A 59,917-nucleotide genomic window follows, 5' to 3' on the forward strand; every position below is an offset into this window, starting at 1 on the left:
TTCCCGCGCTGGAAGCCCCTCCCGCTATACCGCAGGCGGCCCCGAGCAATTCCGCCGCTGTTTGCGCACGGGGCGGCGGCGCTCCGCTCCGTCCCCGCCGTGCTGGCGTTGTGTCGTGCCGGTGCCGCAGGCGCAGCTCTGCGCTTTGTTCGGCGTGGGGTCCCGCAGGTAGGCGGGCCGGGAGCTCTCGGCGCTGCTCCCCGGGGACTCTCGCAGCCCCTCTCGGCCATCTGCGGTCAGCTCGGACATCTGGCAGGCAGCTGCAGGAGGTGAAGGCGGCGGGTCGCAGTGCGCGCATCTCGGCGATTTGAGCGAGGCAAACGGGGTTCAGAAGCGGCAGCTGCAGAGGGCACGGCGGGAGCCGCTGTGAAGCGCGGTTCGGTGGGGCTGCGCACGGCCGTCCCTCGGTTACACGGCTGCTGCCCCAAAGCCACTGCCTGCAGTCCGCGGCTTCGGCTCCCCGACACAAAGCTCCGCTTCCCGCGCACCGCGGCTCTGCGGCTGCCCTCTGCCCTCCGCTGCGCGCGGAACGCGCCTTCCTCGCTTTCTCCCGCGAACAAACGGGCGGACTTCCTCTTGTTCGATTTTCAGCGTCTCTGCTTGGAGACGGTTGCTAAAATAGAAAAAAATATAAAGGATTCTTTCCGCCTGTATGCGGGTTGGGTGAGCTATGTTCTGGAACAAGGTTGGCTTTTGAGGTCAGCCTGCCTGTCCGTAGGTGTTTACCTCAGCATGAGGTACAACGGAGCCAAAGATCCCTTCTTAGTGCGTGCTGTAAATGGTGCCCTTCACTGGGCGAAGTATTGATTGAAATCTTCCCTGATGAAAAGACTCGTGTGGCCTCCTTACGTGAGGAGTGACTGTTCTGAGAATGTGGAACTGTTCAGATTGAGAAAAGGGAGGGAGAAAAATAACAATAAAAACAATAACAACAATAATAATAAATGCTGAGTTCAGAGGCAGACACAAAAAATGGGTAACAATGATGTTAGGACAGATAGTATAACCAAAGGTGGAACAGTAGGACTTTCTCTTCTGGTTTGTATTCTCAAATTTATGTATATATGTGTGTATATATATATATATTTTATGGCAGTACATCCCTTACCTAAACAACCATGGGGATCCTGAAAGGAGACAATGTGATAACAATGCACAAATGTGGCATAAACTGCTGACAGGTAAGGAGAGATGTGTAACCGTATGGTATTTTAGTTGTAATCATCATGGCCATTAATTGGCCTGACTCTGGAAGATACTCTTGTAATTAATTACCTCAGTAGCTGAGGTACTTCAGATGAGTATCTGAAAGAGGTGGTAATTTCTTTTATGCTTCTCTACGCATTTTAGAAGTTGGCAGGGGGAGAAATAACCAGAGATGGCACATGGAAGGCTACAGTCTTAAAAGGGAGTGAAGAAGAAGAAAAATAGGTTAGTGTGGAAATTGGGGAAAATTAAAGTGGATATGGCAAACAGAGCAGATTATATAAAGGCAGACACGCATACACCCTAGGACAGGGGTATTCAACTTTTTGACTTGCCTGGGCCTCACTGAGTGAAGAGCAATTGTCTTGGGGATGCATATAAAATGTATAAAACAGTGAATGTATGTAAGTAACAAAACTTTGAAATGTATTTTTAATTAAAATATAAAAAAGGACAACAAAAACATAAAACTAGGGGCTAGACGCATGTCTGACTGTAAGAAATACAAACATGAAAGGAGGACATTGGCTGAGTTTTGTAGATGCACACTCTTTGTAGGACAGAGTTTCATTATTTGAGATGAAATTTTACCTGTTTCTATACTTTTGTATTGAAGTGTACATTTTCTGAATAAAAAATGGCAAAGTAAAGTTATCCTGGCTAAGCAGATGGTGAATTGTACATGGATTTTGGAAGATGGAGGTAATTTTAAGAGATCCTTTCAGAAAGTTGAGTAAATGGACATGATAAGTGATGCAACAACAACAAAAAAAAGGTTGATGAAGCTGAAGTTTGCAGTTTGGTCACAAAAAACGAAGGATGAAGTCTCATAAGCCAGACCTAGATTCTAAAAAAAGGTGTTTAGGCATCTATCTTACATTCAGATGAGTGAGAGAATTCAGAACTAAGTTTAGAAATAATTAGGACAAAAAGATAGATAACTATCTAGGACAGTGGGGAGCACTGAACGTAGCCTGAAATGCAGAGTTCCATTAGGAAGGATCTCTGTTTTGCTGCATAGGCTGCTTTGTAGTGGTATGGTGAAGCCACAGAATCACCGAATGGCTGAGGTTGGAGGGAACTCTGGAGGTCATCTGGCCCAGCCTTCTGCGCAAGGAAGGTGCCCTACAGCTCAGTACCCAGCAGTGCCTCCAGGATGCTTTGTATATCTCCAGGAAAGGAGATTTCACGGTCTCTGGGCAGCCTGCTCCATTGCTCAGTCACTCACGGTTTTTCCTCATGTTGACAGAACTCCTTGTGTTTCAGTTTTTGCCCGTTGCCTCTTATCCTTGCAATGAACCACGACCCTCTGTATATCCTGACATGCTCCGATATCAGGGGATGGGATCATCAAGTTTTCTCTGGCATGAGATCAGAGACCTTCTTGTACACTTTGCAGTGGTCTTAGTGGAGAGAAGGAGGAGCAGCCAGGAGAACAGCCTGATGCACTGCTTTGGGGGCAGCCTTTTCAGAACAAGATAATATGTTTTGGAGAGCATGAGTTGTTGCGTTTGGTGCATATTTCAGACCTCTAGACGTTTCAGGGTGTCAGATTTTACCATTCATTGCATAGAAGTCTATCTTTACTAATTGGGCTTGCCTGAAGTTTCCAGAAGTCTCCATAGCAGTGTTTCTTTAAGAGCTCCTCCTGTTTTAATACTACTTTCTCCCTCCACGAAGTGTGGAGTACATTCAGGCTATCAGAACTGAACACTACTTACCTCATTGGGATGAGGCCTGAATAGGGCTGAACCAAGATCCTGCTGGCCAATTCTTGCTGGTGCAGGTGGACTCACAGGACAACTACATCACTAGGCTGGAACACAGAGGAAGAAGGTTCTCTATTAGATGTGAGACGGGGACCACATTTGCATTAATGGTCTGTAGTGGACTCTTGTTAAGCCAAAGAAATGAATCTCCCTCTCCTTACATGTGTTAAAAACATCTAGGAGGTTTTGCCTCTTTCTGTTGAGCTAGGTAATGTATCATTTTACCTAGGCTCGGCAGTATGCTGTTCTTTTCCTGCCTAACATCTGCTGCAGTTTTCATAGCTTGAATTGCTCTTTGACTAGCTGTAAAAGGCATGTTTCAGAAACGTCTTTAAGGATGTGAATTATTATTCACCCTTTTCTTCTTCCTTTCTGTTTGCTATTTGATTTCTTAAAAAGCAAGAAGTTCAAAGTTTTAATTCACGTTTATGTTAAAAATACCAAGATTAGTAAGGCTAATTCATAGCAATAGGATTTTAGTGCTGCTTCAGAAAGTAATTTATTTTTCTATAACAATAAACTGGCATTTAATCTCCTTCATTTTGCAGAAGCTGCATTATAAATCAGTCTTCACTTAAGACAGCAGAGTTTCTGGCGGGTTGCCTCTAACTGGCACTTCTTACTGCTGTGGTATTGGTGTGCATTCTTCCCACATCCACCTGAAAATTCTGACATTTACTGTTGCAAGGCTTTTGCATTGTTTGTATTTCATACATTGTTTATATACATTGTATATTAAGATCTTCTTAATATACTTTTAAACCACCTTTTTTTTTTTTCTTTCTATAACATAACATTAATAGTAACATCTGGGATTTAGCATTTTAATTTTCACACTCATATCATCTAAATGTGCTTGCTTGTTTGTTGGTTGGTTTTCCAGAGAGCCTTGCAGCTTTGCCCTGGACTCTCCATGTCACAGAGCAGCATTTTCTCTGCTCATGACATCACGTGTGACAAACTCCTGAGCTTCTAAAGGCTGTCTGGGAAGTAAAGTTTGGACGTTTTGAATGAAAAGGTTTGTGCAAGTATAACTCAGAGCAGAAATTGGTCTAAAACAGTTTAATTGTTGATGAAGCATAAAGAACCAGAGGTGGAGATGAGAGTGATGTTGTGAGTTGGTAAAAAAAAAAAAAAGAACATATTTTAATATAAACTGCATGAAATCTGTTATTTGCATCCTCAAGAGAGTGAACTAGAACCCAGAAATGACAGCAGTGAATGATTTCTAACAACTATCTGAAACTATTTGAGCAGTAGTAGGATAACAGTGCTGTCTGGTCTGTGCAGGACAAGAATCAGTGATTCAGTGCCTTTGTGATGCAGGTGGCTTCTTGCTCCACCCAGGTATAAAAGAGGACGGTACCTCCTGGAGGAGAGGTGGTCCTTATGAATTGCAACGTTTGGAACTTAGAACACCTGAAAGCAGACAAATGGCAGGAGAAGGTTGAAGGGCTCTGTGTTCTGTGACTCGTTATTACTGGGTAAGAGCCAGCACGTTGTAGGATCACACCAAAACAAAACCCAGTGTCCCAGTGTGTAACTCGACATAGCTGTTAGGGTCACAAGGAAGTTAAGTTTGAAGAGTTTTGTTGGGGATGCTGCCAAGTCGTACAATGCCGTGTAGATTGCTGCATGTCAAGGAGCAGTAGTGAATGAGTGAATTTATTGGCCCTCTAAGCTGTACAGAGCAGCAAAACTAGCTCCCTTTTTTGCTCTGCTGAAAATAAGGGAAACAAGGTTTACAGTTCCATAAAAACAACTGGACTTCCTTGCAGAAGAATGTACAAACCGTCACTTCCCTACCCAATCATCTTCTCTAAATGAGATGTGGTGTTTCTTGCTTGCCATTTTGTCCAGTTGTTAATAAATGATTCGTTTACACAGATGGATGGGTTTACTGTCCTAGCTAGAAAATTAAATAACAATGACTCACTATATAGAACTCTGCAGTAATGAAGGAGTATTGCAAGTAACCTCATGCAGAAAAAAAAATTGACAGTTACGAATAAGTTAACATAAAAAGCTTGGCCCTCCATCTGGAGTATCATTTCCTTGGGGTTGGCAGTTTTCCCCATCTTGCGTTACGAGAGATAAAATATTTGTCTGACTGCTTCAGAAGTTGCACTGGTTTCTTCTGTCAACTGTGGGAACTTATCCCATGTTTAACTGAGTTATTGGATTAGTTTGGAGTTTCAAAAATGAGCAAAAGCTTGTTAAAGGAATAGGGGCATGGCCTTGAACTCTGTCTCTGATAGGGAGGATGTATTTTAGGTAGGGTAAGAAAGTAACTTACAGTCTGGAGTGCTATCCCTGACTGTTCTGTACTGCTGGAGAATTCAGAAGAAACCAGCAGTGGATAATGGCCTTTCTTGCTGTGCTTTCATTAAGTCTGAGGCAGCCCAATAAAGAAGCTACAGCATGATTTATTTTAATCAATTAATACGGAGAATTCATTAAAATAAACTTGGCAAAAACTCGCTTACATACTTTTTGCATTCCAAGTCCGCAAAATGTCAAGATACAATCTCATTTCATTATAATCATCGGAACAAACCTCCTTTACTACGCTGCTTTTGTGTTTTACTTTACACTGTGCTGTTCCTGTACTTCTGTCTTCGCTAACTTTCCAGTTTGGCGTATTTTGTGTCTGTTTTCTTTATAATGTCACTAGGATCAGTCGGGTTGCTCCTGCCATCCCATACAGCTCAGAGCACTTGGCAGACTGATGGGGGCTGGAGCAAGGAGCCGTTTCTGTCATTTCTGGAGCACTTCAGCCATTTCTGTCACCTGAAGGCGACTTCAGAAATGCTTGCACGTGTGATTATTCCTTCAATTAAACCTTACAGGAATATGGTCTCAATGTATGTGTGTTACGCACGCTGAAAGTTTTACCAACTCTGCCCTGTTCATTCTATTTGGCGTTTCTTATTGCTGAGCTACAGTGTGTATATTGGAGCACAAACATGATCCTCCTTTTAAATAACAACTGTTTAAGAAGAGGAGCACCGCGGGGCTTGTAAATGATTTAGATAAAGGCGTAGGAGCAAAGAATGCTTCCCGCTCTGTTCCTGTAACTTACCATCTCCAGGCACTGTGACAAAACAAATGTCAATCACATGCCAAATACTTTCATCTACAGCAACTGCTGTTTCACAGCTGGCATGGCACTAACCGTACCTGTTCTTGGTACTGACCAAAACCAAGCAAGATGAAGGTTTCTCTTCAATTCCTTCATTTATGGTTCATTTCTTTTTTTTTTTTTTTTTTTTTTTTTTTTTTTGAAGATGTGTAAGTGGAGGGCAGCACATGAAGAAAGAGGATAAAGCTGATTGCCATGACTGGCCAGCTCTTAGGTATCTAGTAAAAACTCCTGAGGGTGCAAAGAGGCAACAGCCAGGTATGTCCTATTGTCTTGACTGGAAAAGTTCCAGCAGCCTTCAGCTCCCCAAGGAGCTCCAGATGTAAGTGCATGCTGCCCTGCTTCTGATGCACAGAACGGAGAGCGTAGTAACATCTCGCCTTCTGGGTTCCTATCTCCTCTGGCTTTATCTGATACACAAAGGAGCATATAAAGGAGATGAAAACAGGAAGGGAAATGGCTGTTTACGAGGATAGATAGTGATAGGACAAGGGGGAATGGTTTTAAACTGAGACAGGGGAGGTTTAGGTTGGATATTAGGAGGAAGTTTTTCAGCCAGAGGGTGGTGAGGCACTGGAACAGGTTGCCCAAGGAGGCTGTGGATGCCCCATCCCTGCAGGCATTCAAGGCCAGGCTGGATGTGGCTCTGGGCAGCCTGGTCTGGTGGTTGGTGACCTGCACACAGCAGGGGGTTGGAACTGGATGAGCATTGTGGTCCTTTTCAACCCAGGCCATTCTATGATTCTGTGATTAGAAAATTAGAAAGATGAGGAGGCGATGCACAGCAACACATTGGCATCAAGAAAACAATCTTGGCATAGACAGGAAACTCTTCTTGTGGACTTTGAATCTGTTTCAGTCAGACCATACCTTTCAGAATGAGCTGCTGACAGCTAGTTTAAACTGTAGCTCACTGTTTACCTCAAGCTGGTCACGTTAGTAAACACTGTGTTCCTTTTTTACAAGGTATTGATTGGCATCTCCCTTATTTCCCCAAATACACTTTCTAGGGAGTAGAGAGGAATTAATTATCTTTTATCAGGTAACTATGTTTGCAATTGTTTCAGCTGATAGTGTCAACATGTAGAAAAGTTGAACTCGGACTGGTGAACAGATTAATATACTAAAAACAGCATGAAGCCAAGGAATTTGCATAGAGCCCAAGAGTGCATATAGTGCAAAACTGGAATAAGTTGCATCTCAAGAGATCTCACAGAGTCCACAGTCTTGTCTTGTCTTTTCTTGTCCTCCTCTCCTCTCCTCTCCTCTCCTCTCCTCTCCTCTCCTCTCCTCTCCTCTCCTCTCCTCTCCTCTCCTCTCCTCTCCTCTCCTCTCCTCTCCTCTCCTCTCCTCTCCTCTCCTCTCCTCTCCTCTCCTCTCCTCTCCTTTTTCATCTTTTCTTTCTTTTTCTGCAGGATTCCAGTGATGATCCTCAGAAAGGTGAGGCTGTGCCTATATTCCCCTTTGGAAATACAAGGCAGCTTGTGGCTAGCAGAGCAGAAGATGGGGAGGTAAGGAAGATGTTAGATTTAGATTAGATTAGATTAGATTAGATTAGATTAGATTAGAATTACCCATCTTTCTTTAAAGAGCCATTGGGGTCTTGGTTGATTTACCTGTTGGTTTTCCAGTGCAGGGAATCATAAATGAGAAAACGGAGCAGTGATCCATACTGCTTAAACAGTAAACAGTGAGTAATGGTGAACAGAATGTGAGATATTGAATGATACTGGTAAGACAGGGAAGAACAGCTCTGAGTTAAGAGGGTTCAGCAGAGGCCAGAACTGAAACTTCCATTGTATCACTGTGCCATGGCTCAGACCTCTGACCATATACTGTTGACAAAACATCACTGTCAGGGTAACAATTCACTCACAAAGAGTCCCAGAACTGAAGCCAAAGCTGAGAAGACCACCTCTCAGTAAAAAAGGAATATTTCAAATGTATTCTAAGAAGCCCAGACTGCAAAATGTGCAAATTGGATTTGTAATAATGAGACCGATCAGTAGGCACATTTTCTTGACATTCTGTCAGAGTATCATTTGGAAACAGGGACTCAAGTTTCCAAAAGTTACTTTAATTTGCTTAGAGAAGAAAGCATTTTTATTTTGCTCAGTTAGTTCTAATCATTTGCTAAATTCAAAATATGTGAAATTACTGAAACTAACTGTAGTGTCCAGAAGGACCATTAATCTTTTAGTAACATTATATTTTTTTCCATGAAACATGTAGACTTACACAACTTTTTTTCATAGCAAATAAAACACAAGTCTTTATTGACGTGTCTGCTTCTTGTCTCTTCAACAAACATTATTCTGGACATTTGCTAGTAATCTCCATTCAGAATATTTGCTTTAAAAAAAAAATCTAGCTGCTGGGATGTGTCATTGGAAACTTCCATTGTCTTGTATGAGTTCTTTATCTTAGTAAAGTTCCCCAATTCTTTCCTTACAGATGAATCTGGATATTGATACTTCCAATCTTGGCAAGCAGTAGCAAGCCTGACAAGTTAGATTAAGAGCAGTTGGGAAGGAAAAACAGTATTCCACAACTCTTTTATACTGTAAAGCCCGGGAGGCTTTTAAACAATGATCCTTTATCCTACTGTACATTCCCTGGGCACCCTCCTTTGGGCACAAGATGTTGAACTGCATGGACTTTGGGAGGTCTCAGTATTGCCATACTGAAATAACTCCCATATGAATTGCACACAGCATTTATTAGGGATGCAGCCTTCAAACCATCCCATAAAAACTTGAGAAGATCCCCAAGGCATTTGAGCGTTCAGCTGACTTTTCTTGTGGAGATCTAGCTCGTAAGTTCTTTTTCTTTAAAAGATTGTTGATTGTTTCTACGTATTTCCAACAACCAGGTATCTTTAAAAGGAGGAAATCCACTGTCACATATTTAAACAAGTATATCTCACTATATATCTTGCTGGTATCTTTTATGGAAAAAAAAAAAAAAAAAAGAATTTTCCACTTCACTTACAAAGTTCCAATAGCTGTTATGCATACACAAACACTTCAGTGGGTGGTTTTAGCACCTCTTCCATAGCAGCCTTGTGTTAGATACCTCTGACACCAAATTGCAGTCGAAGGGTTGGTACATCTGTAGCTGCAGAAGTGGTCTGGTACCCACCAGGGCAGACACCATCCTTAGCTGGAAATAGGACATAAGTGGGTATGGTCACAGTAAAAGGAACTGTAGAGTTTCTGTCAAAACCTACTGTCCACCTCTTTTTCTTTTACAATGTGAGGATTAAGGCATTTCCCTGGAACACACCATGGTTAATTTTGAATTAATCCCTGGCTAGTAGGAGCCTTAGGCTTATTCAGAGATTCACCAACGGATGGCTGATGTACACCAATGGATGGCAGGATTTTAACACCAAGACTTTAACAATATCTCATGTTTCCAAGGAGAAGACAGTAAAGTTCAGAGACTGAAAAGAGACACTGAAGTTGTTTTATTTTTCTCCATGTGCTTGTCTGTCCTAACACTGCATTTGCCACCAATCCCAAGTAACTTTCACCATTTTAAATTATCGGTGGCTGGGCAGGGAACATTAAAAGGAGCAGAGAAGGAGAGCAAAAAAAAATTACCAATCAAAACCATCATAATCAGGTTTTCATTCTTTTACTGATGGGGGTTCAGAGTTGTGACTGGGCAGTTAAGACTTGTAGGAGCTGCACACAGACACCCAAAGGCAACTACCCTTCTTCCCCCAAGCCATCTCCAAACTGCAGACTCTTCTGACACATCCCTTATTACAGTAATCCATATTGCTGTCATCTCTGCTGGATGGGCTTGTAAGGAACTCTCAGCTGACTGCAGGTTTTAGAAAATAGAGAACTGCATTAGCACTTGTATCCTGAGACAGTCTCTGTGCCACAGTCTACACAGTCTACTTCTAGGGGAAGAAAATAACTATTTCAAATAATAATATGCAAAACAGAGCATGTTAAAAGAACTGACAGCCCTCTATGTTTCCTGTATAGCTCCTGCTAATTTGTACTCTTTGACACCAGGGAGAATCCATCCTTGCTTCTAATGTTCAAGATTTTATGATGTAATTGCTAATGGGTGCAATAAATACTATTTCCTATATAGAGAGTCTGACTCTCTGCACCAACACCAGTAAGTACCAGCAATCCATTGCCACGATTCTTATGCCAGTTGCTCTTTTTTACACAGTTTAAAACAGAAGGTGAGCAATACAAATTGGAGGAGCTGGAGTCCCAGTGCTGAAGAACCCAGACAAAAAGTGACTTCCAATAGCAAACGAGAGGCAGAGTATGAAAAGATAAATTATTCAGTAATAAATGCTACACGCTTACAATGCACAAGTTGTAATGCATCTCAGTTGCTCTTGTAATTTGGTACAGTCATTTACCTAATATGGTAAATATGCCATATGGTATACTAATAAAGAAAGTGTTAGAACAAAGACATGATGATTTCTAGGCTTTTATTTCTAATTTTGTATGCAACTGTAAGCTGCATTCCAGCTGTCCTAAAATGCAATCGGTAGAAGAACGCAGGCTGCTCTGCCCCTTCGTGCTGACTACCACTGCCATGCGATAATTCAGTCCATCTCTCACACTGCTCCCAACAACGCTGTGTCCCAGCTCCAGGCCGCGCTCCTATTTGGATGCTGTGAAAGAAAGACGTGCAGCCACTGCACCTTCAGGTGGCTCCAGCTTAAGCCTAGCACACCCCAACCCCGATAAATCACTAGAGCAGCTGAGTAGATTAATTCTTCCACTATGTCGGGAATGCAAAGAGACTTCTACTCCAGATAGTTCTTTGGTATGCTGCTTATAGAATTTCAGCATAGCTAAAACTAGCAATATACTTGACTGTGGCAGGAAAAAAAGTGATAGAGATGACCATGCTTGAAGCAGCTTTCTTGCCTTTTAAGCAACAGGCAACTACTTCACAGCATCATAACCTGAAAAAAAAGTGGGAAGTAAGAGTCAGAGAAAGAGGGCATCTTCTGAGGAAAAACTCCCCTGAGTTTTGAATGACAACTGGGAAAACCTATCCAGACAGAAAATAAAAAGCTTTGGAATACAAAACGCTCAAGAAAAGATGAATTTTAAACTTCTCACTGGGGCTTTGTGGCCCCTTCTGTCAGTGCCTGTTTGCCAAGTGATCGGAGCCTTCAGAAAAGCTCAGTGCAGTAACATTAACTCAAAGGAGCATTTTCTGCAGGTAAAAGGATGATTTGAGAAACCAGAACAGTAATAGAAACACAGTTTATGTTAAAGTTAAGACTAGATTTAAAGATGCTCACCCTATTTGTTATTTGAGGCCCATCCATTAAGATAAACAGCTCTCAGTTTTTGCTGTCCCCAGTGTGAGCTTTCGGGAAACATCTCTCGTAGATGTGCTCATATATTTGCAGGCAGGGCAGGACATGAGACTATAATTCAGTATTGTTCCTATCACTCATTGGGCAAGCCAGTTTTATTTTTTATTTTGTGTCATAGCACTGCAAATTAAGCCATTGCCACAGATGTGTAATGTAAGCAGCACTGACACCCATCTTTGGGCAGCCCTAAGTACCGAATCCTCTCATCCCTGACCTATTTAAAGTAGCCCAGTCCCTGAGCTCCCAGTCCCCTCCGCAGCCCTATGGCAGCCACAGGCTGGTCAGTACTGGGCACCGGCAGGTGCAGAGCTGCTCTCACAGCTCCAGCCTTTACGCTCGGGAATAGATGGAGTTATTTGATAATACTGAAACAAGAGCTACTATTTTAAGCCTGACAACCCTTAACACGTGCTACGCTTTATCGTTCAGTTAACACACCTCGTTAGAAAGAACAGCCAGCAAAAGACAGCGGCTTGGATCCGCGCTTTATTTACTTCCTCCGCGGCGGTTGCACAACGGGTCAAAGTGCACTCCGCCCTGCGGCCCCGCAGCCCCGCGCCGCCGCTCCCCGAAGGGTTAAGCGGAGGCGGGGGTGTAACGCGGGGCTGACACACACCCGGGGATCGTCCCCGGAGCGGCAGCTCCCCCGCCTCGCGGTGCCGGCTCGGCGCTGGGAGTGGACTGTTTAAAATTGTCATCTCCCTCTCTTTTTTTTTTTTTTTTTTTTTTCTTCCCCTCCCCTCCTCCTTCTCCCTTCCCAGCGCTCAGATCGCACCGCACCGCCTCCTCGGGCCGCGCTTCCCGGGGCTCCGCTCAGCCTTCAGCCGCGCTGAGTCAGCCCGCTCGGGGCCGGAGGTGCCGCTCCCGGCCTGCAGCCGCCTCCGCGGGCAGCGCTCCGGGCTTCGGCGCGGGGCGGCACGGAGAGGCCGCTCCTCCTCGCCCGGGGCCGCCCTCTCCCCCCCCTCCGCCGCCGGCGGTGGATCAGTTACACGCAGCTGGCACAGGTGTGGGGCGCCCTTCAGACTCGCGCCGCCGAGGGAGACCCGGACACAGGGAGAACATGCAGCCATTTTGGGCAGAGGCAGACAAAGAGCCGCGGCCGCCCGGCCGCCCGCCCGACGACAGTCCTCTCCGCTACCACAACCGCCGCCCCCGCCCGCTCGCCCCACACCTCCCGGCTTCCCCTCGCCCGCCCCCGACTCCCGGCGCGGTTCTGCCACCGCCGCCCGACTCCCGACTCAGCCCTCTCAGCCATTTGCGCCGCCTTTTATAGGCGGTCGCCGACCAATCAGCGGCGAGCGGAATCCCTCTCCGACCGGTGATGTGAGGCCGGGCTCGCGCGCGTGCGCAGTCCGGGGGAGGCCGAGTGTGTGTGTGTGGGGTGGGGGGAGGGAGGGAGGAGTGGAAGGGGAGGGGGGGGAGGAGGGAGCAGCTCACAGGAACCCTCCAAAAAAAAGATGGCGGCGGGCTCGGATCTGCTGGATGAGGTTTTCCTGAACACGGAGGTGGATGAGAAGGTGGTGAGCGACCTGGTGGGCTCCCTAGAGTCCCAGCTGGCGGCCTCCGGCCACCACCACCAGCACCACAAGGCGCAGGAGCCCCTGCGGGCCGCTGGGGGGCTGCTGGGGAACCATGTTGTGAGCGGCGGCAGCGGCAGCGGCAGCCCTAGCCCCAGCCCTGGAGGAGTTGTAGTAGGAGGCAGCGCGAATGCCCAAACGGAGAGCGGCGGCGGCGGCGGCAAGATGGGACTGAGCGCCCCGGAGATCACAAAAGCAGGTACGGTGCCGTGCCGCGGGCAGGGCTGGGGGCGCGGGGCCTCCCCTCCCCCTCCGCGCTCCCCCCCGCTCCGTCCCCTCTCCCCCCTCGGCGCTTTGGCACCCCCGGGGCTCCGAGGTGGGCATCGGCCCTGCGGGGCCTCCCCGCGCCGTGTCCCCCCGCCGCCCGTCCCCTCGCGCGGCTCCGCGTTCCCTCCCCTTTATTTTCCCTCCCGCTCACCGGAGGATGTTCTGTCGCGTGTGTGGGGGTCGGTTCCCCCGGCCCGGCCGTGTCACTCCTCTGCCGTCCCTTCTTCTTTATATATTTTTTTTCTGCTCCGTCCGTCGGCGGGGTTGAAAGCGCACAGCCCACCCGTGGGGTGACGGCGGTACCGCGCGGCCCGGGGCTGCCCCCAACCTCCCCCCCCTCCCCCCCTAACCTCCTCCTGCAGAGGTGGGGGCTGCGGAGGGAATCCCTCTCCGTAGTGCCCCCTCCCCGAAGCGCTGGGGGTGTCATTAATCATGACATCTATTTCCTGCAGAGGAGGAAGCCGGGGAGGGGGGATTTCGAGGGGAGGAAGTCCCTCGGAACGCTGCCCCCCACCCGCTGTTTCTCTTCAGCCCCCTCCCCTCCTGTCGGGGGTTCGGAGGGACGCTCCACTCCGCCCGTTCCCGCGCTGCCCTCAAGGGGGGGGTGGTGTCACAGAGCGGGGAGGGGGGGGTCGGGGCGCAGGGACCCCGCCTGGGGTTGCGCCCCCTCCGTGTGCGGTGGTGCTGGGACTGAGGGCTCACCCCTTGGGAATGGAGGTAAGCTGGTTTGCGGGGGAATAGTAATAGCCACAACAATTAAGAAGTCTCCCCAGAATCTCTCTGCAATTCCTCCCCTCCCCCCGTTTTTATACTTTATTCTTCTTTGCTTTTTCTCTTCTCGCTAAAGCCTAAGAAGATACAACAGCCCTTCTGTCACAATTAATGAAGCTCTTCCAGGAGGACCTCCTTCACCTTTACAACGTACATCTCAATATTTGCCTGTCACTACTGCCTTCCCGTTTCTGTCTGCTTAGGGCCAGGATCCAGGCTGTCTGTGATGTTACTGGTGATAACACCAGGCCTCCTCGGGGGGGGCACAAGGATTATTCAGGACAAGAAGCTACATCATCTTGTGCCTTCTTAAAATCAGCTTTGCTTTTTATTTATTTATTTTATAACTGTCTTTGGCTGTGGGAACTTCAGATAGAACAGAACAAATACTGTAATAAGCTGGCACGGTCTTCTTGTAGACCTCTCCAGGTCTTGCAGTACTTCTTACCTTGTCAGGCTGATGGTTTTCTTTCCCTTCAAGTTTCTTGTTTTGTTGTCGTGGAGCCTCCCGCTCTAACTCTGTAGGAGATGAAAGGATTAGTGTGTAACATGTGCTGGGCATAGAGAATGTGTCTTGTTAATGTGTCTTCTATTGCCTTTTTCCCCTCTTGCAGTTGCAGCCCTTCTGATAAGTGTGTTATCAGGCTCTAGAATGGAGAAGAGGTCTAAGATGATCTTCTTTCTTCCTTTCCACTGTCCGTTTCAAATCTGTTTTCCCTATTTTCGTGCACTGTAGTGATGAGAGCGAGGATGTTATCATTTGTATTGAACCTGTCAGTATTTGATGGGAAATTGCAAGCTTCAGGACAATGTCTTAAAATCCATCTTCAGTTTGTATGCTGTCCCATTTTCTTGGCTCTGTGGAGAAGGCTTGGTGATGAGGGAGGATGTTCTGTTTTGGCAGAGTTCTCCTCCCGCTCATTCTCTCTGTTTAACCTTGTTGTTGTTTTGCAGGAGCAGGAGGAGTGCAAGGAGGTGTTATTAATCATAACACCAGGTCCCAGACTTCAGCTCTGGATGGAGCCACCACGACGAGCACCAGCACCACCACTGCAGCGGCAGGAGGATCCGAGGTCACTGCTGCTCCAGGGACCCTCAGTCAGGGCAAATCGGTGGTTATCAGCACCATGGCGACTGCCTTGTCCACCAGGAATGGCAAGATTGGGACCACGACAGTGCAAACTTTGAATGGTAGTAACGTGGTGATGAACTCTCACCACACAGGAAGTGCTGCTTTCTCTGGGACTCCAGTGACCGCCAACCCCGCTTCTGCACCTGCTGTTGCCCCTCTTGTTAACAATGGACCTGGATCTGTGGGAAAAGGAAATACTGTTAACGCCGTTTTGCCGTCAGCTTCCAACACTGTCATCCAGACTTCTTTCCTTAATACTGCTGTGTCCTCTGCATCTTCCTCCTCGCCCACAGTTATCTCTTCACAGCCGCCACCGAGTGTTGGAAGTGGGGGCCCTACGGTCACACTCGTGAGGCCCCCGATTCACACGGCAGGACCCACGGTAGCCGCAGCTGGCGCGGCCACTCAGAATGGGAGCAATACTGTGATCAATTCAACCATCAGTGTGGGGAGTTTTCCTGCTGTTGCTACAGCCACTGTGGGATCTGGAGTTTCCCTCCAAACAACGCTTGTGAATAGCCAGTCTGGTTCCAGCGTGCCGGCGGCTCCTACCACACAGGTCATCAAATCTGAGTCTCCTAAAACTATAGTGCAGGCAGTATCCCAACAGCAGACGCTGGCTACTGCTGGCCAGCCCAGTACTACAGGGGGTAACATGATTATTGGGCAAACTATGCAAGCTGGGCTCACCAATGTTGCCCCCAATCCTGGTGGGATACCTCCTGCAGCACCTGGCACCCCTACGGGAATGGCTAAAGGCACTGCCAACACAGTGGCACAAACTCTACCGAGGACTCCAACAGCAACTACGAGTGGAATCAGAGCAACTTTGACTCCTACAGTTTTAGCACCTCGTTTGCCTCAGCCACCTCAGAATCCCACTAACATTCAGAATTTTCAGTTACCACCAGGTAAGCAGAAGCTCAAGGGCTTCTTGTTTCGGGAATGTGATTCTTGCAGGGAGGAAGGTCTCTTGCTGTTTAGTTGTGAAAAAAGGTGTTATATTTAACAGTGGGAATTGTCTGGTGTGGTGTAGTAGCATAGTAGCATTCCACTACTTAGTGTATTTTTTCAGGTGACCAAAAATGTCTTGTGTGCAATGATTATTTGGAGATTGTCCGGTGTTCTCTTTACAATGTTGAGTGCAGATGAAGCTGCAAACTGCCAAGTATGACAATGAAACATTATCAAAAGAAGTGCTGCTATTTCATTTTCACAGAAGGCGTTTTAAGGCAGTTTTGTTGGTAGTTTGTATAACCTTTGCATGCTGTTCTGTTCCCACTCTGTCCCTGCATGCCCCCGGTACCGTAGAGCTCTCTTGAATAGAGAAACTGCAGATACAACACAAGAAAACTACCTTCTTTGCCTTTCAATACCTTCAAAGCGTGACTTAAAAACTCACACATTTGGAGCTTATGATGATCTTTTCAGTCACTGTAGTTCTGATACAAAAGGCAGTCTCCCTCTGTCCTTACCTCACCCTGTTGTGTCTAGGGTTGCAGCTTTTGTAGTAGCTAGTATCGTGCTTAGTGCAGAGCATCTCTGGGCAAGGAATGTAGTCCTGACCACAGTGGGTGAGTAAAAAGTAGGACTAGAAGCATTTCTGGCTTGAGAACTGTTCTGTTCTTCTTTAAATATCCTAGATTTGTGCATTTAAAATTACATGTTTACTCTTATATTGAAGCTGACCTGTACATGTATCCAGTTTCATTTTTAACTGAAAGTACTCACATGAACCTACACGTAGTTTTCTGTCTTTTTGATAGTCTGTAGTAATAGGTGTATTCTCAGTATTCACAGTTTTCAGGATAGCATTCAGAGAGCAACTAACTGTGCTTTGTTGCTGGTGCCTCATGAAGGCAGCAGCATTTGTGTATCGCCTGTTTCATTCTGTCTTTGTAAAAGTACACCTACTGGGACACCTCAGCGACCTCAAAGCAGTGCACCTGCTGAGTAAGGCAGACCAGAAGCCAGGCTGCATTACTACACACTGTCTGTTTGGGTAATGTGTTATTTGTGATATGTGATGCTGTGCAGTTTGATGAAGTCTGTCGAGCGTTCTGTACGTGGCATAAATATTCCTCATTTTTTGTGTGTGTAGAGAATTATTCCCTGTATGAATAATATGAATGAGACATGGTGCTAATTTGAAAAAGAAAAACATCCTAAAACTCAAACCTTGAAATCCTCATGTTTGATTTGGAGCTTGTAGGTCGGTAGGCTGGAAAAGCCTTATTTATTGCCACAGCGTATCAGATTTTTCAGGCTTGCAGTCTATTGCCTTGCCTTGTATACCTGTGTTTTTACTAATGCTGCATTATAAATCTGATTATGGGAAAAATACTACCACTGAGTCCAGTGTGACCTTTCTTCCAGGTTGCTGCTGTTTTCAAACCACCATAGCATACTGAAATGTGTTACACTTAGAAGCAGCATTGCCAGTCCTTAAGCATAATTGGGCCATAAATTGCTCCTTTGGAGGTCTCGATAGATCAAAGTAAAGCAATATAGTTTCTAAACACTTGGGCTTTTTTATTAAGCACTTTTCTTGTCTGTCCTACACTTTTAAGAATATTTATAACTTCAGAAGAATAGCATGACTTGTAACATAAGCCTACCTACATGAGTGGATACGTAGAAATTAAATTCTTGCGTGGTAACTCAGGCTTAATACTGGAAATGATTTTTCTTTTCAGTGTAGCAGTTGTTGCTTTTTGTTTTAATTTCTTTGGTTGATTTTCTGTACTTTGCCAATATAGCCAACTTTGCAAATACTTTGCATGAAGCACATCTTGCAGAGCAGAACACTTAGCAAGTGATGGATGCTGAGCTTTTAGAAGCATCTCACAGGTGCGAGGGCTGAGCACTGCAGAAAAATCTAGTGTCTGCAAGTGCTCTGATCTTCAGAAGTGTTCGTATGCATTCATAGTGAAAGCAGAATAGACGACTGTTTTTGAGATGTAATTTCAAGTTACATTGTGATAGGCCAGATTTTTAAAGGCAGCTTGGTAATATGAAAGTGCAGCTGTAGTGCCTGTATGTTGAACATCTACTGCATGCACCAAATCTGCAGCCATAGGTGTATGCTTGAAGTTAGCACTGCGTGCTGGTGGTTTTATAAGATAGTGCACGAAACAGCTTGAGATTAGAGACTGAACGTGTCACTTTTTATACTGCTGTTTACAAATACCCACAGAATTCTTGTGGAGGTTTGACCAATGAGAAGCATGTGTTTTATAGCTATTTTCATGTCTTGATATACTGTTTCTGGCTCTCCAAAGTACTGTTACAGTTTCACATAGCTGAAAAGCACAATATAAAATGTTGTAAGCCTGGAACTTGGTTAAAGGTTTCTAATGTTCACTTAAAAAGAGCGTGTGGAAAATGTTTGATCAACACTCTTTAAAATATATTACTTTAAGATTGATGCTTTATATCTTATTGAAGTGGCTGTGTAACAAACATCAACTGACCAGATTAGAAGTGTTTGGATTGCTAATGGGATGAGGTGGTTGTGAGCTTACTGCATTCTGCTCCGTCATTTCCCAAAGAAACTGGGCTACTCCAAGCATCTGTGCATTGATAAGTTTCCCACTGTTGACATCTTTGAAGAAGAGGGCTGTTGTGCTTCGTGGTCCAATTGGGCAGATCAGGGTAGTGGATGTCCAGGAGTAAACTTATTTTTGGCTTGTTAGCAGAGACAGAAATGTTGACAAATAATTTGCTAGGGGACAGGGAGGGAGGAACCCACGTCTGTTTCTCTTTATACATGCTACTTTGAAGATGCAGCATCTTTTGAAACTGTGTCTGGAAATAAATCATAGTTGGTTCTTTGTTTTGGAGTCCTTCGAGCAATAATATGAAACGTATCGTGTACGGTCATCTGGTAAGAGGTAGGGAAATGTATGAGTTTGTTCAAGCATTGCCAGTGTTTTCCTGTTACAGATGCTCTTTTCTGTTGGATTTCCTAAGATTAAACCTTTGCAATGTAGGAGTTCACAAAGTGACTCGAGGCCATCACTGCACGTGGTGCAGTCACCTTGTAAAATGACCAACTCGTGTGCTTTCGGAGCTCCCTTTAAAATACTGTCTTCTCCTGCAATGCTGTAATAGTTTCAGAACCAAAGTCCAAGAGGTTATGCTCACCATAACAGTGTTGTCAACTTGAGGGTTCAAAGATTTGATTTCTGTTCTTGGAGGTGCTTTATGTTGTTAATCTCTTCCACTTCATTTTCTGTGTACAGGCATCTCCTGATAACCTGTAAAGTGCCTCATAGGGCAGGGGCAGACTGGGAAGTGCTGCATGTGTGCAGGAAGAACTAAATGTGGCTGGGAGCTCTTCTGGACCGTTTTCTAGCTTAGGTGACAATGAGATCTGGATACCTTTGCTTCCCTCAGTTCCCTCTTTTTCTTTTATTTTCTGAGATAATATCAATGCTTACAAAGAATTGCTGGCTTGATCCTGAAGGCTGTCTTTTTTTTCCCTAGTAATCAAAGTTGTGACACTTAATTCTGTTTGAAGATAGAATAGGTTGGTTGTGCAGATTTTTTTGAAGCTCCTGACCAGCATTTGTGTTTCCAATAGTGCAGTCAGTCAGCTGCAGTAGAACAGCTATCACAAGTTCGTTTCACTTTTTATCTAATGATAAAACACCCATATTGCTTTTACAAAATTCCATTGCATCCCCCAGCAGCTGGTTAAGGGGGTGAGACTTGGCTTCCTTCACCACATTCTGTTTTGGGGGGCTTTTCTTGTGCTGTTTCTGTGGTGGCTGCAGGATGGGTCCTTTCTCAGCTGTGAAAGTGACTGCCTCTTTAAGAAGTTGGGTTCTAGAACTCCTAACAGCTAACTCCTAACAGCTCACCTGTAGGTGAGCCCTGCAGTTGGGCCCAGCTTACTGCTGATACTGTCCAGGAGTGAACGGTGCTGTTCAGCAGCAGACCTCGGAGCATGGCCTACTACTATTCACCCTTTGCAGGTGGGATACTTCACTTGGTTTCTACAGCAGTTAACTTTCCCTTTCAAACCAACGGTTATCAGCTTGTGTCCGTTGCACAGTAAGGACTCTGATGTCCCAGTCCTTGGTTTTTCTGACCTTAGGATGGGAAAACTACTGACACACACGCTTAATTTAAGAGGTATTCAGGTCCTGTCTGCTTGAGCAGTGCTGCTTTTTGAGTTGGTATCACTGAAAAGTAATTTCTGCGGTGTTTGTACAGTTTCCTTTGGTGATGAGTTGGGCTCTAGGCTGTTGGGAAAGGCAAGTGGATTTAAGGAGAAAAGGTGATAGGATAAGAGGAATCAGACTACACTTAAGTTGTAAAATATTCTGTGTTACTTTTTCCGACTGAAGATGGCGTTCTGTGGGTTACTTTGTGCTTAAAACATGTACCCCAGAGGTGCCTAAACCAATTAGGAACAATAAAAATATAAATGCCTACTTCCATAATCTTAAGCAGCGCAGAAAGAAACAGAAGAAATAATATGAAGTAGTGGAATGTAGTTCTTGCTATTTCTCACTGACTGGGAAGCGAGTTCAAACATATCCTGATGAAAGCTGCCCTGCGTTGTGCACGTGCTGCTGATGTTTTGCCTATTAACTGTGCTGGCATGGCTGTATTTTGTTAGGAAAAAAAAAAAAAGCATAATGCACAGTGATAATAGGAGCTTTTTATAGTATGTTTTACTTTCATGGCATTTTACAGAGCTTAACCCTCGCAGCATGCTCATGTGGTTGATAAATAAAGTAGTACGAATGCTGCTTTAAAGCTGGAGGAAAGAGCAAGTTGGAGAAGTTCTGACTTGCTGAAGGCCATGAAGGAATCAGTATTGAGCCAAGATTTGAGCTTAGGAGTCCTGTAGCTGGCGTGTGAAGTGCTCTCTCTTTCTGAAAGATAACTGTGGATCAGTGCTGCTGAGCTCTTCTGGGTGAGGGGTGGTTTTCATGTTCAAATCATGCATCAGCAAAAGGAACATTCTGCTTTATTTGAAATCTGTTACATCAGATCTGCCATATGTCACCAGACTGAAAGTTGTGTTTGTTCTCACTGCGACTTTTTAATTAAGGAATCCTGCATGCTTAGCTTTGTACCCCAGAGAACTTAAAAATGAGAGCTGTGTGATCGAATTTGTTGCTGCTGTTACAATGAATGTCACGAAGCCAATAAACGCTTTGTTTCTGTACATTTGATAAAGATGTCTCTAAGCGTTGAGATTTAATGTGAAGTGCAGAAGTTGTGCTTCTCCTAAGCTTTGAACCCTACCAACTTTGACTACTTACCTTTCAGTTCTGTTACAGAGTGTATTCTTGTCCCCAGCAATCTTTGGAGGAGCATGTGTGGATTTGTTTTATAGATCTATCTAGACTTCAAACTGTGGTCTTTGGGGGTTTTGGGGTCACACTGCTTGTGCTGTCGATAGGGAACTACAAAAACTACAAACGAGTGCATCTTTCCTTCGAGGCATTTTGCACTCTGCTGCTTCAGGGTGCTCTGTGGTGTTGGTGTGTTCGGTGAGCTGAATGAATGCTCCACGCCTGGGAATGCACGTGGCTCACTTGTAACTGCAGCAGATTGGTTTGAGGACCACATGTTTGGCTGCTGCCCAGGGCTTGAGCCACTCACACAGGGTGCTGCAGCACAGATAGCAGCTGAAGGTGAAACTGTGACTGCTTTGGGTGCTGGTGCACTGAAGACACAAATGAGGAGGTATCACAAACTCTCTTCAAACAAAACCTTTTGTTGCATGAAAGTCCTTATTATTGTTTGTCTTCTCTGCTTTGGGAAACGATATGGAAATAGAGTCCCAAGAAATGCATGAAGTAGTTCAGGAACACAGTTGAAAATGCAGGTATTGGCTTAAGTGGGCTTTAACACAGAGAAGAGAGGGGTTTGCAGAGGGCCTGCTCTGGTGAAAGCTATGTGATGGGATGCTGATGGTGTCTTTGCTATGAACCAGAGAGAGAAGCTGCTAACAAATGGGGCATTTTAAACATTTCTGGGTTGTTATTTGCAGGGTTTTTTTTTTTGGTCAGAAATGTCTGAAATGAACTTTTTGCCTGAAAATACCCACTCTTGCCAGGGGTTTTGTGTATTGAAACTTTTATAAAGTTTACAACGCCCTTTAACTGTCTGAATCCACTCCTGGAGTGTGATGTCATGGCTTGGTGGGAACAGGAATGCTTCTGCCAGCTGGGAGGGGGTGGAACCATGTCAGATTTCACTGTTCGCCGTGTTATCTCTTGTGAGAAATTATAAAGAAATGAGATGCATGGGAAAAGAAAAAGTTGGAAATTGTCTTTCGCGCAGCTGAACACGGCGATAGGAAGGGATGCGCAGCAGTGTTTCGCAGGCTGCTCTTCTGTTTGCTCGTCACTGAGCGTGGCAGAGCTTCCCCTGGTGCTGCTGGGGCTGTGGGCTCTGTGGGCTCAGCCTCCTATGGGCAGGCTGTGTGCAGCTGTTCCAGTGAGGACTCTGGGGATATTCAGGCTTTGTCTTTTGTGTTGTTACAAGTTGGTAATGCCTTAACTTGAATTTGCTTCTGAACTAATCAGGATTTTAGCTGAATTCAAGAAGTTGCTGTTTGTTTATACTGATATAGACTTAAAAGCTGTATAATCTTTCTCGTCTGGGTTCAGGTTTTGCTGTACCAACCTTCTTCCTGCTAAAAGAAGGGCAGTGGATGATGCACTAATTGTGCTTCATATGACGTGGTTATGTCCACACTGCAGGTTGTAACTGAATTACTGTGGCAAAATGGTCCCATCCCCACCTGAAAGGCTGGGAGAAGTGCAAATACTATATGCAGAGGCTGTAATTTAAACAGGTGTAAAGATTGTCATCACCCATACTTCAAATTAAATGGTTTTTTTTCATTGAGGCCAAAGAGACATGAGCAGGTTACCCTAAAAAACACACTGCTGCCTCAGGAGGAATTGACTTTTTTTCCTTCTTTTGCCTCAGCTTAATCTTGACTTTTTACCCCAGTTCTGTTTTGCAGTTGTTTCCTTCCAGAAATGCCGGTGTTTTCCTGGAGGCACAACAGTGTCAAGGAACTGAAGGCCAAGTTGTTGCCAGAGCCTTCTTCTGCCTTAGAGTAACTCTCTTCATGTGTCCTCAGAGTAGTATCTAAGGTAAACTGAAATAATTCTTGAGGCCTTCCGTATGCCTGGAAGTCTTTTCAGTATAGATTCTTTTTGATGAGGACATTTTTTTATTATCATCTCTGTGTAATAGTATAGGTTATCAATATCTAATCAAGAACTAAGTGATACCTATAAGGAGTGCTGCCCCTGCAGTGTGTTCTGCATAGGCAGACTTTGGCAGCTCTGCTCTTAAAGCTGTGTACAAATACAGATAATCTCTGGCCCTGTAGTTGTTGTCAGGTTAGAAATAACATTTAAAAAATACGACTTTCTGTTCTTGTATTACCAGTAATAGAAGGTTATGCTTTGAATATAAAAGGCTGACTCTCAGCAAAATGCATAAATAGATTATAAATCCTTTTACCTAGGGACAGTGCTTTTGCTCTGTATTTATACAGGAGTTAGTGCAAGATTTGACTGCTGCCATGTTCTTTTTGAGGCATTTAGAAAAGTATATTGATAAAAAAAAATTGAGTAACTTGTTGTCCGTATAGAACTATTTATATGTTAGAACTGTAATTTGTTAGCAGCAGTTGGCTTTGATTTTGATGCTTTTTTCCTTAAATTCATTACTGAAATATATTTTTTTCCATAACATGTTGTAGCCAATACCTGGACAACTGGTAAATTAGAATTAGCATCACTGTGTAATGTTGTTCTACATGGCTAGTGGGACTGTTCCACGACGGTTTATTGAATGAAGCCACTTCAGTTAAAGTGGTCTAGATTATCATTACAACTCAATTAACACGTGATTTCTAGAGTAGCTGAGCTGTTAAAAACCACCCCTGTGCTTATGCATGGAATAAAGCATGTGCTGGATGCTGTACAGCCACCCAGTGCAGGTTTGGCTGCAAAATGTGTTCCAAGTGACAGAGAATAAACAACTCTGAGCTCTGAGGTTTATTGCCATGCTCCTGTCCTTCCTAAATGGCTTGGGGTGCAGCAAGGCTGCACTGAGCCATCCCTGCTCCTTCCTTCAGCCAATTAGTTGGGTATTTCTGCAAGGTAGGGTTACACAGAATGCATCTCCCAGGAGTTACAGCATCGGGTGCATTTAGCGTAAGCAGCCGTGTGGCGAGTGGGACCAGTTGCACCTATGAGTCAGAGCCACAGGGAGCAATTGCACACCTGTGGCCAAAGAGTCACAGAACAGGACCAGAAGTGTGTTGGAGAGGTTGGTGCAGGAGGTGGGACGGGGTCTGAAGCAGGAAGGCTGAGAGTGGCTCCGTTGTGCAGAAGTTTATGGGAAAGCTTGAGCAGCTGTTAGTTCATAATAAACACACATGTGGTCGTATTTGCAGTAGTGTTAAGGGTGGATTGGAAAAAGGGGCAAGTGTTCATGCCATGAACCTCAAGCTCGTGTTTCCTACCTTTCTTCCTTTTTTTCAGCATATCCTTTGGTTTTCTTTCCTCTCTCTGTGGGGGAGGGGAGGGAAGGCACTAATTATTTATAAGTGTTAGTCATACCCAGTCATTAAGCTTAGTCATTACTCAGGACTGTGCATTTGATGGTTAGTAAACTCAAAACTAGACTTCACTTTGTTTAAAAGCTTTGAGTGCAGGCTTAGAGGTGAGAAAATACTTTTCTTCTTCTAGTTGGTGCTACTTAATAAGTGTTTCTGTCAGCCAAAGTGGTGTGTAATATCATGGCCCCATCGCTGGTTTGTGTTTGAACTCATGGGCATTGTGCATAGCGTATTCTCAAAGAGGAGTGATTTCTACATTGGTGATGACAGCCTTAAAACCACAGGGTGTTTCTGCTGGGATTGGAGGTTCCTGTGAGGCTCTCCTGGTAGCTGTTGTCCAGCGTGGGCTCTGTGGCTCCAATTGAAGAGGCAGCACCAGCAGGGGATCCCATCACTGCCTAAAATTGCCCAGGGTGCACCTAGAGTAGAGCAGTCGTGGTGTGCTTGGTTTGAGGTGTTGCTGTTTGAAGGAAGGTGATGTGGATTTACTTCTTTATTCCTCACTCTGTGTTTGTTTGCAGGCTGTGCTAAGTTCAAAGCTTGAACATTTCCATTTCATCCTGTGCATGAACCACTGTAGTGTGTTGATGCACCTTGCTCCAGAAAACCTCTGTGCCAGAAATGAAGACTAGTTGAGTTTTAAAATCTCCTGTTTAGAATAACGTGGAAATAATTAACGACCTCTTATTTTATGTCTTTCTCAAAAGCAGATCAGATTTTGGTATAACTGCATTGCTGTTTGGTGCATGTGTATTGAAATCAGTGTGGAGCTACATCAGAGTCCCTTTGAGATAAATAATTAAAGTAGCTGGTTTAGAGCCTGGTAGTATTTTCCTTTCTTAGTTCTTTCTGCACCAGTCTAAGGACAGATCTGTGTGATGATTGCGTTGCAGTCTGACAGCTCTCCGCTGTTTTGGCTTTACGTGCTCGATAGAAAGGAATGTTAACACACTATCAAAGAATATACCTTTCCAGAAAAGTCAAAATAGTTTCGGATCACATTGTTGTTGAAGCATTTGCTAAATGTTGCTGTACAAGAAGAGGTGTTTGGCAGAACACTGCATACACATTTTTCCAGCTAAGATAAGATTTCTCCGTATGGGATCACTGTTAAATACAGAGGCTTTTTGGCATGCTAGTGTGACGTGATTCCTTTAGCTATATTCCTGAAAGGCTTTGGAGTCAGTGCTGTACGAGTTGTTCACTTCTTGAGAGCGTGGTGAAGTTGTGCAGTTCGAAGCTGAGCTCTTGCATAATGAGAGCAAGTAAAAGCTTTCACTATGAGATTGTCTTTTGTCTTCTGACTCGTATTAGGAATAAAACAAACAACTTTTCATAACATGGACTTGTTGACTTGCCTTTACAGAACATTTTCTGTCAGGATCTGTGATGGTTTTTGAGGCAGTTCTTTCACTTCTGTTAGTAATAATCACAGATCAGCTGTTCAGGAAACAGTATTTTGGTTCTGGTCTGTGCTGTGTGTGCAGATTGCATGTAGGTGAGTGGAGTGCTGTAGTAAAGTAACGCTGTTCCAAAACTTCTGGGCTGTGTAAGCAGGTAAAATGCAGCTTTGTTCTACCTGAAGCACAGCAGGTGCCAAGCATTTAGCAGCCACTCTTCAGATGTACCGTGCAGTGCAGCGGCGCGCTTGGTGCGGGATGGCAGGTTGCTCCGTGTGCTGGACAGCTCTAACTGCCCGCAGCTGCCGGCTTGGAGACCTGTGACTCAGCAGATGTGCTGGGAAGATGGAATTGTGCACGCTGTCTGTTGCAGGTAGTGCTGGGTTCTCTTGTAGCTGGCAGCTTTGCAGGAGCTCGTACCTGCACAGCACGCTTAAGCACTGCGGTGTCACAAACCAACCAAGTCGGTGCATGAAACTCAAGAGCCTGGACCGCCGACCACGACAAAGTGTTTGTTGAGAGAGCTACAGTGAAGGCTTTCCTTTCCTTTCCTGGATTTGTTGTGCAGCATGGATCACTTGAGGTTCTGAGCACCTAAACAGTATTTTTCCCCCCACACTCTCTTAGCCACAGTGAGCAAGGAAATCCACGACAGGAGGAAAGGTCTGGGCAGGAGAGTGATGGCTATGACTGGAAACTGCTGCTATGTCTGGGCTTCCCTCATTCCTAGTGCGGTCCCATCTTGATGTCTTGATGACATACTGTCCAAGTCTGTGTGTGACAGGAAAACTGATGTAAATTCATTAATGCGATTAATGGAAGCTCGGCTGAAGTCTTGACCCATTTTTACAGACCTAGCAATATGTCATGTCAAATCCAAGGGACTTTCTCTTTCCCTTTGAGTCTGTGGATATTACTTGGCACCCTTTTTTGGAGTTGTGCAATAATTCAGATTGGGAAGGACCTTTGAAGATCACTTGATCTAAGCCTCTGCTCTAAGTGCAGTGAGATTCAAAGTTAGGTCAGACTGCCTGGGGCCAACTCCAGCACCCTAACCCTTCTAGTGCTTGCTTCCATTTGTCAATGTTTCTCCTGTACTGGAGAGACCAGAACTGAACATGGTATTCCATATGTGACCTTGCAAGTGCCAGTTAGTGAGACTCATCATTTCCCTGAACAAGCTGGCTATGCTCATACTACTAGAGTCCAGTATGTGGTTTGCTTTCTTCTCTGCAAAGACTTGCTGCTGACTCATGTGCAACTCATGTCCCCGGGGACCCCGTGCTTTTTTCTGTAGAGCCACTACTTCAGTTTCTTGCCTGCACTATTGCATGGGGTTTTTCTTTCCCAGCTTCAGGACTTTGCAGCTTTCCCTTCTAGCTTATCAGCAGCTCCCCATATTTGTTGTCCTATTCAAGCTAGATGAGTGTTTTCCATTCCATCATCCAAGTCCCTGATGATATTGAGTGGTATTGGTGTGCCAGCATCATGCCCTGAGGGTTGCCAGAACTGACAGTGCATCTAATATGTTGGTGCATGTCTCCCAACAGGTATAAAAGAACACATCTTCAGTAACAGCTAATCCAAAGCTTTGTTGCCAACTTCAGTTCTGTGCTATTCATCTTGTTTGTAATCAATACTCCTCGTGAGCTGGTGTATAGATTGTCCTTCGTGAGTGCTCTGTGTCTGACAGTTCATTACAGAAGCTCTCCTTTGACATATATAAGTAATTCTAAATCTTCCCTCAGTTGTCTTGTGTTAAGGGAAGCTCTCTTTAGTTACTCGGGACTGTCGTGAGCTGCAGGGAACTTGCAGAGGAGTAACCTGTGCATGTAGACTTTGGTAGGTTCTTCTCTCTTTTCACTCCTATGGAGTGAGAACTTTTACAGACAGTTCACGTATCATAAGAGGAGGAATGGAGGATTCCTTGATAACATTGACATCTGTGCCAGATTATCATTTCCTTTTCTACAAGAAGGGATGCTATCATATAATTTCTACCTAAAATTCTTCCTGTAGTTTCAATAGGCAGCTATCCTTTGCTCCAGCTCTCTCTCCAGTATTTTTCCAGCTTTTTTGTATTGGAGAAATCTTCAAGCTTCATCCTTTCATCAAGGTTTTGTCATTCTGAGGTCTCATCAGATCACCTAAATAGCATTGACCCTTTTGCTTCTTATGGCTTTTGTTGTGTATGATTGCAAGTTGCTTAACCTTGCAGACACTTTCTTTCCTTTTCATAGCAAAAGAATCTCTTCTAACAATACAGAAAAGATACTACTACAAAGCTTTCTTCTACTAATATGGCACAGTCTGCTTATGATTTCTGTCAGATTTTTCTGCCAGGTCAGATGTTTGCAGCATCTTGTTGCAAAGGAATGTGTGCTTGAGAGCTTTGGGCACCGCTGCTCTGATGGTGAAATGTCATGGTAGGAGAACTTCCCTGGCAGATCTAGATAGGATTTGAAGATTTGCTGGATGTCAGTGGACTTTGTGATCAATAACCCTCTTTTGTAGAGATACTTGTGAGAACTTTGATTTCCTTTGCCTGAAGTGTCAATCTCTAGTTATTCTTTTCCGAGATGGACATTCCTTCTGAACATTGGCCTGTGTCTGTTTTGAAGGTGATTCTTTGCTGCCTAGCAGTTCTCCGAGCCTGGTTTTGCAGTTATTCTTTAAGAAGAGGATTTCTTTAGAAGACTAGAAAAGTCTGTTTTCCATGTGATTTCAAGAGCATACATTCTCTAACTTCTCCATATGTTGCAGCTAAACAAAACCAAACAAATAACCCCAAACAACATTTATTAAAGAGCTGCAGTCCTTAGTCGTGGTTCTGAATTGATCTGTGAGTGTGATAACGAGCAAAATCTGGTTTTTCAACCTATCTGTTCTTCTGGTCATCATCACAAAGGGATGCTATTGCTTGTGATCCAGCGGATGCTAGCTTAATTTTATATTTCACAGGTACCAAAGTGTTTCATTCCTGCGTGCTGCTATGCACAGTGAGGAGCACGGGCACACTTCATAGTCAGGTGTGTGCTGACTGCAGGTGAAACTCCTTCAGAGCCCCCAGCTGGATGTGAGGGTCCTGGAGAAGTGCATTGCTAATGCTGAGCATGGCTGCCACGTGTAGCATTGCTGTGGGAGTGGCGGCCTGCTCGGCCAGCAGAGACCTGCAGATGCCTGCTCTGTCTGCAGCAGCTTTTAGTGGTCATTCTGAACTCCAGCTCTTGCAATGATTATTTATCCTGGTTTCTATGTTTGTCAGAGAAAGCTTCTGTGTTTTCTTTATTTCCTCCTTTCTTCCTTTCTTCCTTTCTTCCTTTCCTCCTTTCCTCCTTTCCTCCTTTCCTCCTTTCCTCCTTTCCTCCTTTCATGTGGAGGTTCTCTAGCTGGACAGGGGTTACACAGATAATAAAGGGCGTCTGCAAAGGCTACAAAACCTTTTTTTCTCCCCCAACTATTATTGATAGGGATTCTTTCTCCTTAATCTGTGCTAAGGCATGCTGTCTTTCAAAGGAGCAGGAAAGGAGAAGGCATAAAGAAAGCCTGGTTTGTTTGACATACCGTATGGACAGAGTTCTTTTCATTTCACTGCATGGTTTTACAAGTTTTATTAATTAAAAATAAAGAAACGTGCGCACACAGAACAAAACCCTCTGAAAATGGAAATGCTGTTAGCAACTAGAATACAAATAGACAGAGTCAAAGAAGACACAGTGTAGGGTCATGCTGCTGTGCCATGCAGTGATGAACCTTTCCATCCAAACGCTCTCTTGAAAACGAGAGATCCAGGAAGGTCTCCACCACAAGAACACATGAGGTGAGCATGGCATTGGGCAGGAGGACAAGTCTTGTCAGCATAAGGAGCAACACAACTCAGTTCTGCTAAACCTTTATTTGGAGCTGTGATGAACTGCTTGATTCAAACTAAAAAAACTAAAATATGAGCCTCCTTCACGATTCTGTTGAGCCTCTAACAAAAATGGTAATTAAAATTTATTTTGATGACTTTTTAATGAGGGACTTGGAAAGAATGCTTGAATGTTCACGTGTATAGTAGAGAAGATGATTTTGTAGTATACAGATCAGGCTTCCTAGGTAAAAAAGGCAGAGGTACTTCATATAGTGCACAGCAGTGTGTTGGTCAGTGGCAGACCCTCACTTACGGGATGTTAGAAACAGCACAAATTGAAAATAACTGTGTTAAAGTGTGTGAGCACAGTAGAAACACTACTTACACAGGGATAGGTATGAATGGAGCTTTGTATGAAGAACTTGTTTATAATAATTCTGATCCTTGAGAAAAAGTTCAGACTTGCCATAGAAATCTCTACGTGGAGTCAACATTTGAGTTAAAACTGATTGGCTTGCCCGTCTTCTGCTAAAAATTGAACTTTGTTGGTACGTTTTCTAATGCTTTTCTCTTGTCTGATCAGCAGTTGTGCTCTGTTGCTGTGGGCATGCTCCAACTATACATGTAGCTCTGGGAATATTTCATGGTGCTTGCTCTCCAGAGGTAGGCAGCCTTCGTTCTGTGCTTATCTGCTGCCTTTTCTTTCTTCCCATCCACCTTTTGGATGGCATGTTGAATATGCTAGCCCTTGAATATCTTAGGGAACCCCAAAATTGTGGTTTTTGGGAAAGCTTCTTATGGATGTCAATCTACTTGTGTGCACATAACAGCTTCTTTAAGCAAAAGCATTTGTAGTTATATTTGACTTTCTCATTTGCTGGAAACAAAGTGGTAATGAGCTATACAGTATATTTGTCACTGCCTAGAGAAGAGCTCTCTAATTAGACTTGCACTGTACTCATGTCTTCAGTTATAATAATATTGAAGATTTCCACTGATTGAGTGTTTAGATTCTTCAGCTGATTATTGTGAAACATGACAAAGATGGGCAACAGGAGTTCATCACTGAAGATCTCACCTTCATGTGTAGTTTATGGTGGTCGTGCTCTGAGATTGCATGGAAGAGATCTCCACGTGTTTTGGGGGATGTGTGTAGACTTTTTATTCATGGGCTAACACTGGAAAACTCGAATTCCACTAGAGCCAGTTGATTTTCATGGTGAAGTTTCCTCCTGTAGTTTTGTTGCTCCGATAGGCTAACCAATTTTGGGTACCCAGATTGTTTCCTTAGGTGCCTTTTGCAGAGCTCTTGAGGCTGAGGTGGTGGGGACTGACTGAGATGTGGAAGGAATGAGCCTGGAGAAACTGTTTGCATTGTCCCGATCCTATCTGTGCTTCAAGAAGAAGAGGCTAGCATCTGAAAATCTATCTGTTGAAATCTGGTTCCCTACAGCTATCCAGTGGGGTTAAGTGTACTTATCTGAGTATCTGAGTGACTGAGCAGGGAATGACTGCTTCATTTTCTTCTTCGTTTTATTTTCCTTTTGGGGTGTAGTGTGGCACGGTGCGCTCTGTTGCAGATGCACATGAGAAAAACTATGATTTTATAATCATGTTCATTACTAAATTTGTTATGGGGAAATTAATTTAGAACTTAGATGGTTGTGTTCTTGTTGCTGTTGAAACCTAGTTTTTATTTATTTATTTTTCTGAAAGTAATAGGAGTTTTGCTTAATGGCAAGATTGCTTTAGTTGCAGCGTTTCGTAGAACATTTTTCTTAGCAGCAAACAGGTGCATTTTTAAGCTGTTGCCAACTTTAACCTCTCCTTATGGTGTATTAAGTTGAGAGGGATGCGATTCCACATACACCTAACCTGGACAAAAATCTGAGGAAAATACACTCCTTCACGTTTGAAAAAGGCAGTGTGTTTGTTGACCAGTTTCTTTTTTAACAGGCATGGTCCTCGTGCGTAGTGAGAATGGGCAGTTGCTGATGATCCCTCAACAAGCCTTGGCGCAGATGCAAGCACAGGCACATGCCCAGTCTCAGCCTCAGAATACTATGACTCCTCGTCCTGCTACACCTACCAGTGCTCCTCCAGTGCAGATATCAACAGTGCAGGTTAGTTCAGTGACTTGTAGCATTAAAAAAAAAACACTGAGATTCCGCCTGAGAAGAATACACCAGAAAGTTCAGCCTGGAGAAGAGAAGGCTCTGGGGAGACCTTGTTGATCCCTTTTGATACTTAAATGGAGCCTATGAACAGGACAGAGAGCTGCTTTTCAAATGGTCTCATAGTGACATGACAAGGGGGAATGATTTTAAACTAGAGGAGGACAGATTTAGGTTAGATGTCAGGAGGTGGGGGTGGTGAGACACTGGTCTGGACTGCCCACAGGAACTAGGCATGGATGCTTCATTCCTGGAGGTGTTAAAGGCAGGGTTGGATGGAGCCCTGGGCAGCCTGATCTGATGGGTAGCAACCCTGCCCATGACAAGGGAGTGGGAACTAGATGATTTCTAAGGTCACTTTGAACCCAAGCCACTCTGAATATTTTTTTCTATTCCTCTTTCCCAAGGCACCAGGAACATCTATTATTGCACGACAGGTGACACCAACTACTATCATCAAGCAAGTGTCTCAGGCTCAAACGACAGTGCAGCCCACAACAGCGTTACAGCGCCCTCCTGTTGTGCAGGTAAGTTTGTGGACACAAAATACATGATTGTAAGACATGGTGCAGAAAGTGTGAAGCGATCCATGTGACTTCCAGGCAGCAATTATAGGATTCAAATGCTATCACCTAAACATCTAATTGTGCTTTCTTCATCCCTGAGTGTACAGTATATAAGAGTGTACAGGATTGTTATCAGTGAGAAAAATGCAGCTTTTGTTATACACCCCATTAACCTTTTTCCCCTCAGAGCCTTTGCTTCTGTCAGTGATCTTTCCAGGCCCAAGAATGAATGTATCTGAGTCTCACTCATTTACACTGCTGTTATACTGAAGGAAGAGATCATTCAATCTGTGTATTTTTTCCTCTAATGTGTGCATCATTGTTCTCATTTACTCTGATTATGAAAAACGAGACAAGTTAAATCTTTGTCTCCTTTTTCTGTTTCCCAAATATCAGTAATATAGCTTTGGCACCGCTTTTCTTGTGGATCTTTACATAAAGAGCAAGTTTACAAAGGTATTGTTAAAGTTTGGAGAGCTAGCTTTGGCTTGATAAGTATTGATTGCAGTGGTAAGTAGGATGTGGGAAGTCTGTCAGTGGGACTTTGTGTGTGAAAAGTTCTTATTTACAATGCTGCTTCTTTAAAGATGGTGATCTTACTTTGAATTACCAAGTTGTCTGTAAAAGCAGAAAAATGCTTTATCCTATTGTTCAGCTGTATGAGGGTATGCTTGTGTATTTTGCTGCTTAATTCAGTAAGCAGAAATCGTGCAATACTCAAATCGACTTCAGCCATTCCGGTCTCGAATGTGTAGCATGTTGTGCCATCTGGTGGCTCTTTCTTTCCACTGCAGCAGAAAGTGGATTATCCTTTTGCAGTAGCTGTGAAAGAGGGGCTACTGTCCTGTGGCTTGGTTTATTTGACAGATCAGGAAGCAATCATGTTTTAATATATTCCAAGTACAGTAATCTTATGTTTGTGTTCTCTGCAGCCTCAGATTGTTCTGGGTGGTACTGCACAAACAACTACGTTGGGGGCAGCAACAGCTGTACAAACTGGAACTCCTCAGAGAACAGTGCAAGGAACAACAGCAACCTCCACTGCTGCCACAGTAAGCTATTGAGTGCTTTTAGAATCAATTCTGCTGCATTTCTGTATGTGCAGCTATACACACGCATAGCCACTGATAAAGTGGAAAGCAGTAAAGATGTAGGAGTTGTGTTATCTACTGGTCTTGGAGAAAAGGAGTAAAATTTTAAGCAGCACCATATAATTTATTAAGTGTGAAACGCAGAGCGCTTGAATTTTGAGAGCTGCCAAAGTGTCAAATTTATTTCTGTAATGGCTTCTAAAGTATTCCTTTCTTAAAAACCATGAGTTACGTATTCGTGGGAATGTGTATCGTTTGACATAGCAGAAAGGAATCAGCATGAGAAGGGGTAAGAAGCTGACACTGACTTGTTCAAGATACTTGTTTATAGGACTGTGCAGCGGGGAGAACCAGAGTGCACTGTGCTGTGTGCTGGGAAGAGGAGCTTTGCTATTTGTTGCTCTTCTGCAGTGCCTATTTTCACGTAATTTTCATTCATAAAATACTTTGCATTTCCTAGTTTTATTGAGAATCAGAATTTTTTATATTCTGATAACAAAAATGTAAAAAAGGTGTGTATTTATAAAGCAAAAAAATTATTTCAGTCTTATTATTTTCTACGTGGCAGAGGCCCTGAATTTATAGATAGTATTATTCGGTGATGAACTGAGAGAAGGACTTTATTTCTCTGAGTTTGTAGTCAAAGTAGTTGTTATAAAGAGTTCAGCTTCCTTTGTTTCCTTTCTTCACCCTTGTCCCTTTTTAACAGGAAACAATGGAAAATGTGAAGAAATGTAAAAACTTTCTATCTACATTAATAAAACTGGCATCGTCTGGAAAACAGTCTTCAGAGACCGCAGCTAATGTGAAAGAATTGGTACAGAACCTACTGGTAAAAAAAGTTCAAAAGTAACTTTTTTGTGGGATGGCAGTATGTGGGCCAAGTCAGCTCAAAGCTTTTCTTATGATGAGGAGAAAGATCTTAAAATAGCAGAAAAATGAAACTGAAAAGAGTTTTTCTGAATTAAAATATATGCATGAATTTTTATTTGAAGCTTGAAAAGCAGACGTTCTTGCTTATGCTCTCATGAGAACTTACCCATGGCACTCGTTAATCTATAGTAGTTGACTTAGGTGAGTTAAATCTAAGTGCAAATAGTGCAGATATGAAGTCTTTAAACTCAACAATTTTTATTGATAAAACAAAGAACAAAAAGATGAATTGTGTACTTCAGGGAAGGCAGTTCAGCACAGCTGGCACGATGGGTCAGTGTAGGAAACTGCAAACTTTTACATAAACGTAATAGCTGAAGCTAATGTTAAAGCTGGACGTAATTAATATTTATAGAATGAGTTTTTATTTCTGTATTACTACTGCTCAGTGTAGGTGGTAGTGACTTTTAGTTTAAGATGAAGTTGTGTATTCCAGGTGTTATCACACAGTAACTAGAAGTAGTCTCAAAATCAAATCTTGAAATGTGTCTTCCTATGAGGAATCTACAACTGCTTTTGTGAGAGACAGTTGCATTCAAAGATTGTTACTGTGATGAAACTACTGATAAGTAAAATAGTGGAGAATGATTCAAAGCTACTAATTTTCAATAGATTTAGTATTTCTCTTCTTTTGGTGTTGAAGAATTTAATTTCTGCAATTTCATCCGTTTTTCTTTTTGAAGGATGGAAAAATTGAAGCAGAAGATTTCACCAGTAGGCTCTATAGAGAACTTAATTCTTCACCTCAACCTTACCTTGTGCCTTTTCTGAAGGTAATGTGTGTTCACTACACCTCCTGGTTATCTACTTGCAGCAGTGAGCACAAGCATATCTTCTGCCACTACAAGAATTCCAAGAGGGTGTAGACGGAGTTTGAAATGGTACCTGGTTAGGCTTCTGCTCTCTTAAAATAAGGTTTTTTGTCTCCTGGTTCCAGAAGTTTGTTAATATAATTCATTGGCATAGTCAGTAGGTGGCTGTTTTAAGAAATCTGAAAAGTGAGGGTTTTCTTCCTATGACTTATGAACTGTTTCTTTCCATAGCTCCAAGCCTAGGAGTTGATTTATTATGGTTTCTGAAAAATAGGGATTGAATCAGAGAGAAAAGCCTGCCTTCTGGACAAACTCACACTCTTAAGCTTCTGTGCGTGTTTGTGTGGATAAACAGGAAGGTTGTCATCTCTAAATAATACATGCAATCTGTCATAAACTTTATAGTCATTGGACACAGCTCAAAATAATTTTTATTCTGAAACGTTTTCTACCTGAAAAATCAGAGAAGGTACAACAGCCCTTTATGGTAAGAGTATATCTTGACTAAAGTATGATTAAGGGATGCATTTATAGTTGTAGGTGTGTGTTGACGTTTCTGGGGTCTTAAATGCTTGTTCATACTTGAGCTATTCACAGGGACAAATTGTTACCATACAGAAATAGCTAATGTAAGTAAAACACTGCAGTTGTCTAATCCATCACATCTTATAGCTTGGTGTATATAGTTAGGAATGCAGTCAAGGAAGGCAATGTGAGCTTAGGCTGTTAAATATGTTAAGGTTTCTAGGTGGGCTCAATGTGCCCAGTTTCTACTACTAAAGGTGCTGCTGCTCTGTCTAGCTTAAAGTGGGAAGTGGCATGGTATTTCTGTGTGCTGCTATCATGTTTTCTTTTCTAATGTAGAAGTGCATGCATCCTGTTACAATGAAATAAAATTAAATGAATTGCTGTTTATGATTAACGTTTTCTTTTGTGATATAGGATTAAAATACTCAAGCAAATTCTTTCCTTTCCTCTTTTTAGAGGAGTTTACCTGCCTTGAGACAGTTAACACCAGACTCTGCAGCTTTCATTCAGCAAAGTCAACAGCAGCCAACAACGCAGCCAACAACGCAAGCAACAACTGCACTTACAGCAGTGATGCTCAGCCCTTCAGTTCAGCGCGCAGCAGGGAAGGCAACTGCAACTGTAACAAGTACTCTACAGCAACCTGTAATCAGCCTAACTCAGCCTACACAAGTTGGTGTTAGTAAACAAGGACAGTCGACACCACTGGTACGTAAGTTGAAGTGTGTCATCTGTTGCTGAACAGGTGGTTTCTCAGAGTGCAGTGACTTGACAGGTTGATTGTTTAATTCAGTCGAAGGTCTTTGACCAGTTTTTTAAGGGTAGCTGCTAAGGAGGAGAACAATATATATAATTTAAAATCCAATTTGATTAAAATACTGTATTTCCTGTTTTAACAAAAATGCTGGCAGATTTTCTCAATTAATCCATAGCCATGAGAGCAGTATTATGGAGGAATTTTCATTTTCTATTTCATAAGTCTAATGACAAATTCTTTCTCCTGTTCTGGAATAAAAATTTAGATCTGTATGTAAACTTTTAATGAAAACCAGGTAAGAGTAGTATCATGTGCACACCACCTCTTAATATCTTCTTGTAGCAAAACAGTGCCTCCACATAAGTTTTTTTGGGGATAGGTATTGACTAATGTGCACAATTGAATTGCTGTGATTTCTTGCTGCTTAGTATATATATAAGTATATATATACTTAACCATTTGTCTGAGCTTCTCTATCCATACACTTGCAAGAAATGGAAAGTAGAGATCACTGTGGTCAATTTGTAAATATTCAGTGTAACCAAAAAGAAGGGGGGAAAAAAAGGCAGCCTAGTACAAAGCTACACAGCTGTGGCTTACACTGATTCTGGATGAAAACAGTATAGGTAAAACCAGCTGAATTACCTGTACCAAGTTGCTATTATTTCTAGTTCTTAAATCTGTTCAGACAGATGCAATTTGCCTCCGTTTTTCTAATGTAGAAAACATATCTTTGTGATTATAGATAGAGTTCTTAAACAGAAATAGGGGGTTTTCTGCTGGTTTGTTTTTTTTTTTTTTTTTGGTCACAGAAAGTGGGTTATTAATTTTTTTTCAACCAAGAATGACTTCATTTTAAAGAAACTTGAATACCTTAACATGTGCTGAGCCTAGATCGACGAACGGATGTGTTGGTTGTTAGGCTTTGTTTTTCCCACCTGATTCTTAGCCCTAGTTGTTTCAGATTTGTTTACAGGTTCTTTTCTTCCTACAGGTTATTCAACAGCCTCAGAAAGCAGGGACGTTGATAAGGCCCCCACAGGTAACGTTGACACAGACACCGATGGTAGCACTGCGGCAACCACACAGTCGTATTATGCTCACTACTCCTCAGCAAATTCAACTGAATCAACTTCAGACAGGTAGGAGGTCACCTGATACGTGCCTTTCTGATAGCATTCAGCTGGTTTGCTTAGCATCACTTTTGAGGTGCCAGTGGTGCACTATTGCAACACTGCTAAAATCTTCAGTGCGTAGGGTAGTGGCTGGGGGTGCACGCGTGCAGGGCAGTGTTTGTAGCCAGAGAAAATGTGTGGGTGCTGGAATTGTATGGGAGGGCACTGCTCTAGGTGGGTGAGATGCTGACAGAAATTGTTGAGGCAAAATCTTTGTGCCAGGCGTATTGTCGTTACTACCTGTGACTGGCTTGTAAATCTAAGCTCTGACACAAATTTGATGTACAAATCTTGTCTGTTTTCCTGCAGTACCTGTGGTAAAACCAACAGTATTACCTGGAAACAAAGCTATAGCCACTGTTTCAACACAAGTAGCTGCTGCTCAGAAGAATAAACTGAAAGAACCTGGGGGAGGTTCTTTTAGGTGAGGAACCATGTGCTCACTTGTACTCATACATACTGCCTGGGCAGCCTGCAGAACTTAGTGGGAACCTGTCCATGTACTCTAGTGGTGCTGAATCAGGCTAGGTAAATGCACAAGAACTGAAAATTGATTTTCTGTAGCCAGATTTGTTCCTTAAAGACTTGTACAAACAGCTGTGGACATGCTTGTGCCAGATTGGTTTTATCATTTACCTGGCACTAAGGGTAAATATTTAAACTCACAAACAATTCTTGTCTGAACAAGCAAATAGAATTCATTCCTCTGCACCTTCCAACTCTGCTCAGATTGTTTGGATGTACAGCCTGTTTTACAACGATGAGAGCAGTTTATTGTTATTTGTGGTGGTGATGTATCTAGTCTCTTGTTTCTTAAGGTACCAAAATGTTGCACAAGAAAAGATATTGAGAAAAACAGTTAGGAAATGCAAAATGACAGAAATGCTCCTCTTTGGAATCCAATGATGTTAGTTTAATTTTAGCACATAATAAAAGCAAAAATGAAACGGAATATTCAGATTCATTATGGAACTCATTATGTGCAGCCGTGGTTTTGTAGCAGTGTGTGTAGATATAAGTGTAAATGTAATGGTTGTAATGAATTTTCCTTTCTTAAGGGATGATGATGACATTAATGACGTTGCATCAATGGCTGGAGTCAACCTGTCAGAGGAAAGTGCTCGGATATTGGCAACAAACTCAGAGCTGGTGGGCACGTTAACAAGGTCTTGTAAAGATGAAACCTTCCTCTTCTCGGCACCTTTACAAAGAAGGATATTAGAAATAGGTATGCTGATGTTGCTGGAGATGTAATCATCTGGAGATTTAATAAGCACATTTCACCAGTGCTGTGTTCAATGAAAGGCATTTTCCGTACAAATTAGTTTGAGTAGTTCTAAAGTTGTTAGAGCAGTTGTCTTTTTGTGTAATTGGGTGCTTGTAGGTGATCGTTCAGCTTATGAAAGTGGAATGGTGTGAAGAATAACAAAGCTATAGAAGTATGGCAGTTTAACACTAAAATTACGGTACCTGGTTAAAACTGACTGTATAAAATCATACAGCAACAAAAATAATGAAATTTTTTGGAAAGAAAGATAAATCCAGGAGTGACTTTATCATGTTTACTTACAAATCTACAAGTGATAGAATAACAAAAGGCCTTCTTCAGTTACTTGTTTTGCTGTAGCATGCAGCATTTCTGAGTAGTCACAAGCTTTGCTAGGCTAAACTTGGTTGTATACCATTTCCTATCTAATGCTTGTTTTCATACATGCATGAAAGCCTTGCTTTGCCAAGTGTTTACGTTTCCATGATAGACATTGGCCATGATGTTTAACTGAATTGTATAAGTATTATTGTTAATTGTTATTTTTTCTATAACTTTTTGCCCTGATCATAGGTAAAAAACATGGAATAACAGAAGTCCATCCTGACGTAGTTAGCTATGTATCACATGCTACACAACAAAGACTACAAAACCTCGTGGAAAAACTATCAGAGACTGCTCAGCAAAGGAATATTTCTTATAAGGTAACTGCTTAATTGCACAAATCACACTGCACACAGTGTGCTGTTATGTGCATGTGTTCGATGTTCTTCATTCTCTAAAGTTAGGCTGTTTATTGTCTCTGATTCATCTTACACTAAGATATTAATGTATCTGGATGACTAGTAGGCTTCAGCTTGCATGTGTAAATAGTTTTTAAAACAAATGTAGATGAACTATTCCTACCACTTAATTATATCAAATGTGTAAAATCTGAGTGATTATACAATGGGAGAGGCAGATAAAAGATGTGATTTGTTGTTGTTCACCACACCCCAGCATTGTGTGCTGTCTGGTAAAGGTCAGTCAGCATCAAGTCTCCCAGAGCAAAGCTGAGTGATGTGATAGATGAGTTCTTCGTCTTTCATTTCCTTTCTTCAAGTGTACAGCAACATTGCCAGCTAGCTTTTTGATCTCCAGTTGAAGCTACTTGGAGGAGCTGTTCTCCAGAAGCCTTTTTTGTGTGCTTAGTGATGATATAATTGTAGAACCCCTGTGTTCCTTTGTTTCTGGAGTTCTATCTATATGGGCCCACCGGGCACTGGGAGGAAAGTAATCATTGAACATATATTAATATTTCCTTTCAAGGAAATATTCTTTGACTGCTCTGACCCTCCAAAAAGGGATACTGTGAGTCATAGAAGTCCAGCTCTACAACTGCCCTAGCAAGAAGATGCAGCCAAATCTGGTATTGAGGCTTACATCAATTTATATCCTTCCCTCCTCCCATTGCCAGCACATAGGAAGCATATCCTCTACTCCTTTTGATGGTAACTAATGTTAAATGAGGCCCTTTGTAGGGAAACAAGTAGCTGAATATAAAACAAACTACTGAGTTTTACCTGCTTTTCAATCACCCGGCTGTGTTGTATTAGAAGGAGTTGCTTGCATCTGTTAATGCTGCTGGGATCAGTGAGGGACTAAGGAGCGCTGCTCTGAATTCTCAGGACTGCTGTCTGACAGATGCATATGCTTAATAGATGCAAATAGAAGAAAAAAGAATCTAAAATATGTTTGTGAAGGTAAAACGCTGATGGTATTAATGTGGAAGTCAAAGTCTGATGAATTCACAAAATAGAACAAAATGCTTTTAAGAGCTGGTTTGACTGGTGTAAACACACACTTGCTGTTTGGTTGAAAAGGACAAAGTGAACAGTTGAGATTTAAATGTATATGTTCTTCTCCAGTACAGTACAAGCTAACAGCTTTGTTTTTAAGATATGTAATGAGGAACATATTTGCCATGTTTTCAGGATGATGAAAGATACGAACAAGCAAGTGACGTTCGGGCACAGCTCAAGTTCTTTGAACAACTTGATCAAATAGAGAAGCAGCGTAAAGATGAACAAGAAAGGGAAATTTTAATGCGCGCAGCAAAGGCAAGTGCTTGGATTTCACACACATTTGCAAATTGTCTTCTTTTTTTTTTTTTTACGTCAAAAGTGCAGAATTTCTTCTCTTTGTAAAGGACATCCAGTGAAGGGGAAGACTGATTTTCAGAGGTGGAACATGATGAGGGCTGTATCTGTAGGTACAGCTCTGTTCTGCTTTCCACAGAAAGGGCAGCTGCTGTGCCTTTCTCATTGCATTTCCCCAGATTCAGTAGGCCCTCAAAGCCAGTCTTTGTGCTTTTCACTGTGGAAAAAGGTTAATTTTATCGCTTGGTTGTATTCCTAAATTATATGCAGTAGAGAAGTTACCAGTATTTTGGGGAATAGAGTTCAGAAACGTTCTGACAAATAGAAGAAATGTAATTCATAGGAAGCAGTTGATGTAAGCACTGCCCTTTTCGGTTGTACTTGGTGACCCAAATATAGGATGAATGTGACTACCTAGGAAGGAGCACAATTCACAAAACAACCTAGGATTTCTGTTATGGTAAGGTAGGAGTTGATGACATCAAAATCGGTTAGTGCAATGTTTGCACCTAAGATGTCAGCAAGCATTTCAGTTGGTTCCTATTTATTACACTTGAGATGGAATACTCTGTCCAGGAGCCCTATGGCAGGTAGGTTTCTGAAGGAAAGCAATTTACAAGTCTAGAAAATGTGACCTATGAAGTAAGAAAAGATTTTATACATTCTTTTCAGAAGAGGGAAGACTGGGGTGAGATACATGTAAATCACTGCACTTACTCTATGAAACAGTAATTTGCATGTTCTTATAATTTCCTGTGTTTGTGGCACCTGGAGTGCAGCAGGAAAGACCTTGGTTAATCATGAGGAAAAGCTTAACATTTGAAGGATGCTTGAGTATTGAATTAGAATAAATTATTTTGTTGTATGGGATTGAAAACACCATTTGGATACACGTGGTATTGCTGTGTGAGGAGTATGAATGAAAGACTGTCTTGAGCTTCTTCCCATTTTCTGTTTGTTTGACTTCTTGGAAAAAAGCAGAAAACTAGAAGCAAAGAGAGCTGATACACATATCCCCAAAAACACAACCAAAGGCAGTGCCTTAATATCATCAGACTATAGAGTTTACTGAAATAAGGCATTCTGTTACTTCTAAGAGTATGGAATACGATGGGCAGGTGGTGATGCTTCAGGTCTGTTGGCCACTTAAGTGGCCTTCTGTTCAAATGGCAGCTTGACCATTTGTAGGCACAGCAAATAATGTTCTTACCAACCATGTGGTTGTATGTATGGGAGGAATTCTTCTGAAAGGTAAAGGTGTGATTCCTTTTCGAGGTTCAGAGTTGTGCGTATTTTGTGCCTCATAGTGGTTTTCTTTAGGCATAAATGTGTGCTGTTCCTTTCCTGTTTTTAACAAAGCTGAAGAAGGGGGGTGCTTTCTCAAAAACAATTGCCTGAAGCTAAGAAATGGAAAGCTGTTTTTAATTTCTAAGAATGATTTTCCTTCCCTGTCTCTTCTCCAAAAGTGGTAGGTAGCTACTTTCCACTTCCCATGGGAGTTAAGAAAAGCCTTCATATGCAGTATAAGACATATCCTCTTTTAACTGCTTTTGTAAATTAATTGATTTTTCTTTCTCTTTTTCTTCCCTGACCTGTCCGTGTTCGTCATTTTATCAACACAGTCTCGATCCAGGCAAGAAGATCCAGAACAGCTTAGGCTGAAACAGAAGGCCAAGGAGGTAAGTGTTTCACTTTAAGGTTAACTTTTATTTGGAAAATTTAAAGGAAAAGTAATTAATGGTCCTCTTTCTGGCAAATGCAGATGCAGCAACAAGAGCTAGCACAGATGAGACAGAGGGATGCCAACTTGACTGCATTAGCTGCAATTGGCCCAAGGAAGAAAAGGAAAGTGGATTCACCGGGATCTGGATCAGGGACAGAGGTATGGTGTAATTGCAGTTCTTGGTTTTGCTGCACCACTCCACTGTAAAAGACTTTTTTTCACAGCTCTCTTCCCTCGTGTGTGGAAGTTTCTGAGTAGCAGAATTGTATTTTGAATGTGTTCAGATCTTCTTTCTCCAGGACCAGAATTAATTTTTAGCATCGATGCAATGACATGGGGAGTAAAACTGAGTGATGTTCCCTGTTCTGTGGGACCTGGGGCATGTTAGAAAGCAGTTGCTGTTTGCTCAGGTCTGTGCCTTTTTGGACCGCCATGGTTTTGGAAGAGATTGTTATAATTGTAGCCAAACTGATTAAGTAATAGCACAGCCTAATTAATGCCTTTAGTGAGGTGGCTGAAGTGATAGAGTTGAATCACTAGGAGCTTCCAATTATAGGAAGTTGCCTAATTTATTTCATCATCTTTTGATTGGCCTTAGTTTTAGGATCTCTCCAGCAGATCAGTTGGACAATTTCTGTGTGATTGTGGTGCTCACCTACATCCTTTGGATATCTCACAACTTAATCTAGCCTTTTGAAGATTAAAAAAGTCTCTTCTGACAAAGTTATCAGTATGCTCCATATTTGATTGGTTTGATGTTCATTTAATTTCAGGTAGATTGATAAACTATCTGCAGTATTTGTAAACAAGTTAATGAACATGATATGATGTAAAATTGCTTTGTGCATGGAAGACACTGAATATAGGGTTTCTCTAATGCTTAAAAAGGACTTGTTATTAACAGGACCAAAAGCTCTGTTTTCATAATTTGAGGTGTTTTCCCTGCAGAATTTATCTGATAGCAAGTGACAGGATAGTAATAATTGAATAATTCTGCTTGTGAATGAGCATCCCACATTTTTGCTGCTGAGGCAGTTTCAGCTGTAGAGAAGCTCTGTTTCAGGATAGTTCACCTCCTTTTATACTGAGTTGTTAGAAGCAGTAATTTACAAATCCTTGATGTAAAACATTACAGAACAATCTGAATACCAATAGGTGGCATCTTTATATTAGAATCAAGCCTCTTGAGCATCTCCATAAACAATCCAGAGTTTTGAAAGCTAGTGAAATGCCTACTATTGATAGGGATGTTTCTATAGAAGTTAACAAATTCCCGAATTAAAGTTTTGTAAATGCAGTTTAAAATTAGGAAGTTTGCAGACTGTGGCCCTGAGATCAATGCTGGTATAAATGATGTGGCCTCTGAGCAGTACACTGAAATCTCCCGGGGTGTTCCTGTGGCATTGCCTGCTCAGCTGTGCAGCATTGTCAATAGGCTGTTCGTGTCACTTGGGTTATGAAATGTGTTTCATATCTGCTGTGAACGCTTGTTTGTATTTCATCTCAATCTGACTAATTTAGTTATCCTAGATTAATCGCTTACTGGTTAACCAATTAACCACAGGTTTCCAGGAAATCTCATTTTTTGTCGTTTAATTAAGAACCAGCTGCTTTTGATCTGATAAACTCACAGCTGTGCTTCTGCTGCTGTGTCACTTGACATTTTTAAATTGAGCTCCACTTGTCGCCGTTTGTGTGCAGTTTGTAGCTAAGGCATATTACAAGAAGTGTGGAAAATAAGGTTTGTCATTACTTAGACACAGATTTGTAAATGTAAGCTTTTGATGTCTCGGAATGCTGAATCTTAATTTGGTGTAAAATCACCTCTAAGTAATAACTGTACTGTTTCAAAATCAACACAACAGGCTGCTGTCATTTTTACAGTCTTAGGTCCACTTGATTCTATTGACAGTTATGAGAAAGCTGCTTAACTCATTCTGTGCCTACAGGAGTAGCAGTTACCTCTCTTTATAATGGCTCCTAAAATGTCTATTGGTTTGAAGTCGTCTATATAATAAAATGAGGATTGAGCCTCTCCTAATGCAGCAGAGGGTTGTTAGGGCAGTGTGGTAAGGTTGCAGTTGGATTGATGGTCTTTAAGGTCTCTTCCAACCTGAGCAATTCTGTGATTCTAAGGAATGTTTGAAAGACAAAAATAAAAGAACCCCACTCAGCCTTTCTTTCTATAGACCTTTTATTCCTAACTTGTATGTATCTGACACTTAGCATCCCATGCTGTCCTGCATCCAGTGTCCATTGAAGTAGATAGAAAATAAGCACAAATGTTGTGTAAGTGCTTTAAAATGTGCCTTTGGAAATCTGGCCTTTAAGCAGCGCAGAGGGGTTGTGGGCTCGACAAATGATGTGCTTGCTGTGAGTGGTGAGGTGCTGGAACAGCTGCCCAGAGGCTGTGGATGCCCCGTCCCTGGAGGTGTTCAAGGCCAGGTTGGATGGGGCCATGGGCAGCCTGGTCTGGTATTAAATGTGAAGGTTGGTGGCCCTGCATGTGGCAGGGGGTTGGAGATTCGTGATCCTTGAGGTCTCTTCCAACCCTGGCCATTCTGTGATTCAACTCCATTGCTGGTGGTGTGCTGCAGTGACAGCACCTTCCAACACAGGGTTAGGTTGGTTCCTCAGTTGTGTGCACCAAGAATCAGCATACAGATGTGACATGTAGAGGACTGCATGGGTGTGTGTCTGAGCAGCTTGTTCACATGGCTCTTGTGCTACTGTACTACTCTTGCTTTCCTCAGGTCTACGGTGTTCTTGGAACACTTCTTTTGATGCTCCAGAATGCCAGGCAATGGACTTCTGGTGTCAGCTGGTTTTTAAAATTCATGGAGAAAAGAGTAGTAGACCATTCTAGTGAAAGAAATTGGAGGTGAAAAAAATGTATCTATAAGCAAGCCATGGAAATGAGGTCTGTTTCCAGTCACTCCACATGTATGATTTCTTCTCATGCACAATGAGCAAAGTATCTCCAACGGGCAGCTGCTGAAAGTATCCCGGGCTTCTAAAGCTGGAGCTGAAAGTTGGTTTTTGGTCTCTTTGTGCCATCTGCTGGCGGCTGTGCTCACTGCTGCCGTTCTGTTGTGCTGGGAGATGAGGAGCAGCGCTGTGCCTCGGTTGCTATCCTGCATCGCTGCCCGACAGGGCACTGGGTGCACGTGTTGGAAGACTCAGTGATACATCCATATCTTTGCTGAAAGAGACAGTCTGTTACTGTAGACAGCGTTCTTGCTGGATCTCATGGCATTTAAAGCACTGTGGGATTTCCTTGCTTACGTAAAGGAAAGCATAAAAAACAGATAGGAGTTGTATTAATCACCTGTGTCCTCTCACAGCTGTGATTTCTCTTCTGCAAGTGAAAATTCGACTCAGCTGTAGCAGAGTTGCTCTATCAGCTTGGTTAGGAGTCCACCTGCATGTAAACAGCTGAAGAAGGGCTGTGGCATGTCTAAACATCTCTAAAGAAATCTTGTGGTCTTTCTGCTGTTTTTCTTGTTCTTTTTTTTTTCTGAAGTAACAAATAATGCTTTACTTGTGGCAGATGACCAGTGTGTACCAGAGGGATAAACGTTGCCAAATGATAGACAGGAATTCAGAGATGGTTAGAGAATGTCTGCTGGTGTCCAGAATAGCTGCTGCTTAATATAATCCTGAGCTTGGTCCCAGCTGTCGTCAGCAACAGGCAGAGCTGGTGGCACTCTGCTGTGAAGATCAGGGGAGATCAAGGGCGTGATTGGAGACCTCCCAGCCCCGTGGATGGGTGCAATTCCCAGTTCTGAAAGAGCTGCAGGGCGAGGGTCTGTACAAACACTGAGGCTTTTTGTTTGCTTTGCTTCGTGGGATTGCCTTACTACAGATAGAAGCAGCTTTTTGGTACGGTTTGTTCGTTTGTTTAATTTGAATTATGTTAAGCATCACCGATAGCATTTAATTATTGAACTGCAGGTAATAAAACGCTAATTAAGAAATGCCTAAGTTGATAGCGTGCACCGTCAGTGAGCTGCCTGGACGTCCTCTGCTGGCTCTCATCTTGTGTTTTCTGTGCGAAGCTCTGCACTGAGTGTGGCCACAGACCTGTTCTGATGCTTCTGCTCTTTTCCTCCGCAGGGATCTGGTTCGAGTGCAGCAGTCCCAGGCAGCTCTGGAGTTGGAACAACCAGACAGTTTACGCGACAAAGGATAACGCGGGTGAACCTCAGGGACCTCATATTTTGTTTAGAAAATGAGCGAGAGACAAGCCATTCACTATTGCTATATAAAGCATTCCTTAAGTAAAGTGGAAAAGATCAAGGTATTTTTGACGGAGAGCCGCCTGGGGACATTTTTTTATATATTTGCAGATTTCGCCTTTTTGTAACAAGCAAATGGGATATTGTTTGAAAAACAGCCACCTCTTTACATGGAACAGTTTTATATTCCTGTTTATAAATAAACTCTTCAGTGTGAGAGAAAATACGTTTCTGTAACAGTGAGGATACTTACAAGGCCTGTGGATACTATAAAAGGACAATTAAACTTTAACTCATCTCTTGATTGAGTGGCCTTCTTGCCAAACAAGCCATATATAAAGACTGATGGAATCGTTTAGCAAATAACTAGCTACCCTGTCAGCCCTGTAGCAGTTTTGACATTAATTGTGCGTTTCAGTTCAGTTTTATTCAACTCAATCAGTTATATAGGCATATGTCTACAGCAGATGACCTCATTTCATTTAGCTTGGTTTTTTTGAGCAGTCAGTTAGCAAAGCAAACTGATTTTTTTAAGGATATTTATCTTTCCCCCAAATGTTCAAAATCTAGAGGGATATACAGTTAATTTTAAACATAACCTCAATTTTAATCACATTATTGCTTATTAGAGGCCCTGAAATCCCGTAAAGGAGGGTTACTTCTGAATGTTTTAGCAGCATCTGTAAAAATGCATTTTATTTGCTATAGTTTGTAAAGCTGTAAAGTTAAAAAAGGAAAAAAAGGAAAAAAAGAGAAACCTTTTCAGCATAAATATATTTTACTTGCACTGTGTTTTTTAGCTAAAGTGAAAGCTTAGATTAAATAAAATCGAAGTTGAGAGGAATCATCAGTGTGAATCAAGTGTTGAAAAATGGTTGGTGTATTTTGTCAGTAATTGTACATAATTTTTGGCACATAACATAAAAATGGCTATGTAAACTATAATTATTTTGCTAAAAGACTGTATGCAAGCTGTGGGCCTACTTTAAAGATGTCCAGAGCAAAGTCCCTTCTTTGTACCTATTTTTTTATTACAAATATACTAATTGGTTCTTTATATTTTCAGAGGTTATTGTATTAAATTGTCTATTGATAGTACTTTTATGACTGTAAATACTTTGGCTTTCTTTGTGTGACCTCTCATGGTAGAATTTAACTCTCTTGCGTGTAAACTGAATGCTGATCAGTATTTTTATCAACACCTGACAACTGTTACACCCCTTTCATTTTGTCTTTTAGGAAATCCTGTCTTTCCATTTTTTTTCATGTAAATTTTGCACAGTTACTTGTTCATATGTAAATATTTACTTTCAAAAATGAAGTTTTTAATTGCTATTGTTTTATATAGGATTGAAAGAAAATTAACTCCTTTATTAAAAACAAATTTATCTGTATTTGCTAATGTATTTTTCTCTCTGAATCTTTTCTCCTCTTGAATTTATTTTTCTTGGTACAGTAAAAGTTGGGGCTGCCCGAGGGGATGCTGTTTGCTAAAGATGCACTTTGGTTTCTTATTGTTCTGTTTTGTTTTGGAGGTGTGTAACTTATTCCATCTGGAAGCATCGTTATTGGCTTGGGGATCTCAGATGGAGGCCAATGGCTGGTGGGGTGTTTTGTGCTTGGTTTTTAAGTGGGGAAACTTTTTGAAGAGATCCTGAGAAGTGTTTGGTTTTGATCTAGTGAAGATGTAATAAAATCTCCTCTGCTGAGGGCAGGCCTGCTTCCTGAGCCACAGCTGCTGCAGCGGGATGCAGAAGGAGGTGTGATAGAGCACTTGGAGCACGGCTGTGAAGGAGCACCATCAGGGACTCGTTGTTTGCTGATGTGAAAACCAGGAGGTCTGTTTCTGATGCTCTGTACTGAATGTTTCGCTTCTGATTTTTTAAAAAAGAATTTTCCCCACGTGAGTGGTTTACAAAAATAAATAAACTCACAGTTGTGAGGTCCCAGTCCCCCCTGTTAGGTGCATAGAAAAGTCAGTGGCTTTCATCATTGCTTCTTGTGGACAGACAAACCTACCTATGGATTCTTGCACCACGTGTGCTGCTGGAGGGCTGCATTGCTCACGTGGCACAGAGACCCACTGCAAAGCAGAGGGCTGCAGCAGTGTTATGCTCCTCAACATCAGGTACAGCACTTGTAAAAGTAAAACTGGAAGGTTTTACTTGTTTGTTAACTCCGCTCTGTCTTTGGAATTAGGTGATGTTGTTAAGTACAAAGAAACGGCCTTGACTTCTGGCCACATCATTGTCATAGCTTGTCATAGCCTTCCTTCCAGCCAACGAGCACAGAGCTGCTGCAGGTGAGTTGGGAAGAACCTCCTGACCCTGGTGTGTTGCTTTGGGGTAAGGCATACCTGAGAAACTGGAGCTGCTTGGCGCTCTGCTGTCCAGACAGAAGGCTGGGAAGTGCTGGAGCAGCCAGAGGAATTGGGCAGAGGAGGCAATCTGTAAGGTTGCAGCACTTGGTTTTGGTTTACATCACGTCTGGAAGTGCAGTCAGCCCTTGGCTCCATGCAGTTCTTCCCACCCAGAGGCAGTCCCTGATTTCCAGGCAGGAATGTGAGCCCTCCTGTAGCTCACATTTGTATATATGAATGAGATGGTGACTATTTTAAAGCCTCTCAGAAGCTTTATGACCCAGAGCAGAAGTTGGAGCTGAACACAGTGAATGCTGCACAGCCCTGGTGTGTCAGTGCCCTGCAGGGAGGGGAGCTCTGGGCCCTGGTGCAGCGCCAGCCCTTCACTATAATTTTGCAGCACTCTTGCATGTGACCTGCAGGCCCTGCACCCTGCCTTATGTTAGCCTTGCTCTACTTCAGCACCATAAATTAGATGGTGTGTAGCTGTAATGCTCCTGAGCTACTGCTGTTGGCTTTTTTCTAGCACTGAAATCCATGGAGCCACTGAGATACGATGCACTCTGATGTGAGCCTTGTTTTCATATTTCACAGCTTTGCAATTGAACTGGTACGCTTTCCAAGGCATTGAAATATGCAGGGAAAGGCACGCATAGACACTGATCAATGCCACCAGTATTCCCAACAGCTCAGATTTCATTGGAGGCTTCAGTCTGATCCAAGAAATTTCCTCATCTTCATTAATGGTCTGAATTACAAATAACATGGTAACACAGCGGTCACTTCAACAGCTTTGAAACTGGCAGAGAAGAGTTAACAGCTGGGGTAAGTCAGAATCCTGCTTGGTTGCACACCTGATACACGCAAGCAGCAATTTCTCCCTGCCCTGTGTATGTAGAGCCATGCATCCAGCTGTAAACTTTTGTACTGTATGTTTACATTGGGAAGAGCCTCTTTAGAGACTTCCAGTGCTCCTGCAGGGCTGTTTGCACATCTGGGCTTTAGGCGAGTGCTGGCTGGGTGCTTCAGTTTGCTCCTAACCTTTGATCGGAGCACAGTGTGGCTTTACAGAATCACAGAGTGGCCAGGGTTGGAAGGGACCTCAAGGATCACGAATCTCCAACCCCCTGCCACATGCAGGGCCACCAACCTTCACATTTAATAGCAGACCAGGCTGCCCAGGGCCCCATCCCACCTGGCCTTGAACACCTCCAAGGATGGGGCGCTTCAGCACTTGTGTACTCAATCCAACAGCAAACCGAAGTCTATCTACAGATATATAAGTGATGTAAATAATTTTTCACGTGCTTCCTGGCTTTCTGTTCCTGCCTTCAGTGCTGTAATTCCACACCGCTGCAATGGAGCATTGCCAACTGCAGGGATGGATCTGGGGTCGGTCTGTGTGATCTCCCAGGAGGCGGCGCTGGGATGCAGTGTCCTGTAGGGACAACTCTGCTGTCTGCACACAGTGCCCGGTGCTTTCTTCCCCTTCTGAAGGAGCAAGGGAAAGCTGCGAGGTGGGTGTGCTGGGACTGATCGCTTATGCTTGAAAAGTAATAGCTGAGCAACTTAATATTTCTTCGCTCTTTCTATCATATATCAGTGTCACTCTTACCCCGTTGCCTGCTCGAGGGCCAGGTTGGTTTGAAGGGGAGAGGTGCTGGATGGGGGCTGTGCGCCGGTAGGGCAAAGCAACAGCTGAAGAGGGTGCTCAGGGCGTAAAGCCGGCTGAGCGGGATAAGGGAGTAGCAGCGGTAAGCGGATAGAGGGCAGCTCTGTGCTGCGGGAGGAGCCCTTCAGCTCTGTTTGGGCGATGAGCGCAGGCAGCGTGCGCGGAGCGGCGGTTCGCTCCCTGCAGCCGCCTCTGCCGTACGGTTCTGTGTCTGCGTGGGGAAAGGCAGAGGAGAAGGGGTAAGAAAGCTGCACCGCACGGCTTCCAAGTCCCGCATAGTTAAGGCATCGCTGACGCTGTCACGGAGCCCCGGGAACCGCTCGCTAATTGCAGCCCGTTCATTAATAAAGAGCCGAATCCGCTCCCGGCCCCGCGGCGGGCGGCAGGGGGAGCTCGGAGCCCGCCCGGCTCCATCCCCGGCTCAGCCCCGCACGGGGCGGCACGTCTGCCTCTTTCTGAGCCAGAAATATCTGTTTGCTGGGAGGTAAATAGCAGAAAACGCGAAGGGGAGGAAGGGTGCATATAGGCTGATAAAGCGAGAAAAACAAAACTCGAATTAGAAATAATAACAGTAATAATAACAAAAAAATAAAAAAAATGCGGGCAGCTCCGTGCGCTCGGCAGCTCTGACCCGGGGCTGCCCCGCACTGCTGGGTGCTGTGTGCGTTCGGAACGGCTGCCAGGGATCGCTGCCTTTCCAGGTCGTTAAGTCCTTTGCTCTTTAGCTTTTTGCCTCCTGAACGCCCCCGAGGCGTGTTATAATCACCCCAAAATGCAGCTTCTAATTGTTCCGTGTCCCCGCGGGGAGAGGGAGAGAAGAGCTGCAGTAAATTGCAATAATCAGTGCTCGGGCAGCAAAAGAACCCCGACCTCGTGAGGGGGGGCAGAGCGGTGCCTGGCTCTTTGCAAAGGGCCGTGTTCAGCGGTAATCTTATTTGTAATCTAATCAATATGTTTACTGAAGGGGAGAATATCATCAAGTATTACTTTAAGACACTTAGGAGATGTGACAGCGTTCAGAACGGGGTTGTAAAGGCATTCAGGAGGCTGGGTTTGCTAATGGCAACAGACAGCAGTGTGCCAGGGGGAGTGAGGGGAGGGTGAGGGCATGGTGTTGTCCTTAGGGGGTCCCTCCATGGGGTGATGTCAGTGTCCTGTGCTGTGCCGACCCCTCTGCCCCATTCATGCATCTCATGAATGCAGTGCTTTTTCCAGAGGGGGTCGATATAGGATCATAAAAACTCACTCTGGTGGTGCTTTCTCCTGGGAGATGTCTCCAGTGCAGCTCCCACTCTCTCTGCTGCTGGGACAGTACAGGGACACTGAGATCTCCTCTCCAAAACCCTGCAGGAAGGCTCCCAAAATCCCAGGGCATGGCCCTGTGCTGGCAGAGCAGCTCCTTAGTTCCACTGCTGTGCAGAACCTCCCCCAAAAATGAGGGCTGTGGTGGTCAGAGGGTTCCTGGGCTCTGCAGCCCATCCCAGCACAACACCAACAACAAATCACAGAATCATTAAGGTCGGAGAAGGGCTCTGAGATCCCCAAGTCCAACCCCAGCCCACCCCACTGTGCCCTCTGCCCCATCCCTCAGTGCCACAGCTCCACAGCTCCTGAACAGCTGCAGGGATGGTCACCCCACCATCTCCCTAGGCAGCTGTGCCACTGCATCACTGCTCTTTCAGAGAAGAATATCCAACCTGACCCTCAGTGATCTCAGCTGTAGGATGCTGTTAGAAAGCAGCAGCTGTTGTCAGAGCCACAGCCCCACGGAGGTGGGAGGCAGAGGATGGACAATTGAGCTTTTATTTGTTCTGCTCAGTAAAGTTTGGAGGCTTTAGTGAATACATATTGGGCAGCATGTAGCATCCATAATAGACAATCAGGCTCTGAAGGGCCCCTGGAGGAGTGCCCTGCTCACCCCAGCAGTTACAGTCCTGAAACATGAGTGTTACACATCTATAAGTGTATACAGTATTTCCCTTATAAAATTTGCATTCTTTCTAATGCATCCCAAAGCTCTTCAAAAACTGAAAATACAAATTCCAAAGGTTGGGCTGAAGAATGGATGGAGGCTTAACTAACTGCAGCCCTTGGGGTCTGGCTGCTGAGGGGTTGCTGTGCCCTATGGAAGCACCAGTGCTACAGGGAGGTGGGGTGGGACCACCATTATGGGTCCAGACCAGAGCACCAAGTTCTACTTGCAGCTCCATCCTTGCATCCATCCCCCCACTGCACAGCACCTTAAATCTGGGCTAAACTGACAAGGAAGCTGGTAAGGAAATAAAGCCGACAAGAAGAATAAATGCTGCTCGTTTAATTATTTAAATTAAGACTTATTTGAAAGCTGTGTTTGCAACAAACACCCTCCTCCCCTTTATTTTTTAATGAGCTCCAGTGCATTGAAAAAGAGAAAAAAAAATCCAATAAACTCCCCCTTGCAGTTTCTGAACATGTTTAATTAAACAGGTCGGAAAAAAGCCCTCCTGCACCGCCTGAGGAACTGTGCTGTCAGCACTCCTCCCCAGCAGCAATCCCAGCCTGTGGCCCTGCAGGCTGTGGGTTGGGACCCCACACAACCCAGGAGAGGTTTGGGGTGCAGGGCAGAGCTCTGTGGGGCTGCTCCCATGAGCCAGCCCTGCTCATGCAAAGGCATTCCCACGTCTTCAGCACTGATAGTGCAGAGGAATGGACACATCCCTCGCCTGGGCTGAAGGGATTCATGGTGGAGACTCAAGTTCTTGAAAACAAAAAATCAGTCTGTCCATTAGTAGCACGGGGGAATGGGAAGGAATGGAGCAGGCCAGGAATTGTTGTGCAAAACCCATTGGCACCAACCAGCACTGCCTGGAGGGGGGTTTTGCCTTGGTTCTGCTAACTTGGCAGTGCTGAGAGAAGTAACACTGATACTGTGGTCTGCGCCTGCTTTAAAAAAGATGTATTGGGATGCTAATGCTGCTGGTTGTCACCACGTTTTGAGAAATAGAAATACAGAAAATATAATAGACTCGCCAGATTTGCAGCCTTAATAGCTATATGGCACATCCTAATTATTATCTCTCTCTCACATCACTCTACTCCAGTGAGCGTGGTGTTTTTATTTGGCTCCATCTGGTGTATGATAGCATCCCTCTGACACTGGAAAAAGTGTGAATCAGGGAGCAAATCTAACACAAACCTCTGCAGAGAATTTCCTTACGAGATGCCCTGCCTATTTAATCCAACCATTAACCCACCCCCACTGGGCCTGCTGACCACATCACTCACAGCCTTTATCCAGTTACATCACAGCCTCCTTATGAAAGAGGCCCATCCCAGCATGCTGCTGGTCCTGCCCTGACTCAGGCTTGCACCAGCAGATGAATGAGAGGCTGCTCTGTATTTACTGCTGCACTACTTCTAATCATATGTTTTCCCAACAAAGAGTTGCCAGCTTGGTACTTAGAGATCAATACATTTTATTTATCACCTCCAGGCAGGCACCATTTCCTATTAATGTCTTTCCCGCTTTATAGGCTAATTAAGGTCAGCTGACCAGCAGAACGCTGCTGTGTTTGCTTTAAGCCACTCTCACTAATTACTGTTTGAACCTGACATGGTACCCTGCGTCAGATGGGTCCCTGCTGTGGGCTCAGTATTTGCTGCTCCTGCGGCATCAGCCAGCGAGCACTTGGGGACATGGGGATGGTGCATGTGGTCTCTTGTGATGCTTTTCTGTATTTCATTATTCGGGAGCTCCAAAGAGGCGCTGGAGGCTGCTCAGCACTAAGCCAGCCTGATGTTCCACATGGGAACAGGGCACCTTGCTGGAGGATGGTATCTAGGGAAGGGGGGAGAGGGGAAAATAACTGATCTGAGCTCCAAATGCTCCTCAATAAGGCATCTCCAGGGATGAAAGGTAATATGGGGAAAGTCAGGTCGGGTATTAGGAGAAATTTCTCCAAAAGAGCAGTGATGCAGTGGCACATGAGGTGGTAGGGTCATCATCCCTGGAGATGCTCCACAACCATGGAGATGGGGCACTGAGAGATGCGGGCAGTGAGCATCGTGGGGTGGGCTGGAGTTGGATTTGGGAATCTTAGAGATCACTTCCTATCTCAGTGACTCTGTGACCTTGCACTATGTCTGTGTAATGCTATAATAGGATGGAAAGTACTGTGATAATAGTAGGATAGCAAAGCTGTGGATACAGAAAACCCAAACCCAAACCCAAACCCAAACCCAAACCCAAACCCAAACCCAAACCCAAACCCAAACCCAAACCCAAACCCAAACCCAAACCCAAACCCTGCTTACCTTCAGAAGGCCTATAGTAGGTAGAGAACTCCAGCAAGATACCTTCCCCTCCACTGCCAGCTCTTAAATAAGGTCTGGGAAGGGGTGAGTCCTGGCTCCAGCCCTTCCTGTCACTCAGGTACATTGCATACAGCTGAGCTCTCCTGGGTTGGCCCTGCCTTCCCACCAGGTGCTCAGTCATTGCTTCCAGCCACGACTCAGCACTTCTGCTACAGTTTGTCAGCCTCATGCTTTCAGCACTGGCGTCACTGATGTCAGCATGGTATCACAGCTGGTTTAGTCCCATATGAACCCCAAGCCTCCACCTACTTCTCTTCTGCTTCTCAGAATATCTCACAGTGCAGAGCCATTTGTTCAGTGCCACTTCTCTCATTGTCACTAGTGATAGGTCCCTGAATGTAGGACATTGCCCAGAAGGGAGCTATGCTTCTCCTGCTGGAGTGAGGATGTGGTCCCAGAGCACTGATAGGGCCCAGATTTTGCTCTGTGGACCCCATTCTATGAATGCTTCAAGAACTTTTGGTGTGCCTTTGCTATCTTCTGCCTTGCAGGAAAGTGCAGCTTTGTGCTCTGCTCTGCAGATTGCCGTGGTGCCCAGCTGTGAGCTCCATGTCTGTACTGTACAGCAGCTTTTGCCACCCACCACAGCAAGTGGCAGCTCTGCCTCTCTCTGGCCGTGCTGTGGTGGCTCTTGTAGGTACCCCCATATCTGTGGGGTGTTCTGAGAGTGCCCATTCCAGGTAGCACCCAGTGCCCCTGGTGTAGCCCTGTCCCTCTCAGCATTTGTTGCCATTTCATCTCCATTAATGTTAGCAGTCTCTCGATAGGACCACAACTGCCCCATGGCCACCACCCTGGGGCCACTTCCTCTGCACTTCTCCAGCCCTCTTCTGTCCCCTCCCGGTTTGGCCCCCCCCAGTCCCTGCACCCCTCAGCCATGGCCTGGTGCCCAGGAGTGGCTCCAGCGTGGCTGAATGGTGCCAGCGAGCCCAATTATGGGGCTGAAATGCACTGTTCTGTGAATGCGTTCCAGCGTTGGCTAATACAGGCTCTGATATTGGCACTGCTTTTGCTAATATTCCTGCCAGCAAATTCTGCTTGAATATTCATGGGAAGTGGATGCAAAGGAAGTCAGAAGCTGAAATGAGGTGAGTTCAGTTAAGAATTCAGGCTCACAATGCAGAGGCCATTTCTCGCAGCGCTCACCCAGGCGTTTGCTCTCGCTCTCCATTAATTTGAATCTGTGTTTTGGACTTCTGAGCAAATTTTCTGTTTCTCCCTGACTGCGGCTGCAGACTCTCCCCCCCAGAGATCAGCAGCTTTGTATAAAAACAGCAATGCTCCTTACTGAACTCTGCAGTCAAAGGATTTGCTTTCCCTGACTCCTATTTAAATGGTTCTGCCTTCGCCTCCCTGTGCATGGATCAGTGCATGCTGTGCTGGGATTGGAATGATTCGTGCTCAGGCAAATTCTCATCTGAACTAGTCAAAAGAGTTTGGTGTAATTAAATGCTGATCACACCTTCTTTAGCCTCTCCTAAACGAAGTCACAGCGCCAGAACAGCCTGCAAGAGGCAGGAAGAGCTCACGTGCACCCAGTGCTGTGTTGCATCCACCACCACCATCTTCCCTGGTGTTTTATGTAACGTGTTTTTAATTCACGACAGACACAGTCCTTGTAGGTACAACAGAGCAGCAGCAGAAACCTGGATCCTGCCATAGTGTTTATTAAACCCAGAGGAGTTTGGCTTGGACCAAAGCATGGCTGGGGGCTGAACAGGGGCTGCACTGCACAGCTGCCCCAAACCATGGGTCTCCTTCAGCCGGTGGGTTTGGATGTGCTCCTTTGGCTGCTGATGCCCCTGGGGACGAGGGCTGATGACAGAGCTCTGTAGTCTTTCCAAGCATCATGGTGAAGCATGTCTCCCCATGGCCTGATGCTCCTGTGTAACTCCACTGGACTGAGGATGCTCAGACACCTCCCACTGAGGGACAGGGTTAGATATGGGCTATGCTTGGGGCTGTGTGTCCCTCAGCACCGGGGGAAGCAGCTTGATGTGCCCAGCATTGCTCCAGATGTGCCTCCTGAATGTCACCATTTGTGGCAAATGAAGGCTGACTGGGCTATGAAAGGCAGAACGAGTGGTGATCCTCTGGGTGGGTACCAGGTCCCACCTTGCATCTCCAGCAGCTCGTCTCCTTTGTGTTTTGATACAAGCCAAGAGATGGTGAAGGGATGCCATCTTCTCCTGTATCTCAGTAATCCCCCAGAGATGCAAGGATCCCCCATAGCCTTGATTTCTGTTCTTCAAATATATGTTGACATGGGAACTAAATGGGAAGCAGTGACTGTAGTGGGGAAAGAGCTGCCCAAATCCCTGTTCCCAGGACAGGCACCCATGGGGAGTCTGGGAATAACCACCAGTGGTACCCAACACAGGAAAGGAGCCAGCTCATCTTGGAGCCATTCACCTTGAGCTTCTGTTGAATCCTCCCCAGATGAAGCATCCTTGAGCCACCACTGGAATTTTTGTAGCAGAGATTTCTAAGAAGGGGGAAATTCTTGCATTAATTACAGTTATAAAGATTGGGTTTGACACGTTTATGGCTGCGATAGTAAATAACTTCGGGCAAATCAATTTACTGCATTTGGCTGCAGAGGTGTGATGGAGGGCGGACAGGAGGGCTGCGGGGGTGTGGGGATGGGACTGGGAAACTGTGACCTACCTCCATGCTGGGGGCTCAGCCCTGGGCCCTCTCTGCCCCACGGCCGCTGACCAAATTCCAGCCCTCACCGCCAGCTGTTGGCATTTCCTTGGCTTTGCCAAACTTTCCCATTTATTTCCCATCCCTCCCCCTTTCCTTAGAGCCTGTTTGGGTTTCTGAAAAAAGCGATCCCGAAATCCGACTTCATGCTTCAAACAGATGCGGGTTGTGGTGGTGGGGGAGCTAGAAAGGCAGCCTCACTTTTTATTATTTTTTTTTTGCTGATGGCAAGTGGTAAGCATGTTTTATTTATGTATTCAGAGATCCGCCAACGTTATGTTTTCCTCCTGACTGATGCATGGGCTGCGCTGACAGCTTACACCACACCGGCTGTGCACGAGGCTTATTTACCCTCTGCAGAAAGCAGCTCGAGATTGACAGCGAATTATTCTGCACCTTGAACTGCTCCTCACTTAATGCAATGCAAATTTTACCTCTTTATTAAAAAGTGATTTTTTAAAGAGATGCAATTTTTTTTTTTTTTTTCCCTTTCAATGAAAGGGGTTTTCTTAGATGGTAAAGACCAAAACGTCTTTACAAAGTTTGTGACTTCTGCCTTCCACCTGTCCTGCTTTCTGTGTAGGTGCTGAGAGAGATGGGAGCCATGGCTGTGAGCTTCTTCACTCCTCCTGTTACTGTTGGAACAGGGATGGCTTTTGGAGGGCTGAGCTGCACTGTGCGCTTCCAGTCTCCTGTCTCATTTTCCAGTTCCCCTTGTGGAAAGCCATTCTTCCAGGCTTCTCTTGGAAACACTTTTTTGGGTGCCAGTGGTGGGGCTGCGGGGTGACCTCACTGCAGCCTATCAATACCTGAAGGGAACCTACACCCAGGAGGGGAGTAAACTCTTCAAAAGGGCTGACGACAGCAGGACTAGGGGAAATGGTTTTAAGTTGAAGGAGGGAAGATTTAGGTTGGATGTTAGGGGGAAGTTCTTTACAAGGAGAGTGGTTAGGCCCTGGAACGGGCTGCCCAGGGAGGTTGTGGATGCCCCGTCCTTGGACGTGTTTAAGGCCAGGTTGGACGGGGTCCTGGGCAACCTGATCTGAATGTGTATGTTTGGTGGCCCTGCTAGGCAGGGGGGTTGGAACTACATGATCCTTGGGGTCCCTTCCAACCCGGGTGATTCTGTGATTCTGTGATTCTGTGTGATTCTGTGATTCTGTGGGGCCTGAAATGGACAAAAGCCAATGCACAAAATGAGCCCCATCACGCTCAGCTTGTGTAAGGGGCACATGGAGGTCTCTAATTATATTCCTCAGGAAGGACTCCTGTGGTGTGCTGGGGTTGGACTGGATGGTCTTGGAGGTCTTTCTCAACC

The 59,917-nt window shown here is 44.2% G+C and overlaps 1 protein-coding gene across 3 annotated transcripts; it reads left to right on the forward strand.

Moving 5' to 3' along the window:
• The first annotated feature begins 12,918 nt into the window (after nucleotides 1-12,918).
• TAF4 (TATA-box binding protein associated factor 4) lies at nucleotides 12,919-49,353 on the forward strand. 3 transcript variants are annotated; one of them, XM_048963036.1, is made up of 16 exons: nucleotides 12,919-13,270; nucleotides 15,064-16,152; nucleotides 32,064-32,230; nucleotides 32,689-32,808; nucleotides 33,780-33,899; nucleotides 34,648-34,755; nucleotides 35,555-35,644; nucleotides 36,668-36,919; nucleotides 37,963-38,110; nucleotides 38,453-38,567; nucleotides 39,202-39,371; nucleotides 39,984-40,114; nucleotides 41,384-41,509; nucleotides 43,171-43,227; nucleotides 43,311-43,430; nucleotides 47,388-49,353. In XM_048963036.1, the coding sequence occupies exons 1-16, from the start codon at nucleotides 12,952-12,954 to the stop codon at nucleotides 47,553-47,555; spliced, it is 3,300 nt and encodes a 1,099-aa protein (XP_048818993.1). In that variant the 5' UTR covers nucleotides 12,919-12,951; the 3' UTR covers nucleotides 47,556-49,353. The 3 variants fall into 3 exon arrangements, 2 of the variants coding, with proteins under 2 accessions (XP_048818993.1, XP_048818992.1); XM_048963035.1 differs by having other exon boundaries at nucleotides 34,648-34,770; nucleotides 47,388-49,351; XR_007380187.1 differs by lacking the exons at nucleotides 43,171-43,227; nucleotides 43,311-43,430; nucleotides 47,388-49,353 and having other exon boundaries at nucleotides 34,648-34,770; nucleotides 39,202-39,374; nucleotides 39,986-40,114; nucleotides 41,384-41,496.
• Nucleotides 49,354-59,917: the final 10,564 nt, after the last annotated feature.

The sequence above is a fragment of the Lagopus muta genome, chromosome 16 (assembly GCF_023343835.1).
Source record: "Lagopus muta isolate bLagMut1 chromosome 16, bLagMut1 primary, whole genome shotgun sequence".
NCBI classification, from domain to species: Eukaryota; Metazoa; Chordata; class Aves; order Galliformes; family Phasianidae; genus Lagopus; species Lagopus muta.

What these genes read in the sequence shown, in the direction of transcription:
- TAF4 (XM_048963035.1), top strand. Translation starts at nt 12,952, where the DNA reads ATGGCGGCGGGCTCGGATCTGCTGGATGAGGTTTTCCTGAACACGGAG. An exon ending in CCCGGAGATCACAAAAGCAG is followed by an intron (nt 13,271 to 15,063) that starts GTACGGTGCCGT and finishes GTTGTTTTGCAG; the next exon opens with GAGCAGGAGGAGTGCAAGGA. An exon ending in CCTGGGGGAGGTTCTTTTAG is followed by an intron (nt 38,568 to 39,201) that starts GTGAGGAACCAT and finishes TCCTTTCTTAAG; the next exon opens with GGATGATGATGACATTAATG.